Below are 71,668 nucleotides of genomic sequence, written 5' to 3' on the forward strand. Positions count from 1 at the left end.
TAAACCATGTGTTGCAGATATTGATTGCCCATTGACATGGCTAATGGAAATTAAAATTGTCCATGTTGCTTAGTTTAAAGAAAATCTTCCTGCTGTTTCTAAACTACCAAAAGTGTGTCAGGACGAGCAACAGACAGAGAAGATGACATAATGCAAATGTATATAGAATCACAATAGAGATTACATCAAGGACATCTTTAACAACACCTCCCATTAGCCTTTAGAGAAGAGAGAAATGGAGAGACTTGTGCAAACTCCAAGTATTTCAATCAAATGTTGTAACACTCCCCCTTCAAAAGGTACATACAGTACCATTACACACAATACCACTTAAGTTGGGCACTGTCGTTGGGAAGTAATAGGACTATGGTCAAAGACAGTGGTTCCCAATCAGGGACACTACCCACAGGGGGTACTTGGCCTACCCACAGGGGTACTTGGCCTACCCACAGGGGGTACTTGAGAAGATCCATGAGAACATAGGCTTTCTGGTCAAATATACATGGGGTACTTCTGGGGTACTCTGGGCAGAGCAAAATTCAGTTGATGGTACAGTAACCGAAAAAGGTTGGGAACCAGTGGTCTAAGACATAAATACAGTTTGAAATGTGATATCAGTGTGGTAAAGTTGACTTTGAAGCTGCTAAGTGATGCAGTGTTCAGACTCCAGTCTTCTCTACCTATTGGGAACAGAGGTTATGTACTGTACTCTGCCCTGTCTCTGGATCAGTTGAATATAACCCTCAACATCAACAGAGATGATGAAGTATGACATATTATGAACATCAGGGCAGCTAAGTACCACTTTATCCATCAGAGGTCATAGGTCACAAGAAGTGTTATATTACAAAAAGAAAATGAACACTGCAAATAAAGGTTTCCAGGCTCCCTTCAGGTGAGTGGAATCAGGCTGGGGGGGGGGGGGGGGGGTCTTGGCAAGAGAGGGCCATCCAAAGAAAAGGGGAGTATGGACAAGCTGGGGAGGACAGAGGTCAGGGGAATTGGGACAGGTGAAGGCCTAGGTCTTGAGATGAGGTTCTCATGAAGTGCTCCGCTTGGTTCTAGAGTGCTGGATCAGCCACTGTAGCGTGATATCTGGAGGTGAAATAACAGGTGTTTAAATGCCATGAAATACACAGGAAAACTAAAAGGTAACATTTTCTGTGATATAAGCTAGAACAAGTCAGAGACGTCGGATGCTTACCGATGTTGTCCTTTTCCTTGCAGGAGATGGAGTAACAGCAGATCTCTCTGTCTTGGATGGCCGAGAGGTTCCTGTGGACCACAGAGGAGACATGAGCATCACAGACAGAGAAAGAGAGAGACAGACAGAGACACTGATTCTTACATTCTCTCAATCAGCTCCTTCTCATCAAGCGCCCCAGGAAGATCCCTCTTATTCCCCAAGACAAGAACCTGTGAGGGGGAAACAATATTAGTATTGAATCTTTCTTTAGACACCACGCTGTGTTTTTCAAGGGAGCCCTGCATGACAAGACCAAGTAGGAACATAGGAAACACTGGAAAGTTGGACAAAGTCCAGTAGTAGACCTACTGCAGCTACTGGATCAGTTAGCACTGTATGGGGGTACTCACAGGAATACCCTGGAGCTGGGGCTTGTCCAACAAGTTGTGTAGTTCATTCTTAGACGCCTCTGTCTTTTCTGGGTCAGCTGCGTCAACCATGTACCTTAAAAATGATATGGTTTCAAAAGTTACAATAAATATCCTTATTTGAAATAAGCTACCAATATAATTGACCACTTCCTGCACAAGGGGATAGGAGGGTGCTGTTACTCACACAATGGCACTGACTCCTCTGCAGTATCGCTCCCACATGCTCCTGAATCGAGGCTGACCGCCAATATCCCACAGCTAAGGATGAGATCAAAACATCAACACAACATTGACACTGCGAAGCTAATCAGTTTTCAACCTTTCACATTTAATAAAACAGCTTAAATGGGTCACAGTCAATCACAGGGCCCATCCAAGATCACCCCCTCCACTTCATACTACTCCCTCTGTAGCAAAAAAGACATGAATCAAGAGATGACCATGAAGTGGCTTGACCTCTAACCTGGCAGTATACTGACCTTGATGGTGACATTTCCCTTGGTGATCTTCCTCATGTTGAAGCCCACTGTGGGAATCATGTCTTCGCTGAACTGGCCCGACTGCAAGCAAGGGGAAAGAATAAAGTGGGTTACATTTTAAGTTATGTTCAAATCATCTGGGCCCAGTTTTTCAAAAGTTATCTCGGATAGGATTAATTCATAGAAAGAATAGAACAGTTGATTTATTGACTTGAATGGGGACTCCTGTTCTATGAATTACATTCCTATGAATTTAATAGTATTCGATAGCCAAAATCCAGTTAGATAACTTATTAAAAATTAGGGCCTGGCAACTAGCTATGGTTAATAAAATATTACTGAAATATGGTAATGTTGCTCATAAAACTGTTATCCTAGTCAATTCAGGAAAGAGAGAAGACACAGACAAGATTGAATGCACATCAAGTGAACTGAATGAATACACCTGATTGTCTTGACTAGACAGATGTGATGATGGACTAACGTTATACTACTACATGCCTCATGTGCATGTTGTCGTTAGCTAACCACACTAGCTAGGGTCATCATCACCGCCAAAGCATGTCTGGGACCACACAGAGCCAGCTAGCTTCCTCGCTAAACTAGCTAGCTTCCTCGCTAAACTAGCTAGCTTCCTCGCTAAACTAGCTAGCTTCCTCGCTAAACTAGCTAGCTATAGTATCATTACAAAATATCAGGTTACAGAAACACGATTGAAACATAGAACATGGTTATGATAGCAGAGGCTAGCTAGCTGCTTAGCTAACATAACTGGCATTGGTGGAGCACGAGCAAACATCTCGATCTGTTTAACAACAATGGACACCATCAGATGACAGCAGATTGACCGTACCGCGATCACGTTAACGAAGGTTGTCTTGCCCGAATACTGGAGTCCCACCAATGTTAACTCCATTTCCTCCTTCCAAAACAGTGTTTTGAACCAGTCAAGGAGCTTGTTGATCAATGCGATCATCCTGGGCGCGTTGTGATGGCACTGCTACTGGAACTGGAGCTTGCTAGCCTGCTAGCTAGCTGTAACGTTAGCTGCAAGTTGTCTAGCTAGCTATCTAGCTTGCCGTGACAACACAGGGTACAGAACGTATTACTAACGGTCGAATAACGTGCCTATCATGAATATTCGCTAAACAATCTGTTTTGTGCGCAAGTATTGGCACTATTATTTTAAGTAAGTTGTAGTTATCTGCCTTGTTTACTACGCCTCCTTCCTCCCTGTTTGTCTTTTCCTGCCTGACAAGGGTCGTCACTGGTTACTACAGCCACAAAGTCATAAACCCTGCACATTTATACAATTTATGTTCGTAACATGTGATTTTAAGCCTTAACCATAACCTTAACTACATGCTAACCGTATACCTAACCAAAAATTAAGACCCAAAAACTATTTTTTGTTTTCATACATTTTTATGATATAGACAATTTTTACTTTGTGGCTGTGGTAACTAGTGGAAACCCTGTTACGGGTTGTTCTTCCTCATTGGGTGGGGTTTCAGAACCACATCAGCCACAAACAATATTTGCATCAGCGTCTCGTCAGCAACACTAAAAAAGGACTTCTGGTCACGCAATTTCGCATTATTTTCAAAACAAAAGTCCCCCACGTGTCGCAATATCAAATCATATGTTATTTGTCACATGCGCCGAATACCGTGAAATTCTTACAAGCCTTTAACCAGCAATGTAGTTTTAAGAAAAATAAGAATTAAGAAAATATTTACTAAATAAATTGAAGTAAAAATAAATGAGCAACAATAAAATAACAATAAAGAGGCTATATATATATGGGGTACCAGTACCGAGTCAATGTGCGGGGGTACAGGTTAGTCGAGGTAATTGAGGTAATATGTACATGTAGGTAGAGTTAAAGTGACTATTTATAGATAATAAACAGAGTAGCAGCAGTGTAAAAAAAGGGGGTGGGGGTTAATGCAAATACCCTGGGTAGCCATTCGATTAGCTGTTCAGCAGTCTTATGGCTTGGGGGTAGAAGCTGTTAAGAAGCATTTTGTACCTAAACTTGACGCTCTGGTACCGCTTGCCGTGCTGTAGCAGAGAGAACAATCTATGACCAGGATGGCTGGAGTCTTTGGCAATTTCTAGGGCCTTCCTCTGACACCGGCTGGTATAGAGGTCCTGGATGGCAGGAATCTTTGACAATTTCTAGGGCCTTCCTCTGACACCGCCTGGTATAGAGGTCCTGGATGGCAGGAATCTTTGACAATTTCTAGGGCCTTCCTCTGACACCGCCTGGTATAGAGGTCCTGGATGGCAGGAATCTTGGCCCCAGTGATGTACTGGGCCGTACGCACTACCCTCTGTAGCGCCTTGCGGTCGGAGGCCGAGCAGTTGCCATACCAGGCGGTGGTGCAACCAGTCAGGATGCTCTCGATGGTGCAGCTGTATACATTTTTGAGAATCTGAGGACCCATGCTAAATCTTTTCAGTATCCTGAGTGAGAATAGACTTTGTTGTGGCCTCTTCACGACTGTCTTGGTGTGCTTGGACCATGATAGTTTGTTGGTGATGTGGACACCAAGGAACTTGAAGCTCTCAACCTGCTCAACTACAGCCCCGTCGATGAGAATGGGGGCGCGCTCAGCCCTCCTTTTCCTTTAGTCCACAATCATATCCTTTGTCTTGATCACATTGAGAGAGAGGTTGTTGTCCTGGCACCACACTCTCAGGTCTCTGACCTCCTCGCTATAGGCTGTCTCATCATTGTCAGTGATCAGGTCTACCACTGTTATCCTGTATTTATTAATGACATATGACAAATAATTGTCTAAACATTACCAATGATTCACATTTGTTCATATTTAAGTGAAAGTAGCATTAAATGTTCCAAAGTGAAATAATGTGAATCACGGTATATGCAGTACATATTGGTTGATAGAGCAACATTTTTTCTGGATGCCGCAGTAAAAGTATTGTAGGGAATACTCAGTAGGATCTGTAGAATGTATATTTATATGATGTCATTTCATGGAGCTCTGAATAATATGTAGTGTTGCTGGCCTTTTACTCCATCCATTCCATTGGCCACAATGCAAATCACTGTCTATGGAATACATATTGGCTTATAGAGCAAAGAGTATTAGGACAGCAACACTCTGTATTATTCAGGACTCCGTGAAATGACACCACATTCTACAGATCCTACTTAGTACTCCCAACCCCACTTTTACATTGGTACATAGAATCGTTTTTTCTCTATAAGGCAATATGTCATTTATAGGCCTACAGTGTATTGCATTGGGAGCAATGGAATGAGTGGTGTAGAAAGGGCTGCTGGGTATTTAGACCACAGTCAGAAATAACACCATATACTGTATGTAGACTCTAGTGGTAGATCAATAGTGTCTGTACAATATATTTACTTAAGATCCCGCCATTTCTCAATGTGCTCCATCGTATAATATTATTTATCACATATAAAGAAGCAATTATCTTTAGTTTAGATTTATGTAGTTATAATTTTGTAACACTATTTTAACATTATGCGCTCTGCAAAGCTGCACAAATTATTGTTAGTCTCAACGTCAACAGTGAAGAGGCGACTCCGGGATGCTGGCCTTCTAGGCAGAGTTGCAAAGAAAAAGCCATATCTCAGACTGGCCAATGAAAATAATAGATTAAGATGGGCAAAAGAGCACAGACAGTGGACAGAGAAACTCTGCCTAGAAGGCCAGCATGCCGGAGTCATCTCTTCACTGTTGACGTTGAGACTGGTGTTTTCCATTAAAAAGCAGCCGTTTCCAGCTGCAATATTCATTTACAACATCAGAAATATCTACACTGTATTTCTGATAAATTTTGTGTTCATTTAATGGACAAAAAATGTGCTTTTCTTTCAAAAACAAGGACATTTCTAAGTGACCCCAAACTTTTGAACGGTATGTGTATGTATTTTGTCTTCAGAATGTCAAGTGGACTGCAATTAATTAAAGCCAAGGGCATAACATATTTATTATCAGGATAGCAAATATGGACAAAATGATTATTCATGAATTTCAATACAATTCCAACCAGTCCCACGTGCCCATAAAAATGCTACAATAACTGTCACAGTCAAGGGGATGAGATTGCCACAGACAGCACATGAGCAGAGTTCCAGAAGCTTGTTCTCCCATACAGAAAGACAGAGTTCCAGAATCTTGTTCTCCCATACAGAAAGACAGAATTCCAGAAGCTTGTTCTCCCATACAGAAAGACAGAGTTCCAGAAGCTTGTTCTCCCATACAGAAAGACAGAGTTCCAGAATCTTGTTCTCCCATACAGAAAGACAGAATTCCAGAAGCTTGTTCTCCCATACAGAAAGACGGAATTCCAGAAGCTTGTTCTCCCATACAGAAAGACAGAGTTCCAGAAGCTTGTTCTCCCATACAGAAAGACAGAGTTCCAGAATCTTGTTCTCCCATACAGAAAGACGGAATTCCAGAAGCTTGTTCTCCCATACAGAAAGACAGAATTCCAGAAGCTTGTTCTCCCATACAGAAAGACAGAATTCCAGAAGCTTGTTCTCCCATACAGAAAGACAGAATTCCAGAAGCTTGTTCTCCCATACAGAAAGACAGAATTCCAGAAGCTTGTTCTCCCATACAGAAAGACAATTCCAGAAGCTTGTTCTCCCATACAGAAAGACAGAATTCCAGAAACTTGTTCTCCCATACAGAAAGACAGAGTTCCAGAATCTTGTTCTCCCATACAGAAAGACAGAGTTCCAGAATCTTGTTCTCCCATACAGAAAGACAGAGTTCCAGAAGCTTGTTCTCCCATACAGAAAGACAGAGTTCCAGAAGCTTGTTCTCCCATACAGAAAGACAGAATTCCAGAAGCTTGTTCTCCCGTACAGAAAGACAGAATTCCAGAATCTTGTTCTCCCATACAGAAAGACATAGTTCCAGAATCTTGTTCTCCCATACAGAAAGACAGAGCTTCAGCTGGGCTTTCTCTGTCACCGCGTTTCTCCTGTAGTACTGCCGGTCTGGATAGGGACAAGGACAGGGCTCTCTGAGCCACAGTCTGTGTTCACCAGCTGTCGGCTGTACTGGGCCAGGGTGAGGTACAGGAACTGGTACTGCTCACTGGTCTGTATCATACCACCCCTGACAACACAAACAATCAATCAATCAATCACATTTATTTTATAAAGCCTTTTTTTACATCAGTAGTTGTCACAAAGTGCTTTACAGATACCCAGCCTAAAACCCCAAGAGCAACACAGAGCGGCAGAGAGTGAAGGAGCAGCATTCTTCAGGGCAGCATCCCCAAGCTAAGATGCCTATGACTACAGCACCTTTTAAATAACTCAAGACAAATTTCAAATGCGTTGTTTGAAGCAAGGTGCTCACTTGATAGTTTACTTGATAGAAACAGAGTTTTGATGAAACATGCTTGGCACTTTACTACCAGCTGCAGGGCAGCAGCAGGGCAGTGTGTAGTATCTAGTACCTGTCGAGGCGTAGCTTGCAGACGATTCCAAGCACGTCAGCCTTACTGGTGTGTTTTAACTGCAGGCATCCAATGCTGCTGGCGATGAAACAACCTGTTCTACCAATCCCTGCACTGTAATGGAGAGCATATGACAAATGAAGTCAGATCGAGTCACAGCATAAAAGCACTGTCTGACTCTAACCTGATCCTCCTGGCAACTTGTTCTACTATTCACACCTTTTTAAAATGTGAAAGGAACGTGAAGGCAGCCTACACAGGGGCCTTTGTTATGAACACACAGACAGAGAAACACGTGACGGAGACATTGGAAATCCAAAGAGACTCCAGAAAGCGGTCCTAAATTAGCAGAACAGAAATTTGACGAACTGACTTGTTGGAAAGGACATGTATCTATTCTCCAGTCTCTGCTACAGTATTTGCCTGCAATACACAGTCCACATGCAGTACATACACGTATTGAACACAACACAAAATTAAATCCATAGCAGTCACCTTTGTCGTCAGTAAGTGAACTCAAGCTAGTCACGGTAAATCATAATTGTAAGAATTTAATTCTGACTGACATGGTATGTGAAATGGAGCCTCCCTTAAGTGTCATGACATAGACTACTTTACCAAACGTATGTGGACTCCTGCTCGTCGAACATCTCCTTCCAAAATCATGGGCATTAATATGGAGTTGGTCCTCCTTTTGCTGATATAACAGCCTCCAATCTTCTGGGAAAGCTTTCCACCAGATGTTGGAAACATTGCTGAGGGGACTTGCTTCCATTCAGGCACAAGCGCATTAGTGAGGTTGGGCACTGATGTTGGGAGGTTAGGCCTGGCTTGCAGTCGACATTATAATTCATCCCAAATGTGATCGATTGGGTTGAGGTCAAGGCTCTGTGCAGGCCAGTCAAGTTCTTCCACACTGATCTCAAGAAACCATTTCTGTATGGATCTCTCTTTGTGCACGGGGGCATTGTCATGTTGAAATAGGAAAGGGCCTTCCCCAAACTGTTGCCACAAAGTTGGAAGCACAGAATAATCTAGAATGTCATTGTATGCTGTAGCATTAAGATTTCCCTTCACTGGAACTAAGGGGCCTAGCCTGAACCATGAAAAACAGCCCCAGACCATTATTCCTCCTCCAGCAAACTTTACAACTGGCGCTATGCATTCGGGCAGGTAGCGTTCTCCTGGCATCCACTAAACCCAGATTTGTCCGTCGGACTGCCAGGTGGTGAAGCGTGATTTATCACTCCATTGAACGTGTTTCCACTGCTCCAGAGTCCAATGGTGGCAAGCTTTACACCACTCCAGCCGATGTTTGGCATTGCACATGGTGATCTTAGGCTTGTGTGCGGCTGCTCGGCCATGGACACCCATTTCATGAAGCTCCCAACGAAAAGCTCTTGGGCTGACGTTGCTTCCAGAGGCAGTTTGGAACCTCGGTAGTGAGTGTTGCAACCGAGGACAGACGATTTTTACGTGCTATGTGATTCAGCACTCCCATTCTGTGAGCTTGTGTGGTCTACCACTTCGCTGCTGAGCCGTTGTTGCTCCTAGACGTTTCCACTTTACAATAACAGCACTTACAGTTGACCAGGGCAGCTCTAGCAGGTCAGACATTTTACGAACTGACTTGTTGGAAAGGTAGCATCCTATGGCGATGCCACATTGAAAGTCACTGAACTCTTCAGTAAGGCCATTCTAGTGCCAATGTTTGTCTATGGAGATTGCAAGGCTGTTTGCTCGATTTTATACACCTGTCAGCAACGGGTGTGGCTGAAATAGCTGAATCCACTAAGGGTGTCCACATACTTTTGTATATATACTGTATAAACACACTGGAGCGAGAACCGTTCAATTAGGACTATTTTCTTATCAAGGACATTCTATAACATATGCCAATGTTAGTTCTCTCACATGTATCAAAGTGAAAGTTAATGACAGCTCGTGTTAAGGGTTGTGTTAATGAGAGCCAGTGTTAAGGGTTGTTTTAATGTGGACCTGCAATGGACGATGGTGGTTCCTAGGCTGGGGTGGGACTGCCTGTGTTCCTCCACGTCTGACACCAGTCTGAGCAGAGGCCCAGTGCAGTCTGGAGTCTGGTGGTCTGGCCATGTGGAGTACCAGTAGTGCCTCACCTGCCTGCTCTCTGAGCCCACCTGTAGGACACATTGTTGTTAGTAAGTTAACTGCTTCCTTCATCCGTCCCTTCATTCATCCATCTATCCATCCCTTCATTCATCAGTCCATCCCTTCATTTATCCATCCATCCATCCCTTCATTAATTAATTCATCCATCCATCCATCCCTTCATTTATCCATCCATCTGTCCCTTCGTTCATCATCCATCCCCTCATTCATCCATCCATCCCTTCATTTATCCATCCATCCATCCCTTCATTTATCCATCCATCCATCCCTTCATTAATTCATCCATCCATCCCTACATCCATCCATCCATCCATCCCTTCACTCATCCATCGATTCCTTCATTTATCCATCCATCCATCCATCCCTTCATTAATTCATCCATCCATCCCTACATCCATCCATCCATCCATCCATCCATCCATCCATCCATCCATCCATCCATCCATCCATCCATCCATCCATCCATCCATCCATCCATCCATCCCTTCATTTATCCATCCATCCTTTCATTCATCGATCCATCCATCCCTTCATTAATTCATCCATCCATCCATCCCTACATTCATTCATTCATCCATCCATCCATCCCTTCATTCATTTATCGATCCATCCCTTCATTCATTCATCCATCCATCCCTTCATTCATTCAGAAGTTTTGAAGTTCTGAAACTGGTGTAACCCAGAGCTTTGACTGGCATTATGAGATGTTCAGACAACAACAACCTACTATCTCACCTGAATAATTATGTCTCGAATTGTGTAGCCATCACATTCTTTCACAATGGCCACTCTGAGCTCAAATCTGCCATAACTGCCCTCCTTCTCTGGCCAGTAAAGCTCACACTTCTGAAACACAGAACACACTTTCTGTAGACTTCAGACATGAACCAAAGTCTCTTACAAGGATTTTATAAACCATCTCTGCTTTACCACCAATGGGTCTGTAAAAGGAAACCCTTTAGGAGATTAGAGTTTATTGACACACCCGTGCATCAATCTAAGAAACATAATAAAAAAATCCCCATCAAAATCCGCCAGTTTAATCTAGAGATATCTGTTTTTACATGGGCTGTGCGTCTCAATCCACGGCATCCGCCTATGTCGGCCTTCCACATCTGTGGTGGAAGGTGGCCGAGCTACAGCCGTGTTTGTCAGACCATGAGACATCCTGAAAATTGCTCTTCTCACGAAAACGTCCATGCAAATTAATAGGATCACTCTACAGAAAGATAAGACTCTCACAAACCTTATTCCTTATGATACATTTTTTGACTGTCTTTGTTGCCATTTATTGATGTTTTATTCAATGTGTTTCTATGGGCTTTAGTAGGAAAGGCCAATTTCAATATTTTATCCCCCCAAAAATGTATATATGTATATATATATACAGTTGAAGTCGGAGATTACATACACTTACGTTGGAAAACTAGTTTTCCAACCACTCCACAAATTTTCTGTTAACAAACTATAGATTTGGCAAGTCGGTTAGGACATCTACTTTGTGCATGACACAAGTAATATTTCCAACAATTGTTTACAGACAGATTATTTCACTTATAATTCACTGTATCACAATTCCAGTGGGTCAGAAGTTTACATACACTAAGTTGACTGTGCCTTTAAACAACTTGGGAAATTCCAGAAAATTATGTCATGGCTTTAGAAGCTTCTGATAGGCTAATTGACATCATTTGAGTCAATTGGAGGTGTACATGTGGATGTATTTCTACCTTCAAACTCAGTGCCTCTTTGCTTGACATCATGGGAAAATCAAAAGAAATCCGCCATGACCTCAGAAAAAAAATTGTAGACCTCCACAAGTCTGGTTCATCCTTGGGAGCAATTTCCAAATGCCTGAAGGTACCACGTTCATCTGCACAAACAATAATACGCAAGTATAAACACCATGGGACCACGCAGCCGTCATACCACTCAGGAAGGAGACGCGTTCTGTCTCCTAGAGATGAACGTACTTTGGTGCAAAAAGTGCAAATCAATCCCAGAACAACAGCAAAGGACCTTGTGAAGTTGCTGGAGGAAACAGGTACAAAAGTATCTATATCCACAGTAAAACAAGTCCTATATCGATATAACCTGAAAGGCCGCTAAGCAAGGAAGAAGCCACTGCTCCAAAACCGCCATAAAAAAGCCAGACTACGGTTTGCAACTGCACATGGGGACAAAGATTGTACTTTTTGGAGAAATGTCCTCTGGTCTGATGAAACAAAAATATAACTGTTTGGCCATAATGACCATCGTTATGCTTGGAGGAAAAAAGGGGCGGCTTGCAAGCCGAAGAACACCATCCCAACAGTGAAGCACGGGGGTGGCAGCATCATGTTGTGGGGGTGCTTTGCTGCAGGAGGGACTGGTGCACTTCACAAAATAGATGGCATCATGAGGGAGGAAAATTACGTGGATTTATTGAAGCAACATCTCAAGACATCAGTCAGGAATTTAAAGCTTGGTCGCAAATGGGTCTTCCAAATGGACAATGACCCCAAGCATACTTCCAAAGTTGTGGCAAAATGGCTTAAGGACAACAAAGTCAAGGTATTGGAGTGGCCATCACAAAGCCCTGACCTCAATCCCATAGAAAATTTGTGGGCAGAACTGAAAAAGCGTGTGTGAGCAAGGAGGCCTACTAACCTGAGCTCTGTCAGGAGGAATGGGCCAAAATTCACCCAACTTATTGTGGGAAGCTTGTGGAAGGCTACCCAAAATGTTTGACCCAAGTTAAACAATTTAAAGGCAATGCTACCAAATTCTAATTGACTGTATGTAAACTTCTGACCCACTGGGAATGTGATGAAAGAAATAAAAGCTGAAATAAGTCATTCTCTCTACTATTATTCTGACATTTCACATTCTTAAAATAAAGTGGTGATCCTAACTGACTTAAGACAGGGTCTTTTTACTAGGATTAAATGTCAGGAATTGTGAAAAATTGAGTTTAAATGTATTTGGCTAAGGTGTATGTAAACTTCCGACTTCAACTGTATATATATATATTTATTGTTTTACATAAAGGGATAAACAGCTAAATGAACTAAATGAAATAGCTAAAGGGGGGGTGTTCTACTAAGCTAAAATATGGAATTATTTTAACAACCTTAAAAGTATTCCACATGTTAGCTTAGTAGAATCCCCCCCCCCCCCCCCCCCACAACGGCTTAGACTTTTAGAGGTTAGGAGAGAAATGGAAGCAGGATGGGATTTCACCTCTTTCTTCTCCTTCAGCTTGGTGATCATGACAATGGAGGTGGATCTCTCCTGCCACACCATTTCCCAGAAGTCATGCACGGTGTTGAGCATGGGGCCCTGGGTGGCGATGTAGGCGCTAGGTGCACCGTTGTAACCCTGCGTGGGCGACATCAAGATATGGGGCTGTGTCATTTCCACTTTGACTTCCTGTGGGTTTCCTTGGTTGACATCATGATACACCCACGTAAACCAACTGTATCACTCCACATCCTTAACATCCACTGTGCAATGCGTATGCTATACTTTCACACAACCTTTTATATACATTTTTATGACCTTTTTGTATGACTTCATGTTCACCTACTTACACTTCTTCATCCCCATAAGGTCTAGAATGACTTTAAGTCTGCATAACTTAAATACAAATAAAAACCAATGACCCTCTTAATTACAGGTGGTTCTAACCTTTATGTAGTTTGCGTTGATGTATCTCTCAGTCTCACCCCCCTCCTCTGCTGCGTGGTTCCTCAGACACACACGGGTCTCAGGATCTGGTTAAACATGATTATAGTTTATACATTGTTTATTATATTGCCTGGGTGCCATTGTGTTTCAGCATTTATCAACTTATGCTTATCAATTTTCCCTAGTCACTCACTTGGCAGTATGGTCTTGTATCTGTCTTTTAAAGCCCGTCCGGGAATATCCAGCTCTGAAGGGTTCACAAAGTTTGGAGGAATTTTCTGTTGGAAAGAACGGACAGGCTTAAGGTCCGGATTCAACTTGATCCTGCATGCAGTCAATTGTCTGCATATAGTAACAGTTACAGTAGATACCGACCTGGTACTCTGAGTTCAGCCTGCTGGTCTCTTCAGACGCCTCCTGCAGCTGAGAGGGGGTCAGAGGGCGTGTTGAGGTCCTCAGCAGGTGGAGGATGGTCTCTCTGGGAGTGGAGATGGAGCATAGGGTCTCCACTGCTTCCAGACTGAGACTGCTCACGCCCAGCACCAGGGACACATTGGATCCCCGTCTGAGGATGATTGGAACCACAGAGAGGACAAAACGATCAGGGACTCTATTTGCATTTACGTAATGTATCACTTATAGTTTATCATAAAATATATTTTGATTTGTTTAACACTTTTTTGGTTACTGCATGATTCCATGTGTGTTATTTCATCGTTTTGATTTCTTCACTATTATTCTACAATGTAAAAAATTTTAAAATAAAGAAAACCCTTGAATGAGTAGGTGTGTCCAAACGTTTGACTGGTACTGTAGTTTATCATGGCCATGATGACAGTACTGTGAGTTGAATATCATGGATGTGTGTACCTCTCCTGGAGCCGGACTGGTCTGCGAGGGGCTGTGGCAGCAGGGCAGGAGGCTGACTGGTCTTTGTCCACAGGGTGTGATGATGGTGATGATGTGGATTCTACTGACTCACTCATGGTGCTGTGTTGAATTACTGGTTGAATTGAGTGAAAACAATCCCAAGAGAGAGAGAGAGAGAGAGACAGAGAGAGACAGAGAGGGAGGGAGAGAGAGAGAGAGAGGGGGGGGGGAGGGAGAGAGAGAGGGAGGTAGAGAGGGGGGGAGAGAGAAAGGGGGGAGGTAGGGAGGGAGAGAGAGAGAGGGAGGGGGGGAGAGAGAGAGAACGAGATGGAGAGGGAGAGGGAGAGAGGGATGGAGGGAGTTGGGGGGAGAGAGGGAGAAGGGGAGGGAGGGAGAGATGGAGAAGAATAAAGCGGGGGAGTGGGAGAGAGAGGGAGAGGGAGAGATGGAGATGGAGAGAGGGAGAGATGGAGAGAGGGAGAGAGGGATAGAGGGATAGAGGGAGAGGGAGAGGGAGAGGGAGAGGGAGAGGGAGAGGGAGAGGGAGAGGGAGAGGGAGAGAGGGAGAGAGGGAGAGAGGGAGAGGGAGAGATCACATTATTTCCTCATTATGCCTACACAGTAAACACACTAAAACAGTAATTCAATTCAGATGGAATTTAAAATATTTCACCCTACTTGTCAACTCTTCTTGTCAAAAGAACAGCAGTTTATGAAAGATCTCACATCCCCTGAAACTGACATTCACAACACATGACACGCAATAGAGAAACACCATTGACTAAACTTTTTTTTTCTTCAGATCATCAGACATAATTTCTCTCCTTTGTTGCCTGATTGTCGCTAAACTAGGATCTATCCATACCTGAATCCTGGTCTGTCAATATGTCAGAGTAATCCTAAACCAAATGAAATGTCTGCCATCGACATGAACCAACCACAGTGAGAAACAGAAAGAGAGAGAGGGAGAGAGAGAGTAACACAGTGAGAAGTAGAGAGTGAGAGAGGGAGAGAGAGAGTAACACAGTGAGAAGTAGAGAGTGAGAGAGGGAGAGAGAATAACACAGTGAGAAGTAGAGAGTGAGAGAGGGAGAGAGAGAGTAACACAGTGAGAAGTAGAGTGAGAGAGGGAGAGAGAGAGTAACACAGTGAGAAGTAGAGAGTGAGAGAGGGAGAGAGAATAACACCGTGAGAAGTAGAGAGTGAGCAGGCACAGACATGCAGTCTTTTTGACACAGTGACTCAGTATGTTAGCAGCTAGCCTCTTCTCTGGCTTCAGGTGCACATGTCTAAACGTGAGAGAGGATCAATCACTGAGAAGCTCCTGGAGGGAAAAGAAGGGGGAGAATATTGTAAAGCTGGTGTTGTAAAGCTGGTATTGTAAAGCTGGTTTTTTGTTGTCAATAGGTGATTCAGTAGAGTCATTCCTCAGTGACTCCAGGCTCAAGGCAGCTGCAAATATGCAATGATTTATTCATCATACTAACATAAACGTTTGCATATTGTATATTTTCTGATGAAGTCCTTGAAGCGGGATTGTATGACAGAAATAAATAATGTACCAAAAAACTAAATATAAATATTCTCAGATAAGTACAGTGCCTTATGAAAGTATTCACACCCCTTGACTTTTTCCAAATATTGTTGTATTACAGCCTGAATTTACACAACACCCCATAATGTCAAAGTGGAATAGTGTTTTTCATTATTATTATTATTATTTACAAATGAATGAAAAATGAAAAAATTAAATGTCTTGAGTCAATAAGTATTCAACCCCTTTGTTATAGCAAGCCTAAGTACGTTCAGGAGTGAAGATGTGCTTAACAAGTCATATAATAAGTTGCATGGACTCTGTGTGCAATAATATTGTGTAACATGATTTTTGAATGACTACCTCATCTCTGTACCCCACACATCCAATTATCTGTAAGGTCCCTCAGTCGAGCAGTGAATTTCAAACACAGATTCAACCACAAAGATCAGGGAGGTTTTCCAATGTCTCACAAAGGTCATCTATTGGTAGATGGGTAAAAAAAAAATCAGACATTGAATATTCCTTTTGTCAGTGACCCAGTCACTACAAAGATACAGGCGTCCTTCCTGACTCAATTGCTATGAGCCAAAGGTGACTTTAAAACAGTCACAGAGTTTAATGGCTGTGAATACAGTGAATGTTCCTGAATGGCTGAGTTACAGTTTTGACGTACAGGTAAATCTACTTGAAAATCTATGGCAAGACCTGAAAATGCAAAAGATCAACAACGAATTTGACAGAGGTTTAAGAATTTTGAAAAGAATAATGGACAAATGTTGCACAATCCAGGTGTGTAAAACTCTTAGAGATTTACTCAGAAAGACTCACAGCTGTAATCACTGCCAAAGGTGCTTCTACAATGTATTGACTCTTTCTAAATTTGCCAACATTTCTAAAAATATGTTTTCACTTTGTTATTATGGGGTATTGTGAGTAGATGGGTGAGAAAAAAACATCAACGTAATCGATTTTGAGGCAAAAGGAGAATACTTTCTGAAGGCACTGTAAATAGCTTTCAAGTTTGATATGAGCTCAAAAACATTATAGAAATAGAATAGAAATAAAGACTTCAGTGAGTATTAGAATATTAAATGATGAAGAGGTGATGTGTTTATTTATAGTTAAGCAATAAGGCCCGAGGGGCTGTGGTATATGGCCAATATACCACGGCTAATGGCTGTTCTTAACCACGATGCAACACGGAGTGCCTGGATACAGCTCTTAGCCGTGGTATATTGGCCATATGCTCACCCCGTTATCATCCAGAAGGCGAGGCCAGTTCAGGTGCATCAAAGCTGGGACCGAGAGACTGAAAAACAGCTTCTATCTCAAGGCCATCAGACTGTTAAACAGCCATCACTAGCACATAGAGGCTGCTGCCTATATACACAGACTTGAAATCACTGGCCACATTAATAAATGGAACACTAGTCACTTTAATAATGTCTACATATCTTGCATTACCCATCTCATATGTATATACTGTATTCTATCCTATTCTACTGTATCTTAGTCTATGCTGCTCTGACATTGCTCGTCCATATATTTATATATTCTTAATTCCATTCCTTTACTTAGATTTGTGTGTATTGGGTATATGTTGTGTAATTGTTACATACTACTTGTTAGATATTGCTGCACTGTCAGAGCTAGAAGCACAAGCATTTCGCTACACCCACAATAACATCTGCTAATCACGTGTATGTGACCAATAACATTTGATTTGATTTGATTTGACATACCACAAACCCCCCCCAGGTGACTTATTTATATTATAAACTGGTTGTCAACATAATTAGAGCAGTAAAAATACATGTTTTGTCATACCCGTGATATGCGGTCTGATATACCACAGCTGCAGGCCAATCAGCATTCAGGTCTCGAACCACCCAGTTTCTAATTATTACATACAGTGGGGAGAACAAGTATTTGATACACTGCCGATTTTGCAGGTTTTCCTACTTACAAAGCATGTAGAGGTCTGTCATTTTTATCATAGGTACACTTCAACTGTGAGAGACGGAATCTAAAACAAAAATCCAGAAAATCACATTGTATGATTTTTAAGTAATTAATTTGCATTTTATTGCATGACATAAGTATTTGATCACCTACCAACCAGTAAGAATTCCGGCTCTCACAGACCTGTTAGTTTTTCTTTAAGAAGCCCTCCTGTTCTCCACTCATTACCTGTATTAACTGCACCTGTTTGAACTCGTTACCTGTATAAAAGACACCTGTCCACACACTCAATCAAACAGACTCCAACCTCTCCACAATGGCCAAGACCAGAGAGCTGTGTAAGGACATCAGGGATAAATTGTAGACCTGTACAAGGCTGGGATGGGCTACAGGACAATAGCCAAGCAGCTTGGTGAGAAGGCAACAACTGTTGGCACAATTATTAGAAAATGGAAGAAGTTCAAGATGACGGTCAATCACCCTCGGTCTGGGGCTCCATGCAAGATCTCACCTCGTGGGGCATCAATGATCATGAGGAATGTGAGGGATCAGCCCAGAACTACACGGCAGGACCTGGTCAATGACCTGAAGAGAGCTGGGACCACAGTCTCAAAGAAAACCATTAGTAACACACTACGCCGTCATGGATTAAAATCCTGCAGCGCACGCAAGGTCCCCCTGCTCAAGCCAGCGCATGTCCAGGCCCGTCTGAAGTTTGCCAATGACCATCTGGATGATCCAGAGGAGGAATGGGAGAAGGTCATGTGGTCTGATGAGACAAAAATAGAGCTTTTTGCTCTAAACTCCACTCGCCGTGTTTGGAGGAATAGAAGGATGAGTACAACCCCAAGAACACCATCCCAACCGTGAAGCATGGAGGTGGAAACATCATTCTTTGGGGATGCTTTTCTGCAAAGGGGACAGGACGACTGCACCGTATTGAGGGGAGGATGGATGGGGCCATGTATCGCGAGATCTTGACCAACAACCTCCTTCCCTCAGTAAGAGCATTGAAGATGGGTCGTGGCTGGGTCTTCCAGCATGACAACGACCCGAAACACACAGCCAGGGCAACTAAGGAGTGGCTCCGTAAGAAGCATCTCAAGGTCCTGGAGTGGCCTAGCCAGTCTCCAGACCTGAACCCAATAGAAAATCTTTGGAGGGAGCCGAAAGTCCGTATTGCCCAGCGACAGCCCCGTAAACCTGAAGGATCTGGAGAAGGTCTGTATGGAGGAGTGGGCCAAAATCCCTGCTGCAGTGTGTGCAAACCTGGTCAAGAACTACAGGAAACGTATGATCTCTGTAATTGCAAACAAAGGTTTCTGTACCAAATATTCAGTTCTGCTTTTCTGATGTATCAAATACTTATGTCATGCAATAAAATGCAAATTAATTACTTAAAAATCATACAATGTGATTTTCTGGATTTTTGTTTTAGATTCCTTCTCTCACAGTTGAAGTGTACCTATGATAAAAATTACAGACCTCTACATGCTTTGTAAGTAGGAAAACCTGCAAAATTGTCAGTGTATCAAATACTTGTTCTCCCCACTGTATAGCACAACAAAACAATATGGTCAGGAAGCTCCGAACATAACCGTACGCCGTACTGTAATGATGGAAGATTGAGCTGAAATCATGCATCAGCTGGGCTGAAACGCTGCCTCAGACTGACCAGCGAGTCTTCCATGTTCTTAGCGAAAAAGTGACGTTAATTCCAAGTGATATGATGACGGGGTAAACATTATAACAAGCTGAAGACAATCTGTAGTTTATCTGCAGGCATACAGTACAGTATGCAGGTGCCTCTTGGTCGTCACCATCACACTGTCAATGAGATAGGCCCAGCAGGTAACTCACCAGCGCAAGGGGACTGCAATCGAAGTTGGCCCTCGGTTATCGCCTCTCTCCTTGTGCTCCTGTGTACTGTGTGGATGTGTGTTGGACCAAGGTCTCAGTCCAGATGAGCCAGCAGCACAGACGCAGGCAGGTTTGACTCTTTACCGCTTGGCTTTAGGGAAGCTTATGAGACAATCTTTTTTTTCTTCCTTTTTTCTACCTCTCCACCGCTTCCTCTCTACCCACCCACCCACTCATACTCTCATACCCTCATTTCCACACACGCACACGCACACGCACACGCACACGAACACACACAACATTCAAGGCTGCCTCACCCCTGCAGACTCAGTGCCACTGGCTTTGTGTAACCTCCAAGGAGAGCACACTAACCTCAAATGTGAATTTTAAGTTGGCTATTATTTTCTCTACAGCAACAAGGGACCAATGTCCACAATTACAACAATACAACCATTGAGTGAATAATATACTATGTCAAATGTAAGAGCCCTATTGCAAGTATTTTCTCATTTCATCACAGTGTCTCCACAGTGCAAAAGTGAATAACAGTCGCTGTGGGCGAATTGTCTAATGTTTATGAAATTGTAGTGAAAATAAGCATTGCTGTGTTATTCAAAGTGAATAACAGGGTTATTTTATTCATTTGTTTATTTTGCCTTTATTTAACCAGGTAAGTCATTGATACCACATGATCTTTTACAATAACAACCTGAAATACATCAATAGGGGTGATAGAACACGGGTATCAGGCTTCTTCCTGTCGAAACGCTCAATAGTTTCCTATTACGTGAGGTTGATGTTGATTTACCACAGTGCAATGTGGGTATTTCAAGTAACAACCTGGTCATCAATGCTAAGACAAAAGGGACAGGTAAATATTACAGTAAGTTTGTGGAAGTGGAACTTTGGCACAAAACATTTGATTGTGTATTAAGCTCATAGTAACAGGTCAGAGGTATTCACATTGGAGGTAGGCCTACAAGTTGATCCATATAGGTGGCCAGTGCAGCACATGAAACTTGGTGAGGGTGAATGTGCTTACTGTGATTATGCTTAAGTCTAACGTAAGATCTACGATGCATCACCGTACAGCTATCACAGATGAGTCAGGCTTGTGGTGGTTGCTACGTGGGAGGTCAACCGGCCTGAATCTGGTAACAAGAGTTTGTGCAAGCCACTTCCTGTCATGCCAATACAACACTTCCTCTTGTTAACAGACATTCATTGGACTGCTTTTGTCACTAAGCCGTACAGTGTTAGTCAGCCACATGATAAACATGAATGTAAATACAGCGCCAGAGTGTGAGACTGTTGATTGATGAGTCAGTTCCGTTATTGAGGAATACATATCATAGACTTTGCCTGGATGGATTAAATAAATCAACTTAGCCCTAATGAAAGATACTGTGGGGCATGAAGTACATGAGTAATCAATAATTTACATGATGTGAAAATGTGAGCTGAAGCAAAGGTATTGTTCCACCTATATCCTTTAATAGTGCTCTGTACAGTTGAATGGAGGTCCATATTGGCCCTTACATGACCAGCTGTGATGATGATATGTGTACTTGCACGTCTCCTCCCACGCAGGCCAGGCAGTGAAACTCTGAATGTGATGCGGATGTTTTGCTTGTCTTTTTATTTCCTACTGATGTACATGTCACACACACATCCCACTGGGCACAGACTTAAATACAACATCTGTTCAACGTTCCTTCGACGTGGTTGCAGCATTGATTCAACCGGTGTGGGACTGTTCTTGCCTTTGAAACATTGTAACACACCACTCTGCAAATAATACAACAAGAATGTGTTAGAAATAGAAATATATTTTGATTGAATTAGACGCAACGTATGTTACATAACAGTAATATTGTACCCCACACGGTTTAATTACTATCAATACAATCCTTGTACATAGTGACATATAAATCATCAACAGCAGGGGGCACTGCATGTTTTAGTCTTACTGTTTTCTGATTGGTTTTCACAATGCTGTATTCATGAGCTATTGCACACTAGGACAAATCTAATAAAAAGCGAGGTTATGGTAACATTATTCAAATGGTTTTGCCAGTACAATGTCAGTTGCTCTTCAGAGAGTATTTAATTTTGGATTTTCAGAGAGGGTCACATTTTTGTATTTCAGCAGATGTCAGTTGAGTGATTTTATGTCGCATTTGTCTTGCCTGGAAAATGACTAATGCTTTTGATTTGGTAATGCTGTATTTCGATTTTCTGTTGAAATACAGATTGCTGTGTATCATAGAGTATAGTCAGTGCATGTCTCCAGTCAGAGAGACGTGTTCTGTTGCTTCTAGGGGTTCTGAAGTATTCTGTTGCTTCTAGGGGTTCTGAAGTGTTCTGATTCTTCTAGGGGTTCTGAAGTGTTCTGTTGCTTCTAGGGGTTCTGAAGTGTTCTGATTCTTCTAGGGATTCTGAAGTGTTGTGATGCTTCAAGGGATTCTGAAGTGTTCTGATTCTTCTAGGGGTTCTGAAGTGTTCTGATTCTTCTAGGGATTCTGAAGTGTTCTGATGCTTCTAGGGATTCTGAAGTGTTCTGATTCTTCTAGGGGTTCTGAAGTGTTCTGATTCTTCTAGGGGTTCTGAAGTGTTCTGTTGCTTCTAGGGGTTCTGAAGTGTTCTGATTTTTCTAGGGGTTCAGAAGTGTTCTGATTCTTCTAGGGGTTCTGAAGTGTTCTGTTGCTTCTAGGGGTTCTGAAGTGTTCTGATTTTTCTAGGGGTTCAGAAGTGTTCTGATTCTTCTAGGGATTCTGAAGTGTTCTGATTTTTCTAGGGGTTCAGAAGTGTTCTGATTCTTCTAGGGGTTCTGAAGTGTTCTGATGCTTCTAGGGGTTCTGAAGTGTTCTTCACTCCATGTACTGTAAGCATTGAAATAAAACAACAACAAAAGCCTATGTCTCTTTGACAAGTCATTTCCTGATCAGAATTTCTGAGCATCATAAAGGGGTTCCAGAACTTCCACCAGACAACAATATGTGTAATATCCCTGAGGATAAAAGTCACTGTAATATCCCAGAGGATAAAAGTCCCTGTAATATCCCCAACTATAAAGGTCACTGTAATATCCCAGAAGATAAAAGTCACTGTAATATCCCTGAGGATAAAGGTCCCTGTAATATCCCAGAGGATAAAGGTCCCTGTAATATCCCAGAGGATAAAAGTCCCTGTAATATCCCCAACTATAAAGGTCACTGTAATATCCCTGAGGATAAAGGTCACTGTAATATCCCCAACTATAAAGGTCCCTGTAATATCCCCAACTATAAAGGTCCCTGTAATATCCCTGAGGATAAAGGTCACTGTAATATCCCTGAGGATAAAAGTCACTGTAATATCCCTGAGGATAAAAGTCCCTGTAATATCCCCAACTATAAAGGTCCCTGTAATATCCCTGAGGATAAAAGTCCCTGTAATATCCCTGAGGATAAAAGTCCCTGTAATATCCCCAACTATAAAGGTCCCTGTAATATCCCTGAGGATAAAAGTCCCTGTAATATCCCTGAGGATAAAAGTCCCTGTAATATCCCCAACTATAAAGGTCCCTGTAATATCCCTGAGGATAAAAGTCCCTGTAATATCCCTGAGGATAAAAGTCCCTGTAATGGTCCAGAGGATAAGTCATACTCAAATTCTAGCTCTGGAAAAAGTTTATAGCATTGCATTAATTGGATTTGATTACACATCCGTATTTGCAATCACTTCTGTATAAGTAATGTGTGATGATTGTTGCCAACATCAGAAGTCAAGACCTGAGTATCAAAACAAGTTACCGAACACAATTTATATGTCTCTGTCGTCAAAGCAGAGCACAAAGCATAACATGTTCATTTAACCTGTCCTGGAGCACTTTAAAGTATTCATCAAATCGAACAGCGAGCGCCACTCCCCAGTACCCTGCTTCCCCACAGCACTCACCCTGAGAGAGAGAGAGAGAGAGAGAGAGAGAGAGAGAGAGAGAGAGAGAGAGAGAGAGAGAGAGAGAGAGAGAGAGAGAGAGAGAGAGAGAGAGAGAGAGAGAGAGAGAGAGAGAGAGAGAGAGAGAGAGAGAGAGAGAGAGAGAGAGAGAGAGAGAGAGAGAGAGAGAGAGAGAGAGAGAGAGAGAGAGAGAGAGAGAGAGAGAGAGAGAGAGAGAGAGAGTGCTGCTCTGCACTGAGGGCGTGTGATGTAATATGTTCCAGATGGGGTGAGAGCTTTGCGGGAGTCCCCAGGGCTCGAACACAATGAATCAGTGCCTGGAGCAGAAGTCATACTCAGCTGTGGAAGACAGACACCCCACCCTAAAACCGTCCTGTACTCTTCCACCGTGGTGGTCAAAGCAATAGCCAGGCCAGAGCACGGAGAGGACGCAGCAGAGGGGCAGCAGAGTCAAGGACAAGACAGCGACAGCCGCCCAAGAGCTCCATGTTGTCACACACAGGCATCTCCATATAGCTCTCCGGGCTAACACATGCATGTGAGACTCTAATGGCCTATTACTTAATACATACTGTAATATAACTCAGTATGAAGGGTTTCCTAAACATATTACTGTCTAAAAGCATAATAACTCATGGCTCTCTGAGGTAATGATATGATAAGCAGGATGGAACATTTCCAAAGAGAGAGAGTCTGCTCTTCATTGGTTACCATGCCAAAGTTAATGGTTGTATCATTTTTTTGTTTTGGTAATGGACCATTAAACAATCATAGTCTCCACCCATGTAAACACTGTCTATCAGAATGTTTACAGGTACTCACAATAAACCCAAGTGCCAATCAAATTTGCCCCTAAGATTGGATTGAATCTTCTTACTCAACCATGGCTTGGGTCAGAAGACTTGGATACAGGTTGGCCTGGGGAAGGGTGGGGTGCCGTACCATGGCTCACCATGACTTCAGCACTGGGCTCTAGATCATTGGAAGCCTGGATCTCCAGAGCTCTCCTCTGGTCATCTGGAGCCAATCATAGGCCTGTTGAATCCAGTCAAGATAATGGTGGTGTGGTACTGGAGGACTAGGGATACATCTAGGGGGAACATCTGAAACACCCCAGGATGGGTTGAGGGACTGCTTAATGCCTTTACGTTGTTGTGTTACCCATTCATCACTTTACTAAGACCTCTGAATAGTAGGTTAAAATCAACTAAAATAACTTGTCTTTATTGAATTAACATTGTAAAGAGAGGGTAGGACACAGTGAAAAATAGTGAAACATTAAAAGAGTTCTCCTTTTTAGATAAAACTATACTAAATATATTCACGTCACCAAAACGGTTATTAAAACACACTCGCCCTGTAGCACTCACCTCTGTCATCATGAAGTGCTTTGAGAGACTAGTCAAGGATCATATCACCTCTACCTCACCTGCCACGCTAGACCCACTTCAATTTTCTTACCGCCCCAATAGATCCACAGACGATGCAATTGCCATCTATATGCACACTGCCCTATCCCATCTGGACAAGAGAAATACCTAAATGTAAGAATGCTGTTTATTGACAATAGCTCAGCATTCAACACCATAGTACCCTCCAAGCTCATCATTAAGCTCGAGGCCCTGGGTCTAAACCCCGCCCTGTGCAACTGGGTCCTGGACTTCCTGATGGGCCGCCCCCAGGTGGTGAAGGTAAGAAACAACATCTCCACTCCACTGATCCTCAGGACTGGGACCCCACAAGGGTGCGTACTCAGCCCCCTCCTATACTCCCTGTTCACCCATGACTGCGTGGCCAAGCACGCCTCCAACTAAATCATCAAGTTTGCAGACGACACAACAGCAGTAGGCTTGATTACCAACGACGATGAGACAGCCTACAGGGAGGAGGTGAGGGATCTGGGAGTGTGGTGCCTGAAAAACAACCTCTCACTCAATGTCAACAAAACAAAGGAGATGATCGTGGACTTCAGGAAACAGCAGAGGGTGCACCCCCCTATCTACATCGACTGGACCGCAGTGGAGAAGGTGGAAAGTTTCAAGTTCCTTGTGGTACACATCACTTACAAACTGAAATGATCCAGCCACACAGACAGTGTGGTGAAGAAGGCAAAACAGAGCCTCTTCAACCTCAGGAGGCTGAAGAAATTTGGCTTGTCACCTAAAACCCTCACACACTTCTACAGGTGCACAATTGAAAGCATCCTGTCAGGCTGTATCACCGCCTGGTACGGCAACTGCACCTCCCGCAACCGCAAGGCTCTCCAGAGGGTGGTGCGGTCTGCAAAACGCATCACCGGGGGCAAACTACCGGCCCTCCAGGACACCTACAGCACCCGATGTCACAGGAAGGCCAAAAAGATAATCAAGGACAACAACCACCCGAGCCACTGCCTGTTCACCCCGCTCTCACCCAGAAGGCGAGGTCAGTACAGGTGCATCAAAGCTGGGACAGAGAGACTGAAAAACAGCTTCTATCTCAAGGCCATCAGATTGTTAAACAGCCATCACTATCACATTAGAGGCTGCTGCCTATAGGCATAGACTAGGAATCACTGGCCACTTTAAGGAATGGAACACTAGTCACTTTAATAATGTTTACATATGTTGCATTACTCATCTCATATGTATATACTGTATTCTATACTGTTCTACGGTATCTTAGTCACTTAATAATGTTTACATATCTTGCATTACTCATCTCATATGTATATACTGTTTGCTATACTATTCTACGGTATCTCATTCACTTAATAATGCTTACATATCTTGCATTACTCATCTCATACGTATATATTGTTTTTTCTATACTATTCTACTGTATCTTAGTTCGTTCCTCTCTGACATCGCTCGTCCATATGTATATAGTCTTAATTCATTCCTAATTAAATTTGTGTATATTGGGAATATGTTGTGTAATTTGTTAGATATTGCTGCATTGTCAGAACTAGAAGCACAAGCATTTCGCAACACCTGCAATAACATCTGCTAATCATGTGTATGTGACCAATAAAATTTGATTTGATTTGATTTGAAGGTCTACAGTAGCCTCAACAGCACTCTGTAGGGTAGCACCATGGTGGAGCCGGAGGACAGCTAGTTACCATCCTCCTTTGTGTACATTGACTTCAATACAAAAAGGAGGCTCATGGTTCTCACCCCCTTCCATAGACTTCCACAGTAATTATGACATCTTCCAGAGGACGTCCTCTAGCCTATCAGAGCTCTTGCAGCATGAACTGACATGTTGTCCACCCAATCAAAGGATCAGACAATGAATCTAGCACTGAAAGCATAAGCTACAGCTAACTAGCACTGCAGTACATAAAATGTGGTGAGTAGATGACTCAAAGAGAAATACAATAGTTGAACAAATTCATTTCTTCAAAAATTAAGGAGAAGCAAGAGAGAGATAGAGCTAGCTATATTTCATTGTATTTTTTTCACTTTCGCTTTCACTTAGCTAGGAAATGCAGCTAGCTAGTTTAGCCTAGTCAAACACCCATCTCAAACAGAGAGGGATGCTATGTTAGCTAGCTGGCTATGGCTAACTAACACTGGAACTCTTCCAAGTCAAGGTAAGCTTTTGGTCGTATTAGTTTATTGCCACCTGGGGCCTGCGGTGTAACTGCTTAACTGCTGACTGTACACTATACTGCATGATTGTAGTGGGTTTACCAACGCGTTAGTTCTAGTAGCTATGTTGACTATGACGTTAACTAATATTGTGACAACGATGTAGGCTGTCTGTAGTGGTTATGCTATGAAGGTTTGGCTTGTAAAGTTTTTTTTGCATGGTCACAGACAGCTGTTGTGTTCTGCACTGACGTCCACAAGCGAAGGGAAAAGGTGAGAGGAGGAGAGTAGGTAGATGTGAGAAAGAATTATACAACGAGCAAAGTGATCATGCTGTTTGTATGTGGCTGCTATGAAAGTAAACTGTGTTTGCGGGTGATCTAGGGGTATATTTATTCCAAAGTGTTTCTTAAATGGAAGCAAACGGAATGCAATGGGGATAAACATACCTGAATTTGTCCAATAGAAACTCTCATTTGCAACTGTTTGGACTAATGATTACACCCCAGATCAGCTACTGTAGATACAGGCAAGAGTGTGCAAGGCGGTATTGAATGTGTCAATGTCTGTCGCCGTGATTACAATTTTTTTCTCTCGACCTGTGCACCTACATTGTAGACTATAATTTGTAGTTCTGGTTGGAGCAACCTCATGATAGGGAGAATTAGAGTATCATGTTGTAGTCTAAACCTATTGATGTTACACTGACCTGGGTGAATAGAATATCAATAACAGTCATCCAATATGTTGTAATATAAATATGGAGAAAAAAAATAATCCTCCCTAATCTTAAATGGCACCAGCCACCACTGGTAGGACACCAGGGGATGGATTTGAGGTACAGCACATTACAGAGATATCATTTCTGCAGATGTTGAAGTAATTAAATAATGCAATCCTCTCCTCAGCTGGTAGTAATACTGTACATTTCCTGTAAGTAAGTCGCAGCTGTTTTGAAAGCGTTACTCTCAGGCAAGGTTTCTCAGAACAGCTCTAGTACTTGTTCTCCCCGTGGCATTACCGTCACGGAGAATGTGCAGGAGAAAGGCTTTTTGGGAGGGTCCAGGTTCAGCTGATCAGGTCTCAGGTTTCACTTCATTCTCTAAACATGTTGAGCCACTGGCCATCGACAGCTGGAGTGTTTGGTTACTGTGAGGGACGGCCCCACGCCTCTGGACCAACGACGTTTTGAGGATCTGAAAGATCATCACCGTCTATGAGTCTAGTGAAGCAGAAATGAAACAAACCACTTTACTGTGAACACTTCAATATGATCGGTACTGCATATGTAATTCATTAATAATGGAACGTCCGCCACTAGAATGAATGACAGCACAACATCACATCACATCTGTTGATGTTCTGCAGTGCAAACCTCTGGCTGGCCTCCCCTACAGTCATAAGGGGATTATTATTACATGAACTAGCATGGAGATGATGTATGTATGGTCTCCGTGTGCTGGATGTGAACCTTATTCCGGTACATTCCCCGCGGCTCCATCAGGATTGTATGAATTATGACCTGGGAAAACGGCTTTATTTGCTACATTTGTCATAATGAAATAATAAAATCCCATTTCATGTGTTTATGAATGTGTTCCTAAAAACAAACGTGTTCTTGGAAATTCCTGGAAATGTAATGAAAAGGAACCTGTATGCACCCAGCAGAAAGACGTCTGGCAGCTACCAAAATGTGGAAGATACAGAGCATGTATATGTGCCAGGTGTATCACGTCCAATCACAGGCACCTTCATTGGGGAGGACGGGCTCGTGGTAACGACTGGAGCGGAGTCAGTGGAATGGTATCAAATACATCCAACACATGGTTTCCATGGTTTCCAGGTGTTTGATGCCATTCCATTTGCTTCGTTCCGGACATTATTATGATCCGTCCTCCCATTAGCAGCCTCCTGTGCGTCCCACCCAACCCAAAGCTTAGTATCACATTATCAGCTGTGGAAATGTCTCCTCTATGAAGGGCTGTGACGGAATTAGAACGAAAGTCAACATGACACCGGGGTGAGATACACAACATAGATCAACTGCCTAATGCCGCTCACTCATCATGCTTGGTTTTAAGATATTTCCTGTTTGGTGCACTACGGGGAAATCTATGTCCTGACTCAGTGTTTAGAGCAAATGAGCACATAGTGACGGCCAACTGTGTGTGAGTCAGAGACGTGTATCTCTACGTAGCTCAATCTGTGTCTGTGTCTGTGTCCTGCCTGAAATCACACCAGATTCGTAAGAATAGGGTGATTGTTTTCGGCTGGTGCGGTGTCGGTGCGTACCAGTCAGAGCAGCGTGTAATGTGACCTAGTGAGGGTGAGGAGGGGAGTCGATGTTGTGGTTCTCCTGTGGAGAACGGGGTGGATCCTCTCCCTCTCAATATACCCAGGCTAAGGAGGCTGAGCCGTACATCTAAGAGACGAAGCAGAGCAGCTGGAGTACACACACACACACTACACACTGCACACACTACACACACTCACAAAACACACCCACACACACTCTAAACACACACTCGCATACAGAAACAGACAAACAGCAAGGCACACCGTCTGACACCGGCAGACATCTGAAGTGATTCTTGAGAGAAAGAGAGAGAGAGAGAGAGAGAGGACTTCACTTCCCAGACAGACATGCTGAGGGGGACAGCTCTCTGGGCTGGCCTGGTGGGACTGTATGTCATCGTCACCCAGTGTCCAGCCACCTGCCAGCTGAGCCAGGAAGACGCGGAGACCCTCATGGAGCTGCACAACAGTTATCGGGGCCAGGTGGTACCCAGTGCCACCTACATGCGTAAAGTGGTAAGGGCTGCGTGACTGGGGAGGATGGATGGGCAGCTATCTCTAGCTGCATCTGCTGTCTCCTGCAGGATGGGACATGTTCAGTCAGGGCACTGCATTAGCAGGTGTGGAAATGATGTGTTAGAACCCTTTGTGGTGATGAGCTTGTTGGATCCTGAGATTTCCTACTGTATGGCTGCAGGGATTGATGGAGTCCAGCCCGCTGTCTCCTGGTATGGCTAGCAGCTCTATTTCCTCTCATGGGCCTAATCTGTAGTATAATTGATCTTGAGTTGGTTGCAGGTGGAGGTAGATGCATAGTCTTTTTGATTGAGATTTATTTTGGTGTCATGCTGATAGCTGTTCATTATTAAATTATCTGTTTGGTATTCAGCTTTAAAACTGTCTCGTATCAAAAACGAAACTCTGGCTGCATCTACAGTATCATAACCATCTACAGTATCATAACCATCTAGAAAGTCATCGTTTTGCTGATCAAAAGTTGGTTGTAATACAGAACACTTAGTACATAAATAATCACTCTTATTTTAGTCACTAAATCACAGTGCTGCAGAAGATGCATTATCCCTTATAAATCTTACCACACCAGGAATTTGACATAAAACAGGGCTTCTTCATTTAAATCTGAATATAACATTATAGAAGTCATCCCAAGACACACTTTTGTTGACCTCCAGAGTTACGGGAATTACTTTGTTGATAGAGCCTGTCTGTGCCTCAGTGCGAATGGGTGTTCAGAGTTGAGTCCAGTGTTGTGCAATGCATGGGAATGTGTGTGTGTGTGTGTGTGTGTGTGTGTGTGTGTGTGTGTGTGTGTGTGTGTGTGTGTGTGTGTGTGTGTGTGTGTGTGTGTGTGTGTGCGTGCGTGCGTGCGTGCGTGCGTGCGTGCGTGCGTGCGTGCGTGCGTGCGTGCGTGCGTGCGTGCGTGCGTGCGTGGGTGGGTGGGTGGGTGCGTGCGTGCGTGGGTGGGTGGGTGTATACTGTGTAATGTGCTTGCTTAAGTTGCTATCTGCCATTGACTGGTTCCAGGGACGTCTCTGCCTGTCTCTGTGGTTTGATGGACACCTCACTGGGGCCATTTTCATATTTCATGTTCATGCCTGTTTCAGTAAACAGGACTGAGAATGCAGAGTGAACGGGTTCATAACATAACATTCAGAACATTACAGAACTAATGGGATTGGACTGGAATCATGTGTCATGACCAGCAAATCCGCAGCATTCTGAATATGTATCTGAGAAATTCATTTTATTTCTTTATTTTTATTCTGGAAGATTCAATCGAATTTTAACGGAGGTTTCAAAACATAACCATATTGTATGTAATTGGCTACTATGTGTTTCTATGTCACTACTTGGTGATTAATTGACTGTGTCAGACTTGATTTGCCTTAATGAAAAATTGATCAGGCCCTACAAGAAATGTCCATGAATTATAATCCACATAATAATTTGTAATTCCTATTGCTGCAGGATTATTTGATTGCTGTAGAAAACTGGCTCAAATTAAGATCCCACATCTGTAACACTGACCAGATGGTCTGGATGACGTCTCTGTTATCTCAGGCAGAGGCACAGCAATGATATACAGTACAGCTCTGTTTGTTAAAGCACAGAGAGGAGGAGATCTGATGTCCTGAGGCTAGGACGCAAGATGTCGTGGAATTTCAACTAGCATCCTTCAATACAAGTGTTTGTTTGTGACTGGACAAATAAACTGAACTTCACATGACTCCACACTGGACCTCTCTGTCTGGACAGTTCACAATACAAAAGCCATATGCATTCGTACGATATTTCATCTCTGCATTTCTTTGAAACAAATTATCACCATAACAATGATCAATCTCAGTCAAGATCAGGCCTCATCTGCCAAGTGTGATCACGTCCTCTTGTCCTGTCATTCCAATAGTTGAAGACAAATTGGACTGAAATGATCAGATAACATTCCTCAACCACTGATACACATATTACCGAAAGTTTCCTTATAGGTTCCTTAGTAGAGGTTTGATTTAATAAGGAAGGATAATAGTTTACATGGGAATGTTGGTGTGACTAATATAATCTAATGTACAGTATATTGTAATGTAATCTAATGTATAGTGTAATGTAATCGAATGTACAGTACAGTGTAATGTAATCTAATGTACAGTATATTGTAATGTAATCTAATGTATAGTGTAATGTAATCTAATGTATAGTGTAATGTAATCTAATGTACAGTACAGTGTAATGTAATCTAATGCACAGTATATTGTAATGTAATCTAATGTACAGTACAGTGTAATGTAATCTAATGTACAGTATATTGTAATGTAATCTAATTTACAGTATATTGTAATGTAATCTAATGTACAGTATAGTGTAATATAATCTAATGTACAGTACAGTGTAATGTAATCTAATGTACAGTATATTGTAATGTAATCTAATGTATATTGTAATGTAATCTAATGTACAGTACAGTGTAATGTAATCTAATGTACAGTACAGTGTAATATAATCTAATGTACAGTACAGTGTAATGTAATCTAATGTACAGTATATTGTAATGTAATCTAATGTACAGTACAGTGTAATGTAATCTAATGTACAGTACAGTGTAATGTAATCTAATGTACAGTACAGTGTAATGTAATCTAATGTATATTGTAATGTAATCTAATGTACAGTACAGTGTAATGTAATCTAATGTACAGTACAGTGTAATGTAATCTAATGTATATTGTAATGTAATCTAATGTACAGTACAGTGTAATCTAATCTAATGTACAGTACAGTGTAATGTAATCTAATGTATAGTGTAATGTAATCTAATGTACAGTACAGTGTAATGTAATCTAGTACAGTGTAATGTAATCTAGTACAGTGTAATGTAATCTAGTACAGTGTAATGTAATCTAGTACAGTGTAATGTAATCTAGTACAGTGTAATGTATCTACAGATATGATCAGATGTATACCTCTTGTAATACCATCTGTTAGTGCTGTGCTATCTATCAAACCTGTACTACTGGTATTTAGACTGGGGGAAAAGCACAGATCATAGTGGATGCTATTAGAATACACATACTGTTCACCATCCTCTTTAGAATCAGGACAATAGGATGTGAGTTTAGGAATCGAAACTTACTTACAATGTGGTGGATATGGTGAATAGTATGATTCCTATTAATACAGTATAGTATTGAAACACTAATATAAGAGCGTTGTCCAGTGGGCTACATACACAGAGTTCTGTTATGGTCCTCAATGTTGGTTAATGTCTCCCCCTGTCTCTCATTCTGCAGCACTACATCTCCAGTATACAGGAGGTTAGAGGCAATCAGGCAGATTACTTGTAGTCTAATACAATAATATGCCATTTAGCAAATGTTTTTATCCAGAGTGACTTACAGTGATTCGTGCATACATTTTAAGAACGTGTGGGCCCGGGAATCAAACCCACCATCCTGCCATACCAACTAAGCTACTGAGGACCACTGACGGTAGTGTGACAGTTTGTCTCTTTATCCCTGCAGAAATGGGATGAGAAGCTGAAGATCCTAGCTGAGGGCTACGCTGTGAAGTGTACGTGGGAACAGAACCCGGATCTAGAGTTGCTGAACACGGGAGAGAACCTGTTTGTGTCCAATGAGCCCTTGGACCTCAACATGACCATGGAGGAGTGGTTCTTGGAGCACCTAGACTACGACTACAACAACAACAGTTGCCAGGACGACAAGATGTGTGGACACTACACTCAGGTGAGAGACCCAGAAAGAGAGATGCTAGACAATGTCACTGAATTGGTAGAATTAGACTTCTGATAACCTGAGACAGTACTATAACTGTAACAGGTTGAATATTCCTTGGCGCGCTTCCTCCTGTGTGTATAACCCCTGTGATGGTGGGGGATGATGATGATGATGGTGACGATGAAGACATTGTAAATTGATCAGACTGATGGGGGTGTTTCAGATGGTTTGGGCGGACTCTCACTCTGTGGGCTGTGCTGCTCATCGCTGTGACACCATGGAGGGGCTGTCCTCCGAGAAAGTTACCTTCCTGGTCTGCAATTATTACCCAAAGTAAGTATGGTACCAAAGAGCATGTACAACTTTACACACTTATATCCTATTTCCACACTTAGACGATGTCTAAGAATACATCAATTAACATAATTAATCCTTACAATTGCATTTCACTGATTGCGTTAGGGTTAGAGTTAGGGGTTGTGGTTAGGGTTAGTGTTAGGGTTCGCGTTAGGTTTGGTCCCTGACTTACAGCCCTGACTGAGTGACCATTGACTTGTGTTTCATTTAAATTTCAGAGGTAAGTTTAAGGATGAGAAACCCTATGAGGAAGGTGAATGGTGCTCCAAGTGCCCAGACAACGTGCCGCGATGTGACCAGAACCTCTGTGGTAAGAATTCAGCACCTATCAATCACACTACGTCCCCCCCCCCCCCCCCCCTCCATTTAATTCACAGCACTATCTCGCTCCTGTGTCAAACTTCATCCTCTCCAACCTGACCTCAGTATCCAGCCAATTGTGGTTGATCATGATATCCCCTCTTTGTGGAGATAGATTGACTGCTATGGACTAGTGACCCTGTAATCAGTTTGTAAGACGTAGCTCTAGATTTCTCATCACTGTTTTCTCATCACATCAAAGCTTATTAAAGATCAGTGATACTATCAAAAGCAGTGTGCGGTTTCCTTTTTCCCTCATTGTCCAATTGTTACAAAGCACTGGCAAAAAGATTGCTCAGATGTACGAGTGCCTTTTGAATTTTCATCACTGTTTCCCCCAGTGCCTGATGCCCCCGAGCCTTCAGACGAGCCTGATGTTGAGGAGCCTGATGCCCCCGAGCCTTCAGACGAGCCTGATGTTGAGAAGGAGACAACAGAGAGCTCTACCCCACACACAGCCACCGCCACAGAGCCTGGGTATGAGGAGGAGGGGGACGAGACAGGCACGCAGCCTGGGGACGAGGAGGACGAGGAGGAGACAGGCACGCAGCCTGGGGACGAGGAGGACGAGGAGGAAACAGGCACGGAGCCTGGGGACGAGGAGGAAGAGGAGGAGTGGGAGGGGGAGGAGAGAGCAGCGAAGAGGGAGAAGGAGAGGACTAGGAACCAACCTCCGGCCAATGCAGGAAGGATCACTACCCCCCTACTTCTTGTTACCAGCTTAATGGCTTTACTCTCACCAGGATTGTGAGGGAAGGTATGAGAGTAAGGCATGACACACATACACATACACTATCTGGAACTGAACTGGACATTGCTGGAAGTTGAATTACATTGTGCTATAACCATGTCTATAGCAGAGGGATTTGTTGATGGTTATTTTGTTATTATTTGCTCGCTAGTAATTACAGTTGCTAGTTTAACATATGCCTTCTTAGCAATAGCAATAAGCACACAACATATAATAGTTAACAATGTATTATAACAGTTGTATAATAACAGTTACCACCTGTTACAAATGTAACAGCAACACATTTTCTTAAAGCAAGGCACGTCCTCTATATGGATGTGATTCGTAAACCTAAAGGAGCATAACTACTGTCAATATTGAATATTTCTGTAAATGTCTGTATATAGAGTATAATAAATATTGTTTCTTCTACTTGTTGTGTCTCAACATTTCCATGTTCTACACCGTTGTCTGGACTGGGAATACGTGTTTGACCTTTGACCACAAAGGACGGGAAAAAAAACGAGCAGAAAGAGAGTATGGATAGGAATGGGATGGTATAGTGGCTGGGGAGAACATGCTAAGACATGTTAACAAAAGGTTTACACCTGGCGAGAACATGTTAACAAAAGGCTGGGGAGAACATGCAAAGACATGTTAACAAAATGTTGATAGCTGGGGAGAAAAGAGAAAAAACTAAACAGATCTATCACAGTCTGGGCTGAGTCAGCAGCACAACTGAAATATTAATTCACCACTTCTCTGTGAGGCTATTTCTGGAGGAGCATTTAGACACTCAGCCCTCCACAGCGTTCACAGGGAAATTAGATTTAGTCCAGGGGGAGGTGGGCCCGGGCTCCCCATTCGGTACCCAGAACTGAAGGACTTTTTCTTTCTGTCTCTGGGTTTATATTGTATATACAGTGGGGAGAACAAGTATTTGATACACTGACGATTTTGCAGGTTTTCCTACTTACAAAGCATGTAGAGGTCTGTAATTTTTATCATTGGTACTGTAAGAAATTGTATTAGATATTGGTAACTTGTTTTAACAACTTCTCAACATTACCTATAAGTTGACACAACATACACACCCCCTCTTTCTCTTGGACATATGCTGGACACATAGGACATATACACGGCACCCACAATTCCCCTCCCCCATGACAATCACACAGACACACCCAACCCATGGTTGGACCTCAGGACAAAGAACTCTCAGGAACCAATGGAACGTGGACACCAGGCCTGATCAGGACTACCCAAGACCCAGATCGACCAATCGGAAGGCCGGACTCGCAGATCTACCTACTTTGCTTGTTGTCTATATAGTACTGTACATTTCTGGAAACTGGTCTCTTTCCCGGACGATTCACTAGGAGTCAGACTGAAAGAGCCTTGCTGCAAGATTTTACTAAGATATCTTTACATGTGATTAAACGGCCTTATTATAAAATTATCCACCTCGTCCTATTGTCTCCTCTTGTTCTCCTGTCAACAGTAAACGTTTTACTAACAGACTTGGTAAGCAGAGGATGGTTTCATCTTTGAATTTGGCCCAATAGAAAATTAATCGGACAGGAGACGAGAGGGAGAAAGATTCCAGAGGAGAGGTGACCTTTTCGAGGGAGAATCGCGATTCAACCCACCCAGGAAACTGATCAGAGAGCTCGAAACTAAAGAGGTGAGCAGATGCCCGTTTAACCAAAATCTGTATATTGTATTATAGCCAATATCTAAATTCAATGATCAGGAGTACTGTGGTGAGTGTGAATTGTTGCTAAATTTATGTGGAATTGTTTAGAATTTAAGGCATGGTGTACAGATATCTAAGTATTAATAGGTCAAAGACTTATTCACATAGTCTGGCACTACCGGTATGCTGATCGAGTAGGTGTACAGTGAAGAATAAGCTTTATAACGATTCACATAGTCGGGCCATATTTGACAGTCGATCAGGTAGGGGTTACCGTGAAGAATCCATAATTAAAAGATGGGATCCAAATAGCCGGGCAGTAGTTAGATTTGGCAAATCAGCTAGGTGTTACCGTGACGACCCATAAAAAATAAAAAAAATAAAAAATATATATATAACGATTCACACAGTCGGGCCATATTTGACAGTCGATCAGATAGGGGTACCGTGAAGAATCCATACGTTTTCAAATAGTCGTGCAGTAGCTATACTTAGCTAGGTGTTACGTGAGAAATCTAATGTGAATTCAAATAGTCGTGCAGTAGCTATACTTAGCTAGGTGTTACGTGAGAATTCTAATATTGCATGTGTAAGTTGTGTTGTAATTATATGTGTAAGTTGTGTTGTCGCAATGTGGGGGATTGAACGTTCCACGAGACCAATTGCTACTAACTAGCCATATGCTAGTTGAGGCTGTGATAAAGTGACCGCCGTGTCGATGTGTATATATTGCTGTGAAGCAACTATTTTCTGCTGATGAGTTGACCGGATTTTTCCCTCTCCTGCTGTTGATAAATCCCTAAGGGTGAGAATCAATTTGAAAATTATTATAGAAGCGCGTGAATTACTAGTATATTGTCCCCAAAGGAAATTTCTGAAATGTTTTGGCAAAGTATTTAATTAATCGGAAAAAGTTCAAATTAAATCGGAAAAGTTAATAGAAATAATATCTTTCGAATTATATATCATATAATTGCCATTCCAATTATATCAGGAGCGCCTGAATTACTAGTATATTGTCCCCAAAGGAAACTTCTGAAATATTTTGCCAAAGTATTTAATTAATTAAATTAGCGAAAAGCAATAATATCTTTTATTAAAAGTACCGAAAACTGTCATTCCAATTATAACAGGAGCGCGTGAATATATTCGTATATTGTTTCAAAGAGATATAGCTGAAATATTGTTGGAAAACGAAAATAATTCATCGAATACACGGCAATAAAATCCTTTGTCCACGCGAGTCGGACACGAGACTGGGGGAGGTTAGGGGAAGAAAAATACATCGCTGGTTTCGATCAGTGACGGGCTAAAGTATACAAAGATAATAATAGACCCAGACATAGCTTAACGACAAAATGACCACGACTATCGTCCCCAAACACAAATTCAACGAATATTTAGATCAGAGAATGAAAGACAGAGCAGGCGGGAAATTACACTACAAATCCGTTAAAAGAATTTGGGAAGAAGTGAGACTGAAATGGACTCAAGCAGGTTTCCTTAGTGGAGTCGCCCCATCAAAAGGGCAACTCCTCACTATGGAGAAAGAATTGGAGGAAGTAGTGAAGCAAGGGATAGAATGTGAAGTTGATAAGAATAAGAGTCACTTATTTAGAAAAGAAGGAACAAAGCAAAGGGAAAAGGCACAAGCTGAGATGAAAATAGGATTGTGGGCGATTGAAGAGATCAGAAGGGCCCTCCCCTATAGAAAACCTGATATGATGGGGGTAGTCACTGGAGCACCAACTGACACCAAAGAGGGCAGGCCCAACAATAATGACGCCCCACCTACCACCACAGCAGCCCCATCGGCCCCAATCCATCTCAGGGGCACTGTGGGGTTAATGGCAATTCCCCAGGCTCAGTTCAATTCCCATGTGCATCACCACATCACCCAATACAATAAGGATAAGGGAGGGGCTGAAACACAAATCCAGTCCCTACAGGTACAACTTTTGAAACTACAATTGAAAGAGGCCCAGAAAGGAGAGAAACCCAAGAAACAGATGGTGGCTGAAGACCAACAAGAAATCTCACAAATTATTGAAAAAACTGTTTCCCGAATGATACAGCAACAACAACTACCCATCTTCACCCAGCAGGGACCATCTATACACCCACCCCAGGAGCAGCCATTCCAACTGCCGTATGCCTACCCGCTTCAACCATACCCTTCGTCGGAACCACCACTACAACCCTACTACCCACTACCACAATCAAACTATTCCCCCACATGGGAACAGCCCCAGAGGTACTCTGGATCTTATGGAAGCTGTTATAATTGTAAACAAGCTGGGCATATGGTGCGACAGTGTCCGCACCCAATAACCCCGGCCCAAAGCCAGTTTCTGGCCAAAAGGGGACGAGGATACGCCCCTAGACCAAGGGGGAGTCAGGCCAATGATGTATCAACCACGTGCGGCCCTTCAACCCGCATACAATCACCCAAATCCAGACCCGAATCAGCAATCACCTCCCCCTTTTCAGGGCATGTCTGACGAATATGCCCCATGGCCCTGAAGCTGGCCACCACTAACCTATACTCATCATTGACCTGGACTACTGAAGCATCAAAGGCTTTTGCACTCTTGAAAACAGATCTCTAAGTGGCAGTAGCCCTAACAGCACCTGACTAAAAAAAACAAGTTCCATCTGGATGTTTCTGAAAAGGAAGGATTTACATCATCCATCCTTTTCCAGAACCTAGAGGGGGAGAGTAGAGTGTTGAGGTATCACTCCTCCAAACTGGACCACATTGAAGAAGGGCAAACCACATGCTCCAGGTATGTGGCTGCAGTGGCAAAAGCTATTGGAAAAACAGCCCACATGATAATGTGCCATCCATTGGAAATCCACACCCACCATGGGGTTGCAGCATATCTGATGAGCAAAGAATTCACGTTCAGCGCTGAAAGGAAAACGAAAATCCAGAATAAATGCACACAATCACACATCACATTTCTCAACACTGACAAAAACATGGCAGACGCACTCAATGCTGAAGAAGGTCTACCCCACTCCTGTGCAGAAAGAGCTACACAGGAACTGAAACTGAGACCTGACCTGGGGAACGAACCACTCACCAACCCGGACCTATGGTTATACACAGATGGATGCTGCTATAGAGGAGAGGAAGGGAACATAGCAGCATACGCAGTGGTGCAGCAGCTCCCGGATAGATCACATGTGACTTTGGAATCTGCCATCATCACACAACCTGCATCAGCCCAGTTAGCTGAAATCATAGGGTTGACACAAGCTCTGGAAAGAGCTGAAGGAAAGACTGTAAACATCTACACCGACTCAGCGTATGCTCATGGAGCAGTCCATACTGATGGACCACAATGGGTTAGACGCAACTTCACCACCACAGGAAACCTGCCAATCAAACACAAGACACAGATGGAAAAACTGATTAAATCAGTCTCACTACCTAAGAAGGTGGCCATCATGAAGTGTAAAGGACATCAACAACTGAAAAACAGAGTCAGCGAGGGAAATGATGCAGCTGACAAAGCAGCCAAGAAAGCTGGTGGATACACCCCGAGACAAATGATACTTCAGATTCAACCAGCTCGGACTGAGCTCACAGGGCAACACATAAAAGAACTCCAGTTTTCAGCAGGACCCTATGAACACTCAGTATGGGGACAGAAAGGGGCCACCAAAGGACCTGATGAACTGTGGAGATGCCATGATGGCAGACTAGTGGCCCCTGCAAACCTCTGTCCAGAACTATTACGAGAAGCTCATGGGCCCACTCACGAAGGCAAACTGAAAACTTTACAGAAGGTGTCCCACATCTGGTGGCACCCCCACATGAAAGACATGACAGATTTGTTTTGTGACGAGTGTAGCATTTGTGGTAGCCACAATCCAAAGAAACCATATCAAACGCCCATGGGTTCATACCCAGTCCCAAATGCTTGTTTTCAGGACATCAGCATAGATTACACAGATATGGGGCAAGACAATGTGACAAATGGGAAAAGGTACCTGTTAGTTATGGTAGACAGGTTCTCTAAATGGGTTGAGGCAATACCAACAGCAAGGGAGGATGCAACATAGGTCATTAAGTGGCTGCAAACCGAACTCATGTGTATTGTTTAATGACAAACGCTCCATGTACCAATAGGGTCGGATGTGTAAATGTCAACTGATTAATGGATGTTGTTTAATGATGGGGTTAGTGTACAGGCCACAATCTCATAAGTCTCGTGGAATGCGCCAATCAAATGTATGTGCAGGTTTGAAGTTGATTTGGGTTGAAGCCCTGCCCCTGGCGTTGCTGGCCATGAGAGCCTCTCCAGGTGCAGGCACCCATCTCTCTCCTCATGCTTGGTCCACCAAGGGAGGGAGGTCATATGCCCGCCCTTGATGTATAACAAATTGTAATGTCTGATAATTGACGGAACTTTCTGCAGCTCTCTCCACACAGATTCACAAGGTCCAAATGGGGAAGCTGACAGGAGATCCGCCATCACTGAAGGTAAAAAAAAAATTGGTGACTGGGTGGGGTTAAAAGTCCGCAAGAGAAAGTGGCTAGAACCCAGGTGGACTGGACTGTACGAAGTGAGGGAAGTTACTTCACACTCAGTCCAGGTCAAAGGTAAATCAGGCGCACCTTGGCACCACCTCACACATTGCACTCCAGCTCCAATCCCTTCTAGAACACTGACAGAAGTCAGAGCTGATTTAAACAGCTTAAATTCGATTCCAAATGAAGACATTTCTGACTCAGGTGATGCGGAATCAAACTCCGCCTCCCCTGATAAAGGAACCTCGCCCAGTTAGAGGGATATTTCTCCCTCCCTGGGCAAGGCTAGGGATATCTGGCCCCTTATTTGTGATATTCCTACTGACATTTGGGGTGTCCCTGGGCACTTTCACATGGTTAATAGAATAACTATAACCGGATCCCCATGGATGTATGTCACGGACACTCTAGTCTAACTAGGTAATAATAGATTAAAAAATTAAAAAAATTAAAAATTTAGAAAACAATAGTTAAAATAAGAAACTAATATGGCTCAAATTGAGAAGGTTGAATAAGAGTGGGTGGAGAGCTATGCAGAGAATGGACAGAAGATGGCAGTATTGCAGCACCCAAATGGTCTCCCAGCCGACTGGTTGAATGCTGGTGACATAATTTTGTTTTTTGGAGTAAACATTAAGGTTAAGGGTTTTCGTGTACCTAGAGATAAGATATCTTAAAAGAATACACTCATATGGGAATAGGAGTTTTACTTTCTGAGTTTTATTTAGGCAAGGGACTTTGAGAAGATAAAGGGTTCTTTTGGTATGTTTAGATATGGAACACGAATGTAGGTGTAACATTTTGACCTGTTTTCTGTTTCCATTGCATTTTCCGGTGACTTGATCACTCACGGGGGAAATGTGGTGAGAATAATGAGATTGTGTCATTTGGGATACTAGTTTTGAGGTAAATTGATTATAATAGAGTTTATAACTCTTGACCATAAGGTAAGCATTTGTATTGGCCATTAGAAGATAGAGATAGGTTAATTAAGGTTATGTTAGGACTTTAAAGGTTGACACTATAAGACCTGTGGTTATTTTTAAATCCATGCAGATAAAGTCAAAACAGTGAGACACTTAGTTAATATTGTAAAGGAACACACAGTTGTTATTGACTATTATTACAAAAAGGCAGACAGATGGGTCTACCCCGCACTGTTCAGACCTTGAAGGTTTGAGAGCAGAGTGGGGAGGGTGGACCAGGAAATGAGCAAGGTAGGCTGTGAAATAAGATAGGAGAAAGGGGTTAACATATATAAGCAGCACAGATACATTTCAAAGTAGATAAGTCACTTGACAGAGAATTAGAAAAGAATAGATATGAATGTACGCCAAAGGGAGAATTGGATATGCGGGGAATAAAAGGGACGTTCCTAGAATATGATGTACTAAGTTATTATTTAGAGTAGGTAAGGTTGATACCTGGCCAGAGCCAGGTATCAAACGAAGGAGGGTACATTGTGGACTAGGAAAGGATGGGGCCTATTGGATAATAAACTTATTTAAAATTAAACATTTATAGCTAAAAAAATAAATAAATAATTAGGCATAGAAGTTAAATATATAATCAGAAAGAACAAATGAGGAACTGTTTGCTAACCAAACCTGTATGTCCAAGAGTTTATACATTGCAGGTGAATTAAGGGAGAAGGTGAATCACTCGACCTGGGGGCATATCGCACTTGGAGGGTGAGACACACTGACACTGCCGAATGATCACAGAGTTAAGGAGAAGAACTGTTGCTAATAGAGCTCGGGGATCAACTCCTTAATGAAGAATTCCCTGCCCCCGACCTTTCCTCACTGTGTTCGTTCATAGAAGTGAAAGTGTTGCTTGATCTCTGGCTGATGATGTGTTCTCTGGGAGAGGGTGGGGTTTTACAGGACTGCTTGTAGTCCTGAGCTGCCTGATCAGGATACGATGGGGATGATACCATCGCAGTGCTGCCAGAACCACCACCAGTTCCAACGGACCAGGGTTCAGCCGGCCTCCTCCACCACTTCAAGACCAAGTCCCACGCCATCACCTAAGCTCTCCAATCTGGTACAGATAATAAATATAAAAGACATCTCAGATAGTGAACATTTGGGGACTGAAACTGGTTATGAGGAAAGGGAGAATATGTGGTTGGCCTACAAAACACTTAATAGAAAGGACTGTGTCGTATGTGGACATGCCAGACCTATTCTGGCTGCTCACCCATTTGTCCTAAGTAATGGGGAAGGTTGGATGTGCATATTGGAAAAGTTCGAGCCAAATTCAACCCTGTGTAAAACTCTGAGTTTTGTGTTCCCAGTGGTCCCTCCCCAGAAGGTACCGTGGGGAGTTAAGGCATATGGGGGATATAACAGCTGTATCCCTGGCACAGGTAGCGGTATAGACTATGGAGGGCTCCCTGCTACTACCTGCATCACTAATACCACTAGGAACTAGAGGTGTTGCTGATGTATGGTGGATGTGTGGACCTGCCAGGCGGGTGACCCCATTTTTGAAAGGAAATTGTCGTTGCTCATGTGTTTTGGCCAGTCTGATATCACCGTTGCCTATTATTATAGCTAATCAACTTCTGGGAGTTACACAGGACACAGAGGCTTGGGACCAACCCAGGAGACGGCAGAAACGTGACGCTCCTTGGTCCGAGGGTACAGATAACATGCACACCAACCTGTTGGGGGTCCCAATAGGGGTCCCCCACGAATTCCAGACATTAACCAGGAATGATGGCCTGTGGCATCTGATGCCCATCATTGGCCCAGCTATTGTTGATGCTAAAACAAAAGGTCTGGATCAATTATATCTACTATAATTAACAATGATTTGTTAAACTATACCCACACAGTACTTACGGGGATGGCTGAACGATTGGAGGCTACCTCACAAACCAGTAGACACAATAGACTAACACTGGACATAAGTCTGGCCAACCAGGGAGGTGTATGTAAAAAGATTGTAGAACAGTGTTGCACGTTTGTTCCTAACAATACTAGTCCGGATGGGAGCATTTCAAAAGCTCTGAGTGGGTTGGCAAGGTTATCAGTGGAGATGAAGGGTCTTGCAGGTGTGGAGGAGAGTGGACTGTTCTCTGGCTGGGTGGTTGGTTTGGTAAGTATACTGCAATGATGATTACTGGATTTCTGACACTAGTTGTTGTTTTTCATTTTTGTGTTGCCTGTATCATACCTTGTTTGAAGTCTGTTACAGATGTGGAAAGGGCCTATGGTATGATGCCGCTGCTTGATGCTCCAGTTGGAGAGGCTAATACGAAAACAAGCTTCCGCAGGAAAGTGGGCTTGACAGTGGAGGACCCTTGGTTTGCTGTAGTTGATGTTGTCGAATGAATAAAAAGTGATGTTTGTCCTCCCTGTTGTGAAGGTTTGAAGTTCCCGGGTGGCGACGAGCCCACCTGGTACAGGTTGTATAGAGGGATGGACCTGAGGGTTTAACATATTCTCGTTTTTTGGGTTACTAATGTGTGGTTGGCCACTCCAGGTGTAGTTATTGGAGTGGTCTCCTTTTTGGTCCTTGCTCAGTTACGACTCAACTTACATTGATGCTATTGGTGTCCCTAGGGGGTGCCAGATGAATATAAACTGGTGGACCAAGTGACAGCTGGGTTTGAATCATCATTTTGTTGGTGGTGTACAGTTAATAAAAATGTGGACAGAATAAACTACATTCATTTTAATGTCCAGAAACTGGGCAATTGGACTCAACAAGGTTTCGAGGCGGTCCATGGACAATTGGCAGCTACGTCCCTGATGGCATTTCAAAATAGAATCGCGGTTGATATGTTATTGGCTGAACGGGGGGGGGTCTGTGCAATGTTTGGTGAACAGTGTTGTACTTTCATTCCCAATAACACAGCTACGGATGGGAGTCTAACTGTAGCATTGGAGGGACTTCGTACCCTTAATGGTAAGATGAAACAGCATTCTGGAGTGGACACTACTATGTGGGACTCATGGATGGATGCTTTTGGTAAATATAAGACGCTGGTTTCCTCCATCCTAGTATCAATTTCTGTTTTTGCGGCCATTCTTGTACTTTGTGGATGCTGTTGCATTCCATGTGCGCGCACGCTTGGTAGCTGTGTTATAACTGCCGCCATAGACCCTAATCAGGAAAGGGCCCAAATGTTCCCATTGCTTGATGATGGGGAAGCTGGACCTGTCTATCTATTTGAGGACTAAGATACTTTTATGTCACGTCTCTTGTGAGACGTGAAGAGAGGGAATCAAAAATTTGTCTTCTGACAAATTTTATCCCATAGCTTTGTCTTTTTATACTTGTATGTCACGTCTCTTGTGAGACGTGAAGAGAGGGAATTAAAAATTTGTCTTCTGACAAATTTTATCCTTTAGTTTTGTCTTTTATATACTTTTATGTCACGTCTCTTGTGAGACGTGAAGAGGGGGATTTGTAAGAAATTGTATTAGATATTGGTAACTTGTTTTAACAACTTCTCAACATTACCTATAAGTTGACACAACATACACACCCCCTCTTTCTCTTGGACATATGCTGGACACATAGGACATATACACGGCACCCACAATTCCCCTCCCCCATGACAATCACACAGACACACCCAACCCATGGTTGGACCTCAGGACAAAGAACTCTCAGGAACCAATGGAACGTGGACACCAGGCCTGATCAGGACTACCCAAGACCCAGATCGACCAATCGGAAGGCCGGACTCGCAGATCTACCTACTTTGCTTGTTGTCTATATAGTACTGTACATTTCTGGAAACTGGTCTCTTTCCCGGACGATTCACTAGGAGTCAGACTGAAAGAGCCTTGCTGCAAGATTTTACTAAGATATCTTTACATGTGATTAAACGGCCTTATTATAAAATTATCCACCTCGTCCTATTGTCTCCTCTTGTTCTCCTGTCAACAGTAAACGTTTTACTAACAGTACACTTCAACTGTGAGAGACGGAATCTAAAACAAAAATCCAGAAAATCACATTGTATGATTTTTAAGCAATTCCTTTGAATTTTATTGCATGACATAAGTATTTGATACATCAGAAAAGCAGAACTTAATATTTGGTACAGAAACCTTTGTTTGCAATTACAGAGATCATACGTTTCCTGTAGTTCTTGACCAGGTTTGCACACACTGCAGCAGGGATTTTGGCCCACTCCTCCATACAGACCTTCTCCAGATCCTTCAGGTTTCGGGGCTGTCGCTGGGCAATACGGACTTTCAGCTCCCTCCAAAGATTTTCTATTGGGTTCAGGTCTGGAGACTGGCTAGGCCACTCCAGGACCTTGAGATGCTTCTTACGGAGAAACACCTTAGTTGCCCTGGCTGTGTGTTTCGGGTCGTTGTCATGCTGGAAGACCCAGCCACGAACCATCTTCAATGCGCTTACTGAGGGAAGGAGGTAATTGGCCAAGATCTCGCGATACATGGCCCCATCCATCCTCCCCTCAATACGGTGCAGTCGTCCTGTCCCCTTTGCAGAAAAGCATCCCCAAAGAATGATGTTTCCTCCTCCATGCTTCACGGTTGGGATGGTGTTCTTGGGGTTGTACTCATCCTTCTTCTTCCTCCAAACACGGCGAGTGGAGTTTAGACCAAAAAGCTATATTTTTGTCTCATCTGACCACATGACCTTCTCCCATTCCTCCTCTGGATCATCCAGATGGTCATTGGCAAACTTCAGACGGGCCTGGACATGCGCTGGCTTGAGCAGGGGGACATTGCGTGCGCTGCAGGATTTTAATCCATGACAGCGTAGTGTGTTACTAATGGTTTTCTTTGAGACTGTGGTCCCAGCTCTCTTCTGGTCATTGACCAGGTCCTGCCGTGTAGTTCTGGGCTGATCCCTCACCTTCCTCATGATCATTGATGCCCCACGAGGTGAGATCTTGCATGGAGCCCCAGACCGAGGGTGATTGACCGTCATCTTGAACTTCTTCCATTTTCTAATAATTGCGCCAACAGTTGTTGCCTTCTCACCAAGCTGCTTGCCTATTGTCCTGTAGCCCATCCCAGCCTTGTGCAGGTCTACAATTTTATCCCTGATGTCCTTACACAGCTCTCTGGTCTTGGCCATTGTGGAGAGGTTGGAGTCTGTTTGATTGAGTGTGTGGACAGGTGTCTTTTCTACAGGTAACGAGTTCAAACAGGTGCAGTTAATACAGGTAATGAGTGGAGAACAGGAGGGCTTCTTAAAGAAAAACTAACAGGTCTGTGAGAGCCGGAATTCTTACTGGTTGGTAGGTGATCAAATACTTATGTCATGCAATAAAATGCAAATTAATTACTTAAAAATCATACAATGTGATTTTCTGGATTTTTGTTTTAGATTCCGTCTCTCACAGTTGAAGTGTACCTATGATAAATATTACAGACCTCTACATGCTTTGTAAGTAGGAAAACCTGCAAAATCGGCAGTGTGTCAAATACTTGTTCTCCCCACTGTATATATATAACTTCCACGTCTGTTCTATCCCCAAGCCATAAGACTGCTGAACAATTCATCAAATGGCCACCGGACTATTACATTGACACCTCCTCCATTTGTTTTGTTCATTACTACATTACTATTACTACTTGCTACTCGCTGTTTATTATCTATGCATAGTCACTTCACCCCTACCTACGTGTACAAATTACCTCAACTAGCCTGTACCCCCGCACACTGACTCGGTACCAGTACCCCCTGTATATAGTCTCCACACTGACTCTGTACCAGTATCCCCTGTATATAGTCTCCACACTGACTCAGTACCGGTACCCCCTGTATATAGTCTCCACACTGACTCGGTACCGATACCCCCTGTATATAGTCTCCACACTGACTCAGTACCGGTACCCCCTGTATATAGTCTCCACACTGACTCAGTACCGGTACCCCCTGTATATAGTCTCTACACCGACTCTGTACCAGTACCCCCTGTATATAGTCTCCACACTGACTCAGTACCGGTACCCCCTGTATATAGTCTCCACACTGACTCTGTACCGGTACCCCCTGTATATAGTCTCCACACTGACTCTGTACCAGTACCCCCTGTATATAGTCTCCACACTGACTCAGTACCGGTACCCCCTGTATATAGTCTCCACACTGACTCGGTACCGATACCCCCTGTATATAGTCTCCACACTGACTCAGTACCGGTACCCCCTGTATATAGTCTCCACACTGACTCAGTACCGGTACCCCCTGTATATAGTCTCCACACTGACTCGGTACCGATACCCCCTGTATATAGTCTCCACACTGACTCAGTACCGGTACCCCCTGTATATAGTCTCCACACTGACTCAGTACCGGTACCCCCTGTATATAGTCTCCACACTGACTCGGTACCGGTACCCCCTGTATATAGCCTCCACACTGACTCGGTACCGGTACCCCCTGTATATAGTCTCCACACTGACTCGGTACCGGTACCCCCTGTATATAGTCTCCACACTGACTCTGTACCGGTACCCCCTGTATATAGTCTCCACACTGACTCTGTACCGGTACCCCCTGTATATAGTCTCCACATTGACTCTGTACCGGTACCCCCTGTATATAGTCTCCACACTGACTCGGTACCGGTACCCCCTGTATATAGTCTCCACACTGACTCTGTACCGGTACCCCCTGTATATAGTCTCCACACTGACTCTGTACCGGTACCCCCTGTATATAGTCTCCACATTGACTCTGTACCGGTACCCCCTGTATATAGTCTCCACACTGACTCTGTACCGGTACCCCCTGTTATAGCCTCCACACTGACTCGGTACCGGTACCCCCTGTATATAGCCTCGTTACTGTTATGTTATTGTGTTACTTTTTATAATTTTTTATTTTGGACTTTAGTTTATTTGGTAAATATTTTCTTAACTCTTCTTGAACTGCGCTGTTGGTTAAGGGCTTGTAAGTCAGCATTTCACGGTAAGGTCTACACTTGTTGTATTTGGCGCATGTGACAAATAAAGTTTGATTTGATTTGATATTACAATAACAAAGATGTTACTTCTAACAAAGAATACAATTATTTCCACTTGGACATCATTGCACTTTTTTTTTAATCACGTTGCAAGATGAGTAGAGTAGAGCAGTACTTTATTTATCCCAAATTGGGAAATTGTTTTATCACTCAGCGTCATTAATAAATGACAAAGACCTGTATAAAAAACACATAATAAGACTTAATAGCAATAAAAGATAGAGACCTGGGCCCATATCCACTAAGCATCTCAGAAAAGGCCTTAGTAGGAATCATTTATTTATTTATTTTTTACTCAAAGCTCAGAGTTTTTAGAATGATGTTAAAACACTGCCCAGACAAAATTTGAGCCAGGTGTCACTGACCCACCAAAAAAGGACCAAGCAGCGTGGTAAGGGACAGCAGCAGCAGCGGCCAAGTACACAGGACTCCTGGACATGGGAGGAAATTCTGGACGGTAAGGGACCCTGGGTTCAAGCTGGAGAATATCGCTGCCCTCGTGAAGAGCTGGAGGCAGCTAAAGCCGAGAGGCGGTGGTATGAGGAGGCAGCACGGAAGCGTGGCTGGAAGCCAGAGAGGCAGCCCCAAAAATGTCTTGGGTGGGGGCTAAAGGGGAGTGTGGCGAAGTCAGGTAGGAGACCTGCGCCAACTTCCCGGGCTTACCGTGGAGAGCGAGAGTACGGGCAGACACCGTGTTATGCGGAAGAGCGCACGGTGTCTCCTGTACGTGTGCATAGCCCGGTGCGGTACATCCCAGCTCCTCGTATCGGCCGGGCTAGAGTGGGCATCGAGCCAGGTGCCATGAAGCCGGCTCAACGCATCTGGTCTCCAGTGCGTCTCCTCGGGCCGGTGTACATGGCACCAGCCTTACGCATGGTGTCCCCCGTTCACTAGCACAGCCCAGTGCGGGTTATTCCACCTCACCGCACTGGCCGGGCTAAGGGGAGTATTCAACCAGGTAAGGTTGGGCAGGCTCGGTGCTCAAGAGCTCCAGTACGTCTTCACGGTCCGGTATATCCGGTGCCACCTCCTCGCCTCAGCCCAGTACCACCAGTGCCAACACCACGCACCAGGCTTCCTGTGCGTCTTCGGAGCCCTGTTCCTCCTCCACGCACTCGCCCTGAGGTGCGTTTCTCCAGCCCGGTACCACCAGTTCCAGCACCACGCACCAGGCCTACTGTGCGCCTCAGCAGGCCAGAGTCTGCTGTCTGCCCAGCGCCGCCTGCGCTGCCCGTCTGCCCAGCGCCGTCTGAGCTGCCCGTCTACCCAGCGCCGTCTGAGCTGCCCGTCTGCCCAGCGCCATCTGAGCCACCCGTCTGTCCTGAGCCTCTAGAGCCGCCCGTCTGTCCTGAGCCGCCAGAGCCGTCCGTCAGTCAGGAGCCGCCAGAGCCGCCCGCCAGTCAGGAGCCTCCAGAGCCGCCCGCCAGTCAGGAGCCGCCAGAGCTGTCCTTAGTCCGGAGCTACCTCTCAGTCCGGAGCTACCTCTCAGTCCTGAGCTACCTCTCAGTCCTGAGCTACCTCTCAGTCCTGAGCTACCCCTCAGTCATGAGCTACCCCTCAGTCATGAGCGATCCCTCAGTCATGAGCTACCCCTCAGTCATGAGCTACCCCTCAGTCATGAGCTACCCCTCAGTCATGAGCTACCCCTCAGTCATGAGCTGTCCCTCAGTCATGAGCTGTCCCTCAGTCTGGAGGAGTTTCCTCAGTCCGGAGGAGTTTCCTCAATCATGAGGCGCCCCTCAGTCCAGAGGCGCTCCTCAGTCCAGTGGGGCCCTTTGTTAGGGTTCCTAGGCCAAGGTCGGCGGCGAGGGTCGCCACTCAAAGGACGCAAAGGAGGTGGACAAAGACAATGGTGGAGTGGGGTCCACGTCCAACGCCAGAGCCGCCAGAGCCGCCACCGCGGACAGATGCCCACCCAGACCCTCCCCTATAGGTTTAGGTTGTGGGTGGTTGTCTTCTGTCTTTGTGATCTCTGCACCAGATAGGACTGTTTCGGTTTTGCCACGTTTGTTATTTTGTATTTGTATAGTGTTCACATTATCGTCTCTTTATTAAAACATGTTGAACACGGAATACGCTGCGTCTTGGTCCGATCCCTGCTACACCTCCTCTTCAGACGAAGAGGAGGAAGGCTGCCGTTACACCAGGAGTAAAATCAACTCATAAAAGTTTATCTCAGCTGGTAATCACGACAGTTTGAAGTACTGCAAAGGAAAGATAGTGAATTAAGATGAATTAAGATTAATTCTTATGGTTGTTAAATGCGGAATTTTGACAATATTACCGTTGTATAAACACACTCATCACTCCCGTTTAACAACTCTAAATCGCTTTGGCACAGTAGGCATCAACCCACTTGCCCGAAAATGTTGCATACCACGTTGCACACAAGTATTGAAAAGTCTATCATTTTCATCGAACACACTCAAAGTTACATAAGCCCTATGTGTCTTCATTTGCCCAATTTATGGGCATGCCAAATTTAGGCATATTTTTTAACAACATGATGTTGCGTTCCAGATAACATGATGTGCAGCTGGTGAAATAATCGAAAGAAAAACGTGTTTATTTATTATCCTATCCTGAGCTGCCCTTCAGTCCTGAGCTGCCCTTCAGTCCTGAGCTGCCCTTCAGTCCTGAGCTGCCCTTCAGTCTTGAGCTGCCCCTCAGTGTGTGGCATTACAGTGCTGTGGAGTACAGTAGGTGTTGCATTACAGTTCTGTGGAGTAGGTGTGTAGCATTGTCCATGATCATGTGTGTTTTAGCTTGCAGTCTTGTTAATGTCCTCCTTGGCTAAGTTTCCTTTCCAGCACACAATGGCATAGCTCAACACCAGTGGAGAATGCTGAGGGGAGAACGGCTCACAATAATGGCTGGAACGGAGCAAATGGAATGGCATCAAACACCTGGAAACCATGTGTTTGATTTTATACCATTCCACTGATTCTGCTCCAGTCATTACCATGAGCTGTCCTCCCCAACTAAGGTGCCACCAACCTCCTGTGCTCAACACACTGCACTGCTGTAAAACATGCAAAACATTTTGTCACACACATGTAGGGTTGCAAAGGGTCTGTCATGACTTCCGCCGAAGTCGGTCCCGACCTTCTAGCCATTGCCGATCCACTTTTCATTTTCCATTGGTTTGTGAGCCAAGGAGCCAAGGAGCCAAGGACTACATGCTTTCTGGTAAGTTTTGATTACAATACTGGGTGGGGTGAATGTTTTATGACATACATAATTTTTTTGTTAACTAGTAAATAGTAGCCTACAGCAGTGTGTTTAAACCATTTCTAACATGTTAACAATTTCTGCTAGTTAGTTTTTGTGTCACGCTGGTATGAATGATTCGGGAGACAGGCACAGGAATGTGTAATAAATAAAAAAATTAAGCCCCAAATTAAGGCATGCCGTGTAAAGGCACGGTGACGAAGACCAAACAAACACGTAACAAAAACACAGGGTTGAAACCCAAACAAAAGAGCGAGGAGTACCTCAAATAAATAACACTAACACCGGGGACAAAGATCATACTTTTTGGAGAAATGTCCTCTGTTCTGATGAAACAAAAATAGAACTGTTTGGCCATAATGACCATCGTTATGTTTGGAGGAAAAAGGGGGATGCTTGCAAGCCAAAGAACACCATCCCAACCGTGAAGCACGGGGGTGGCAGCATCATGTTGTGGGGGTGCTTTGCTGCAGGAGGGACTGGTGCACCTCACAAAATAGATGGCATCATGAGGAAAGGAAATTATATGGATATATTGAAGCAACATCTCAAGACATCCGTCAGGAAGTTAAAGCTTGGTCACAAATGGGTTTTCCAAATGGACAATGACCCCACGTATACTTCCAAAGTTGTGGATAGATGGCTTAAGGACAACAAAGTCAAGGTATTGGAGTGGCCATCACAAAGTCCTGACCTCAATCCTATAGAAAATGTGTGGGCAGAACTGAAAAAGCATGTGCTAGCAAGGAGGCCTACTAACCTGACTCAGTTACACCAGCTCTGTCTGGAGGAATGGGCCAAAATTCACCCAACTTATTGTGGGAAGCTTGTGGAAGCCTACCCGAAACGTTTGACCCAAGTTAAACAATTTAAAAGCAATGCTACTAAATACTAATTGAGTGTATGTAAACTTCTGACCCACTGGGAATGTGATGAAAGAAATAAAAGCTGAAATAAATCATTCTTTCTACTATTATTCTGATATTTCACATTCTTAAAATAAAGTGGTGATCCTAACTGACCTAAGACAGGGAATTTGTACTAGGATTAAATGTCAGGAATTGTGAAAAACTGAGTTTAAATGTATTAGGCTAAGGTGTATAAACTTCCGACTTCAACTGTACATGTTGGACCCCAAGTATGCTGGCAAGAGCATCCTGTCTGGTGCAGAGATCAACAAGGCCTATGTTGTCATCACTACCGTGTCTCGCCCCCTTGGCCTGGATGAGGACAAGGCTCTTGGCAGTCTGGCGAAGTACACTTCCAAGCAAGGGCTTTGGGATGGAGATGCAATATGGAAGTCGTGCCAACATATCTCATCAGCCATCTGGTGGAAGGGACTTTGTGGATCTGAGATTCTTTCCCCTGTTGCCTCCATCATCCTTCAAATCCCACCAACATCAGCCGCCTCAGAGCGCAACTGGTCCTTGTTTGGGAACACACACAACAAGCACGCAACAGGCTGACCAATACAAGGGTTTAAAAATTGGTGGCCATCCGGGCAAATTTGAGGCTTTTAGAGCCTGACAACGAGCCATCCTCAACAAGGTTGGAAAGTGACAATGAAGAGGAGGCCTCAGAGTCTGATGTTCAAGAGGTGGACATTGAGGAGGTCCAGGGAGAATACATGGAAGCTTGAGAGGAAGACAACCAAAGCTTTAGTTTCTAGACTATCATTTTACAGATGTATGTTGAAAAAGTTTTTGGGAGATGCGATGGATCATTGGGGGATCATTCAATATTCCCTTTCTTTTGTTGTTCAGTGAAATCATCCCATGTGAAGAGTCAAATCATTTAATTAAAGTTGAATTCGTAACTAAATTGTGTTTTTTATTTCTATTGGAAGGATTTAATCATTTGCAATTATGTCTACTTATGATAAGGTAAAAGGTTTCCATTTCTGTCTCTGTATGATATGGTAAATATATCCAATGCAAAAAACATCTACATTTAAATCGCATTAATATTAATTTGCATATATTTCCATTAATTCCCATATATTCCCGTTAATTCCCATATATTGCTGTTAATTCCCACGGAAAGTTTCCACCTCTGAATATTCTCCAAAATGTGCAACCCTACACACATGATCCTCTGTCACGTTTGAAAAACAGAACAAAAAACAATAGCAAATGTGCTTGGGGTGACCAGTGGTGCTGTTTCACCTTACGTGGATCTCATCTTTAAGAGACCAGGCACTGAAATGTCACATTACATCACAATGCATGACTTTCTCCCGGTAATAGGATGTGAAATGTTTTGGGTTTCTCCCATCACTGACATTAACAGGAAACCAACCCTGTCAGTTGTTAAAGTGAGCGTCTATACTGTATTAATGGGTGTGTGCACAGGGACTTTAATGAATCATAATCAAAGAGAGAGAGATATTCTCGGTGGGATACAGTAGCTAATTCTAGAACACTGACTGCACCACCTGGACAGGGGAAATACCACACACACTTAAACTACCACAGAACGCCTCTACGTCAGCATTTACATATGAAATATACCTGGAGATATTAATAGAGACAGACAACAGTAGTGGATGCAGAGAGCCCTAGTGACCGAAAAACAGAGCAAAGTCAAGCTTTGTGAGAGGGGACAGCAGGACAGACCCTGCTGACTATAGCTGAGGCTGGGAGAGATGAGGAGCTGGGAGAGATGAGGAGCTGTGAGGGAGGAGGAGCTGTGAGGGAGGAGGAGCTGTGAGGGAGGAGGAGCTGTGAGGGAGGAGGAGCTGTGAGAGAGGAGGAGCTGGGAGGGAGGAGGAGCTGGGAGGGAGGAGGATCTGTGAGAGAGGAGGAGCTGTGAGGGAGGAGGAGCTGTGAGGGAGGAGGAGCTGTGAGAGAGGAGGATCTGTGAGGGAGGAGGATCTGTGAGAGAGGAGGATCTGTGAGGGAGGAGGATCTGTGAGAGAGGAGGATCTGTGAGAGAGGAGGATCTGTGAGAGAGGAGGATCTGTGAGAGAGGAGGATCTGTGAGAGAGGAGGATATCTGTGAGAGAGGAGGAGCTGTGAGAGAGGAGGAGCTGGGAGGGAGGAGGATCTGTGAGAGAGGAGGAGCTGGGAGGGAGGAAGAGCAGGGAGGGAGGTCATAATTGTAGATGACATGAACTAGTGTGCTGTCTCTCTCTTGCGCTCTCTCTCTCTCCCCCTCTCTCCCCCCCCTCTCTCTCTCCCTCGTCCTCCCTCTCTCTCTCCCTCGTCCTCCCTCCCTCCTCCCTCTCTCTCCCCCCTCTCTCTCCCCCTCTCTTCCCCCCTCCCTCTCTCTCTCCCTCGTCCTCCCTCCCTCCTCCCTCTCTCTCCCCCTCTCTCTCTCCCTCCCTCCCTCCTCCCCCTCTCTCCCCCTCTCCCTCCCCCCTCTCCCTCTCCCCCTCTCTTCCCCCCCTCCCCCTCTCTCTCCCTCGTCCTCCCTCCCTTCTCCCTCTCTCTCCCCCCTCTCTCTCTCCCTCCCTCCTCCCTCTCTCTCCCCCCTCTCCCTCCCCCCTCTCCCTCTCCCCCTCTCTTCCCCCCCTCCCTCCCTCTCTCTCTCCTTCGTCCTCCCTCCCTCCTCCCTCTCTCTCCCCCCTCTCTCTCCCCCCTCTCCTTCACAAACTGATGTTTTTCACCTCTTTATCTATCCTTCTAGCTCCTCTCGTCTGAACAGAAGCACTCTGTTCTCAGAAATAGCTAGGCTACCTGTAACTGATCTATTTCACTTGTGTCATCCCTCATACTAATGGACTAAACATCTACAACAGGAAAGTATCAGTGAACAGAACAATCTTAGAAACAGAATACACTGGGTTCATGTGAGAATGCAGGAAAACTGGAACCCTGGACTTTATCACTGAGACACACACGCACACACACACACACACACACACACACACCGACACACACACACACACACACACCGACACACACACACACCGACACACACACACACACCGACACACACACACCGACACACACACACACACACACCGACACACACACACACCGACACACACACACGCCGACACGCACACACACCGACACACACACACGCCGACACACACACACCGACACACAACGACACATACACACACCGACACATACCGATACACACACACACCTACACACACCAACACACACACACCGACACATACACACACCGACACACACACGTATTTATGCTGCAGTAGTTTATGTGTCGGAGGGCTAGGGCCAGTTGGTTATATCTGGAGTACTTCTCCTGTCTTATCCAGTGTCCTGTGTGAATTTAAGTATGCTCTCTCTAATTCTCTCCTTCTCTCTTTCTTTCTCTCTCTCGGAGGAACTGAGCCCTAGGACCATACGTCAGGACTACCGGGCATGATGACTCCTTGCTGTCCCCAGTCCACCTGGCCTTGCTGCTGTCCCAGTTTCAACTGTTCTGCCTGCGGTTATGGAACGCCTACCTGTCCCAGACCTGCTGTTTTCAACTCTTAATTATCGGCTATGAAAAGCCAACTGACATTTATTCCTGATTATTATTTGACCATACTTGTCATTTATGAACATTTTGAACATCTTGGCTCTCTCTAATTCTCTCCTTCTCTCTTTCTTTCTCTCTCTCGGAGGAACTGATCCCTAGGACCATACGTCAGGACTACCGGGCATGATGACTCCTTGCTGTCCCCAGTCCACCTGGCCTTGCTGCTGTCCCAGTTTCAACTGTTCTGCCTGCGGTTATGGAACCCCTACCTGTCCCAGACCTGCTGTTTTCAACTCTTAAATTATCAGCTATGAAAAGCCAACTGAAATTTATTCCTGATTATTATTTGACCATGCTTGTCATTTATGAACATTTTGAACATCTTGGCCATGTTCTGTTATAATCTCCACCCGGCACAGCCAGAAGAGGACTGGCCACCCCTCATAGCCTGGTTCCTCTCTAGGTTTCTTCCTAGGTTTTGGCCTTTCTAGGGAGTTTTTCCTAGCCACCGTGCTTCTACACCTGCATTGCTTGCTGTTTGGGGTTTTAGGCTGGGTTTTTTGTACAGCACTTCGAGATATTAGCTGATGTACGAAGGGCTATATAAAATAAACTTGATTGATTGATTGAATGTCCAGACTCATTCAAGCTGACAGAATACAGTAATGTCAAATCTGAAAACATGGTCTGGAAAAGTGATAAAGAATGATGATGAAATATTACATCCATAGATAATGTAGTCCAATTGGTTCATGTTCCACAGTAATTGGTGTCAATGGATCTCGTTATCCTGAAACTTTCATAATCTAAACATGGAATATTGTTTGTCAGTTTCCATAATAAAACTATGCATTAAGAGTAACGCAACAGCTACTTATCATTTTGAGCAGTTGTATCAATTGATAGTTAGATCATTGTAATGAAATGAATAGACAGTCATCTCAGATGTAATGTGTGAATTACATTTTGAAATGGTAATACTTTGATGTTAAGTTGTGTCATTTTGAACAGGTGATTTTAGTTCAATGAACAAATGACCTTAGCTGTATGTGTATTGTATCCAAGCAATTGGAAAAAGTGTTAGAGTTTTGAAAAACGTGCATTTTGATAATCCGTTGTGAGTTTTGTGTCTAGAGTTTTTAAAAATGACATCAAGGTTCTGAAATTAGTGCCAAAGTAATTGTAAAAAACTGTAACAGACTTGATAAAAAAAAAAAAAAACACACAGACAAACCGACACACACACACACACACACCAGTGCTTCCCTCTCTATGCATTTGGTAGCGGTGCACCGCCACTGCTGTCACGCCCTGACCATAGTTTGCTTTGTATGTTTTATGTTTTGTTTGGTCAGGGTGTGAACTGAGTGGGCATTCTATGTTGTATGTCTGGTTTGTCTATTTCTATGTGTTTGGCCTGATATGGTTCTCAATCAGAGACAGGTGTTTTGCGTTGTCTCTGATTGGGAACCATATTTAGGTAGCCTGTATTGTGGGTTGTGGGTTATTGTCTATGTTATGTTGCATGTTAGCACAGTGTTTATTAGAGCGGTCACGTTCGTCTTATTCGTTTTGTTGTTTTTTTGTTTAAGTGTTCTTCATTAAATATAGAAGAATGTATTCAAACCACGCTGCGCTTTGGTCCGCTTCTTACGACGATCGTGACAACTGCAAACTGAACTCCTAGGGGTGTGAGTCAGTGAAGGAGTGTGTGGATCTGTGTGTTTATGCCTTTCTCTCCTTGGAGTTTACAATGTAAACTCCTTAACCATCGTTAATGTTTCTTACATTATCCCCCCTCCTCCTGTACACATTATTAGACCCGACAACTCTGTTCAATAATTAACACAATTCCCCAGCATTCCAAACACAAATCGTTGTCAAGGGTTGGCTACTTGAATGCATAAACATGATAGTGAGAGGTTTGTTTGCTGACACTCTTCCCTTATACCTTAAACCTACATAATGACACTTTGATATGGGACTACTCCTTGACATCAATCTAGTAAATATATTTATAAAGCCCTTTTTACATGGTCACAAAGTCACAATGTCACAAAGTGCAAAGTACAGAAACAAGCAATGTGGCTAGAAAAAACTCCCTAGAAAAGCAGGAACATGGAAGAAACCTAGAGAGGAGAAACCTCTGGCTGTGCCAGGGGGAGACTTTAGGAGTACATGGCCATTAAGACTAGATCCTTCTTCAAGATGTTCAAATGTTCATAGATGACCAGCAGGGTCAAATAATTATCACATTGTTTGTAGAGAGTGCAGCACGTCAGCACCTCAGGAGTAAATGTCAGTTGAGTTCGTAGCCAAACATTCAGAGGTCGAGAGAGGTCGAGAGAGAGAGGTCGAGAGAGAGAGGTCGAGAGAGAGAGAGATCGAGAGGTCGAGAGAGGTCGAGAGAGAGGTCGAGAGAGAGAGAGGTCGAGAGAGAGGTCGAGAGAGAGAGGTCGAGAGAGAGGTCGAGAGAGAGAGGTCGAGAGAGAGGTCGAGAGAGAGAGGTCGAGAGAGAGAGGTCGAGAGGTCGAGAGGTCGAGAGAGAGAGAGAGAGAGAGAGAGAGAGAGAGAGAGAGAGAGAGAGAGAGAGAGAGAGAGAGAGAGAGAGAGAGAGATGAATCAACACACACACACAACAGACAGACCAATCTACCCTATTGGTGTTGTTGAGGGGGAAAGACTTAACAGTTGGTGAAAGATTGAATGGATGTTTGACTGCTGATCCCTTGAACCAATACAATCCTTGGCCCTCCCTCCCTCTCACACTCAGGGACTGGTTCATTGGTGGTGACAGAAGCTGAATATGCATGAGGAGAGGGTCTGTTCGTGGGTGGAGCCTGAGAGGCTGACTGAGAAGTGAAGCGAGTAACAGCAGCATTCTGTTTTCAAGCACTGCAGCATCCACGCACTGACAAGGATCACATTCTCCCTCATTTTAGAGGGGGGGCATGTTTTGCCTGCCTTCCCTCTGGCACAGATTGCATTGGCTACCTTGGCTTCATCCTTCAAAACCTCTGGGCTGGCTGTCTACCTCCGTCTTACCTTCAAGCTGGACTTCCCACCTCTTCTCTCCCCCTCCGCTGCTGTAAGTGGATCGGCCAGACCTCCAGCAGAGTGACATAGACATGGGCTGTAAACACTCTGGACAGGGCAAGTGGGCTGACAATGGGGTGAGTACAGTGGACATTTTCTGTGTGTGTGTGTGTGCGTGTGTGCGTGTGCAACCTGTGCCTTTGTTTTGGGATTTGTGTGCTTATTGACAAAGCAGCCTGTACTGTTACCATCTTGTCTGCCATGCATGCCTGACAAAGTCAGCATACGCAGGCTACGTAATCACCACTGAAGACTCGGGGCAGACAGTGTGTGTATGTGTGGATTTATATTATGATGTCATGTGTGTTCATTTGAGTGTATGTTTGCATAACTGAGGGTCTTTAGCATGTCTATGAAGAGAGTGATGGTGGTCATGGTGACCTGCTCTGGTCTCAGAGGAAGCCACGTAGACGATGCCTCTAGACAGGTCGACTAGTCACCAACACGCTCTCTCTCTCTCTCTCTCTCTCTCTCTCTCTCTCTCTCTCTCTCTCTCTCTCTCTCTCTCTCTCTCTCTCTCTCTCTCTCTCTCTCTCTCTCTCTCTCTCTCTCTCTCTCTCTCTCTCTCTCTCTCTCTCTCTCTCTCTCTCTCTCGCTCTCTCTCTCTCTCTCTCTCTCTCTCTCTCTCTCTCTCTCTCTCTCTCTCTCTCTCTCTCTCTCTCTCTCTCTCTCTCTCTTTTTCTCACTCTCTCTCTCTCTCTCTCTCTCTCTCTCTCTCTGTCTCCAGTAAGCTCTGGTCAGTCAGCCATGGTCCAGATAATGTGCATTGTAATGCAGCAAAATAATTGTATATTGTGCATAAAGAGAAGGTTGCTCATTCATGACCAGAGGGTGAATGTGTTCATGGGTGGCCTGACAGAATAGGATGTTCATGTGGAGTGTACGCCTGCAATATAATTGAAGTAAGTAATGGCTGCTTAACCTGGGGGGTGAGGGTGGAAATCTGTGTCTGAGGACAGATTCAGAGAGACATCATGACCTGAATCTACACACAATACACACAATACACACAATACACACGACAGACAGACAGACAGACAGACAGACAGACAGACAGACAGACAGACAGACAGACAGACAGACAGACAGACAGACAGACAGACAGACAGACAGACAGACAGACAGACAGACAGACAGACAGACAGACAGACAGACAGACAGACAGACAGACAGACAGACAGACAGACAGACAGACAGACTCTCAGATGTGTTTAGGTTATGAGACATCATTTATCAGATTTTCTGACTTGTGTTGTGACGCATTAGTTATAAAAAATTGTAACTGCAAGGTTCTCTGCTTGCATTACTATCAGAGTGCAGTGGGGTGAAAAAGCTCTTCCTGACTTGGATCTCTAGGGTTTTGTTGAGCACAAAGCTTTTCAGACTAGCCAGAATGTATGGCTAGAGGGTCACATTGGGGTGTTGAGCTCAGCTGGCATACATTTCTGGAGCCATGAGACTTCTCACATAACAATAAACTAATATATTCTGACAGTTACGTCTACTGCTTCCAAACCTGAAAGTGTTGATACTTTACTATCTTTTCCACAACAAAAGCCTACTGATTTTGTTGGATTGCACTTGGGCCACACATATACAGTACATTGCATCAACCATCTAATAAAAGATTAAACAGACATAAGAGAAGATATATCTGCATGAAACAGAAACAAAGCATGGAAATTAATAAGAAGAACTCAAACACTTCAATTCCTTTTTATCTGACCCTGTATGTTCATCTGTCTCCCAGGTCAAAGGGCATGACCTGTCCCAGCTCAGGCGCCGAGAGGCGTTGCATTTCATGGGGGGCGGCTATGAGCAGCCAATCACGATGCAGATTGAGGGACGACACGGGAGAGGGAGAAGAGCTCATCACTCCCAGTACCCAATGTCAGACTGCAGTATCCAGATGGAGAGGCCATCCTGGGAGGCTCTGAGGGCCCTAGGGGTGGTGGAGGGGGCTGGACCCAGCCTTGGTGCCTACGCTCCTGGGTACGTGCTGCTCGGTTTGGGCCTCTGTAGCGGTTCTCTGTCTCTTTATCTGCTTGTGTATGCATGTGTAACGAAGGGGAGATTAATAGTAACCCAGTTATATTGAATCAGTGAAGTACAGCGAATGAGGCTCTGGGTTTTGTCATTTAGAGCAGTGGATCTCAACTGGTTCTAAATTGAACCAGGTTGTCGCAGTCGTGACCCAATCAGGGGCGGACTGGGACCACACACCGGACAATTTTTCTACCCATTATTAGCCAGATAATGATCGTTTTGCTGGAAAAAAATACAAGTTAGACAGGCCCGACAGGCTAAAAATAGACCAGTCAATCTGGCATTTGCCGAATATGCCAGATGGCCAGTCTGCTCCTGGACCCAATATTTACATAGCTAAACCCTATATTCACATAGCTAAACCCAATATTGACATAGCTAAACCCAATATTCACATAGCCAAAAATAATTGTAAAATACAATCTGTAAAACTATTTTTAATGCTAAATTGATAGTACATGTAGCAGTTATATGACAAGGGAACAACATTCCCACCTCTTTCATTGTCAATAATAAAATGTTGCCCAAATCCTTGATGAAGAATGTTAATAAACTCATTGGTTTGAGAACACAAAATCAACCAAAAATAGAGCTGCTAAAAGCTCTATATTGAAAATACTGTAATTCCAGAAAGAAAAGTGAAAACAATGTAAGACAATGTAATTTCTATACACTTTTTACCTGTTTTTTCCCCATTTATTTTTAATTTTTTACATACAATATATATACTGATAAAATATATAAACACAACATGCAACAATTTCAAAGATTTTGCTGAGTTACAGTTCATATAAGGAAATCAGTTCATTGAAATGAATTCATTAGGCCCTAATCTTCATGACTGGAAGAGAGAGAGCATGGGCTCCTGAGTTCTTCTGCAAAAAGATAGAATTTACAGTTGGATAAATAGATCAACTTTTATTTTTTTTTGCATGGACTTATATAGGATACTAACCTCAACATCAAAACCTTCATTTCACATCACAATTCTATACCTAAAACCTTGATTTTGGACAAAATTACCTGAATGGACTATTACTACCAAGGATTATCAAGAAAAAAAAACTTCTAACAAACCAAAACCTGCAGAAGGAACACAGCTGAACATGGAAATACCATCCAACACAACACTGAGTGAGTAATGTTCAGTATGAAGTTACTTCTGAAGGCAAAAATTAAAAGGCAATCTCTAGGTAATTCTGTTATATAAAGCTTAATAAATAAGGCTACTAAGCTACCAAGATGCTAGGAAAGAAACTGACTGGCAAGAGAGCCCCCCCCCTCCCCCGCCCACCCAAATGCAAAGAGCGCCCCCCCCCCCCCCGCCCACCCAAATGCAAAGGCCTTTGAAGCCCCCAGAGCCCCCCCCCCTCCATCTGTGCAGAGGTAATTCAAATAAAGTACCCTTTGGATTCATATCTATTTTGAACTGATATGCAGCAAGGACACTTCAGTTGTAAATTACCTCAATAAGAAACAATATTGTTGCTTTGATCACATCAGAAGATATCCTCCTCAGAATCTCTAAAATACAACAGCCACAGGACAACTTTGTTTGGACGTCATAAAGGACCATTCGCCAAAACGTAAACAATATAGCTAGCTAACAACCTCCTTTTCCACGTGGAAAAGATGGTGGACAGAGACTTGCTAGCCATGTTAGCTAGCTAGCTGGGATTTTCTACAAGGAATCTGCCTCCCGAAAAAGTATCTCCCAAGTGGGTGACACCTACTCCCATTGCCTGCTTCACTGCTGCTTGGATTCCACCTGGCGATCTGTTCTGCCCTGGCCTGTCTGGTACAGGTACCCCCGCCACACTCCACCCTCTCTCCTGAGCTTTCGCTCGCCTCCAGCATACACACACTGTTGGGGCGATTGACTCTGAACAATGGCTAGAACCAAGTCGTTATATTTCTTTCTGGTGCTTTATGCTATTTGCCTCATGACTCCTGCGTGCTTTGTTGACTATGAACATGCTTGTTAACCCAACCGTGGGACAGACTATGTTTGTTCCCACACTTGGGACTCTGACTCTCTATTGGTTACACAGACTCTTGGCCTCCCATCCTATTCTAACCACCTCTCGCCGGCTTTCTATTCATGTTACCTGATGAAATTGCTGTACAATATGATCTTGTTGCCATCTGATGCACATTCAAATGTTATAAATCAACACTGCCGATCTCTCCCTGTCCTCTGCCGTGCCCTGATTGTATTAATGTTGATTATATCTGGAAATGTGCATGTACACCCTGGCCCATCTACTGTTGCTAGCCCCAATTCTGATTTGTGCTCTGATATCTGCTCTGATATCTTCTCTCGTAAAAGCCTGGGTTTTCTGCACGTTAGCACTAGAAGCTTATTACCTAAAATGGATCAATTGAAAGTATGGGTTCATGTTTTGATGTCTTCACTATTATTCTACAATGTAAAAATAAAGAAAAACCCTTGAATGAGTAGGTGTATCCAAACTTTTGACCGATACTGTATATGCACCAGTGACCAGTGACCCATTCAAACCTCCTGCGATCAAACTTTGGGTCATTACACACCAGTTGAGAATAGCTGATTTAGAGTATAGCCGTGAGATGTATCGTACAGAAGTGGTATTAGAATTGAATGGAACCACTGACTGGAACTGATTTAATGTGTAAAACATAGTAATTACAGCTTGAAATGCCTATGGTGTGAAAGCTATGTTGTCATATGTGATGACCTCATTCTCCCCAGACCTTACTACGATGACATGCCCATCCCACCAGAAATGTACGCAGCCAATGGATACCTCTCCAGTGTTGCCTACAATCTGGAGGACCTTAACAGGATAGAGTATGTTGACGTGAGTAATTTCGCTTTCATATTAGTATAGCCTAGCTTTTGTACATGATTGATTGATTTTATTTGTCAGTAAAAAAAAAATACATACAGCGCATTCGGAAAGTATTCAGACCCCTTGACTTTTCCACATTTTGTTACGTTACAGCCTTATTCTAAAATGGATTAAATGCCAAAAAAATCTGCATCAATCTACATACAGTACCCCATAACAACAAAGCGAAAACAAATTTTTCGAAGTGTTTGCAATACAGAAATACCTTATTTACATAAGAATTCAGACCCTTTGCTATGAGACTCGAAATTGAGCTCAGGTGCATCCTGTTTCCATTGATCATCCTATAGATGTTTCTACAACTTGATTGGAGTCCACCTGTGGTAAATTCAACTGATTGGACATGATTTAGAAAGGCACACACCTGTCTATATAAGGTCCCACAGTTGACAGGGCGTGTCAGAGCAACAACCAAGCCTTGAGGTCGAAGGAATTGTCCGTAGTACTCCGAGACAGGATTGTGTCGAGGTACAGATCTGGGGAAGGATACCAAAAAATGTATGGAGCACTGAAGCGCCCCAGAACACAGTGGCCTCCATCATTCTTAAATGGAAGAAGTTTGGAACCACCAAGACACTTCCTAGAGCTGGCCGCCCGGCTAAATTGAGCAATCGGGGAAGAAGAGCCTTGGTCAGGGAGGTCACCAAGAACCCGATGGTCACTCTGACAGAGCTCCAGAGATCCTCTGTGGAGATGGGAGAACCTTCCAGAAGGACAACCATCTCTGCAGCACACCACCAATCAGGCCTTTATGGTAGTGGCCAGATGGAAGCCAATCCTCAGTAAAAGGCACATAAAAGGCTCCACTGCTTGGAGTTTGCCAAAAGGCACCTAAAGACTCAGACCATGAGAAACAAAATGCACTGGTCTGATGAAACCAAGATTAAACTCTTTGTTCTGAATGCCAAGCAACACTTCTGGAAGAAACTTGGCACCATCCCTACGGGGAAGCATGGTGTTGGCAGCATCATGCTGTGGGGATGTTTTTTAGTGGCAGGGACTGGGAGACTAGTCAAGATCGAGGGAAAGATGAACGAGCAAAGTACAGAGAGATTCTTGATGAAAACCTGCTCCAGAGCGTGCAGGACTTCAGATTGGGGTGAAGGTTCGCCTTCCAACAGGACAATGACCCTAAGCACACAACCAAGACAACGCAGGAGTGTCTCTGAATTAAGTCTCTGAATGTCCTTGACTGGCCCAGCCAGAGCCCGGACTTGAACCTGATCGAACATCTCTGGAGAGACCTGAAAATAGCTATGAATCGACTCTCCCCATCCAACCTAACAGAGCTTGAGAGGATCTGCAGAGAAGAATATGAGAAACTCCCCAAATACAGGTATAGCTTGTAGCATCATGCCCAAGAAGACTTGAGCCTGTAATCTCTGCCAAAGGTGCTTCAACAAAGTACAGAGTAAAGGGTCTGAATACTTACATAAATGTGATATTTCAGTTTCTTATTTTTTTATACTTTTGCAAAAAAAATCTAAAAACCTGTTTTTGCTTTGTCATTATGGGGTATTATGTGTAGCTTGATGAGATTTTGTTTTTAATAAGTCTGTAACTTAACAAAATGTGGAAAAGGTAAAGGCTTCTGAATACTTTCTGAATGCACTGTATATACACAGTACATACATGTTTAAACATGGGACCAGGATTGTAATTGTGGTCCCTGCTATCTTCAGTATCTTAGACTTGTGGTCCCTGATATCTATCAAAAACATGGTCCCTGGTATATATCTAAAACTTGTGGCCCCTGATATCTATCTAAGACGTGGTCCCTGATATCTAAGACTTGTGGTCCCTGATATGTAGGACTTGTGGTCCCTGATATCTATCCAAGACTTGTGGTCCCTGATATGTAAGACTTGTGGTCCCTGATATCTATCCAAGACTTGTGGTCCCTGATATGTAAGACTTGTGGTCCCTGATATCTATCCAAGACTTGTGGTCCCTGATATGTAAGACTTGTGGTCCCTGATATCGATCCAAGACTTGTGGTCCCTGATATGTAAGACTTGTGGTCCTTGATATGTAGGACTTGTGGTCCCTGATATGTAGGACTTTTGGTCACTGATATTTAAGACTTGTGGTCCCTGATATCTATCGAAGACTTGTGGTCCCTGATAAGATTTGTGGTCCCTGATATATATCTATGACCAGTGGTCCCTGATATGTAAGAAGTGGTCCCTGATATGTAATACTTCTGGTCCCTGATATCTAAGACTTGTGGTCCCTGATATCTATCTAAGACTTGTGGTCCCTGATATCTAAGACTTGTGGTCCTAATAACTACCTAATACTTGGGGTCTCTGATATCTAAGACTTGTGTTCCCTGATATCTAAGACTTGTGGTCCCTGATATCTATCTAAGACTTGAGGTCCCTGATATCTATCTAAGACTTGAGGTCCCTGATATCTATCTAAGACTTGAGGTCCCTGATATCTATCTAAGACTTGTGGTCCCTGATATCTATCTAAGACATGTGGTCCCTGATATCTATCTAAGACTTGTGGTCCCTGATATCTAAGACTTGTGGTCCCTGATATCTATCTAAGACTTGTGGTCCCTGATATCTATCTAAGACTTGTGGTCCCTGATATCTAAGACTTGTGGTCCCTGATATCTATCTAAGACTTGTGGTCCCTGATATCTAAGACTTGAGGTCCCTGATATCTATCTAAGACATGTGGTCCCTGATATCTATCTAAGACATGTGGTCCCTGATATCTAAGACTTGTGGCCACTGATATCTATCTAATCCACTCCTTATGTTCACCTACCTATACTGTTTTAGGATCCAGAGCGCTGTCTGATTGGTTGCTGTAATACTGATAATGATGAGCCTAGCAGCTTCCTGAGCCAGGTACTGTAAGAAATAAAAAGATAAACCATGTGTTCAAAGATATGTAATTTGTCTAAGACATCCAACTAACTATAAAAAACAATGATAGTCATATACACATACGTCTTAAAATGAACAGCAACAACAACCAATGGATTTCATTGTGTCTTCCATCCTCTCTATTTCAGAGTGAGTATGAGGGCCACTGGCTGGACAAGCCTATGGGCTACCTGCCCCTGCACGAGCTTGACAGTGGCCTGGGCTGCACCGACGGCAGCCTCCACCAGGGGGACCTGTCTGACCCAGAGACAGAGGAGGGGGTAGAGGCCCCTATGTCCTCCCCACCAGGACACACCAGCCGGGGCAGCTCTCCCTCCTCTGAGTCCCTCCTCTCCTCAGAGGTCAGTGACTCTGGCTTCCACAGCGTCAGCACAGGGGAGTTCCGCCACTTCCAGAAGATTATAGATGGGAGGATCCACAACTACCGGAGCCGTGTGGTCCCGCGGGAGAAGAGATCAAAGTCTCGCTGGGACCTGGAGTCCATCCCTGAGACCTTGACTTGTGACCCCAAGACAGGCAGGGCTCCAGACGGAGCTCACACTTTCATGAGCCACCAGTGCCCCATGCGTGGTAGCTCCTTTCAGATCCATGAAGCAATGAGCCCCCAGCAGACCAGGCATGGCACCAGGTCTGCTGTCTCCAGCTGCCGTACTGAACCCTGCCAGAGGAGAGTGCTGATGCTGAACCAGCACTGCTCCGAGGACCTCCCAAGCCGCAGCCACACTGTGCATGACTTATCAGACAGGAGACGAGCCAGTCACCCTGGCCTGCCCTCTGGGAACAATGCCATAGGGATATATAGACACGTAGACAGACAACTGCCCAGCAACCCAAACCACCTAGCCGTGCCCACTGAGAACTCTGGCACAGGACAATACAACAGGGGGTTCAACACAGACATCATTGAGAAGAGGACGCCTCAGAGCAGCCATGTGGAAGGCCCCTGGCAAGAACTATATGTGGAAGACCACAGAGGCAGTATGGCCAGTGAGGACTATAACAGTCAGAAACAGTGTCTTTCCAAGAGTCCCTCAAGGAAACGGCCTGGGAAGCAGCTAGCAGACTGGCGTCAGTTTGCAACACTGGGACATCCTCAAATTGGTGGGGACTGGCCCCAAGCAGATGGCCCCTGTGGCCCCCTCTACAGCACGCTGGACGGGCTCTCTGCCCGCTCCAGGAAGGGTCTCTCTGGGAACCCCCGGGCAGTGAGGAACCAGCTCCTGAAGGCCAGGGCCTCCCGGCTGGCTGACGAGCGCAGTGAGGTCACCACGGATGAGGAGGCCCGCGGGGATGTCTGGGCAGGCCGCTACTGGAGTAGGACTGAGCGCCGGCGCCACCTGGCGTTGGCCCGGGAGCAAAGGCAGAGGAGGCTGAGCCGTGGTGGGCCTGAGGGAGCAGCAGAGGACGGGGCTGCAGGAACAGGGGGTGCAGGGGGGCAAAGGGGTGCAGAGGGCCCTGGAGGAGGCTGCAGCACGGTGCTGGAGCTCAGCCACAGGAAGCAGAGTCGTCTGAGGAACCATAAACTGCTGGATGACTGGACCACAGTGGAGGAGCTGCTGACACACGGCACCCGTGTGGGGGAGGGGGACAACATCCTCTGTCACAGCCCACTGCTGTCGGTCACTACAGTATAATGACACAGTGGGATAAGGTGTGTATGAGTGATTGAATAGGGTCAGTGATATGACTCCAGTTTGGCTACGTCTTGTTCTCCACACATGTTCCTGGAAACAACCTAGAGTAGTAGTTATCTAATGGTCTGGACCAATGGCAGTACAATACAACCTAGAGTAGTAGTTGTCTAATGGTCTGGACCAATGGCAGTACAATACAACCTAGAGTAGTAGTTGTCTAATGGTCTGGACCAATGGCAGTACGATACAACCTAGAGTAGTAGTTGTCTAATGGTCTGGACCAATGGCAGTACGATACAACCTAGAGTAGTAGTTGTCTAATGGTCTGGACCAATGGCAGTACGATACAACCTAGAATAGTAGTTGTCTAATGGTCTGGACCAATGGCAGTACGATACAACCTAGAGTAGTAGTTGTCTAATGGTCTGGACCAATGGCAGTACGATACAACCTAGAATAGTAGTTGTCTAATGGTCTGGACCAATGGCAGTACGATACAACCTAGAGTAGTAGTTGTCTAATGGTCTGGACCAATGGCAGTACGATACAACCTAGAGTAGTAGTTGTCTAATGGTCTGGATCAATGGCAGTATTAAACAACCCAAATGGCAGTTTTCACTGGTCCCTCTAAAGCTAGCTGAGTGGGTTTTGGGTAAGCAACGGCACGAAAGATATAGCTGTGTTTTGATGGCACACTCTTAGAAAAAAAGGTGATATCTAGAACCTAAAAGGGTTCTTTGGCTGTCCCCATAGGAGAACCCTTTGAATAACCTTTTTGGTTCTAGGTAGAACCCTTTTGGTTTGAGTTAGAATCTTTTTGAGTTCCTTGTAGAACCCTTTCCACAGAGGGTTCTACCTGGAACCCAAAAGAGTTCTAACTGGAACCCAAAAGGGTTATCCTATGGGGACAGCCGAAGAACCCTTTGGAACCCTTTTTTCAAAGAGTGCGGTGACTCGTTTTATCAATAAACACTTTTTACAATTAAATGCAATTTCATAAGCTTTTTTTCCCCCAAAGAGTGGATATCACCAAATCAATGTACTTCAACAAAGCATGTCATTTATTGGAAATATTAAAATATCATTGCATCACATTTGGCTACAGAATGTAGCTCAATATGGCCTCTTTTTAAAACCACACAGCTGTATCAGACCCTTTGGATTTTGTATGAAAACTCAGGTAGTAGATGATGTGTTGGTTCACTACAGCACAGGGACAAGAGTTCCATCCTGCTCACATGAGAAATGCACTTTACACTTTTGGCTTTTTCAAGATGCGTAATATATCTGTGAGTTTGTAAACTAGTATTAGTAGGTGTGTGTATTAGGTTGAATGTCTTTTAGGAAACAGAATTTTAGAGAGCCTATCAGAGACCATCAAGTTGGGACCATGGTCCATGATAATCACTAAAGTGTATCTACTATCATGTGTAATGGGATATTCACCTCATGATAAGTGATGACATTTTCAGCATTTTGGGGGGGGATAAATGTCTGGTCATGAAACATTCAGTTCTATTTTCACACATTTTTTACAGCCTGTTTTGTCTAAGACAACAGAGTACCTTTATTACCAGCATGTAGACTATCCTCAATATAAATCTGCCAACTGGACATGGCAGCACTATTTCCTACGCCACACATATTATGTCACCTCCTTCACTGGGCTTGGAGTCACAGGACTGATTTTACCCTGACACCACTGTTTGTCAGACATTTGTGAACGCTAAGTAATGTGTCAAGTCAAATAACATTTTATTTACAGTGCATTTTACACGCCTCAACACACTTTACAAGAAAAAATAAATAAATAAAAACATAGAAAAAGAGACATGTCAAAATATTCAGAGAAGCATCACTTGTGCTTTTGTTTTTCCTGATGATGAGGACACCTTGGCGTTATGATGCGGTCAGAGAACCTCTGATTTAGTTTTGCATAATATGAAACAAAATGTCTCACTCTTTTCACATAAGACCAACAGAAAATTGTTCATTTACAGACACAAAATATGATCAAATCGTGTGAACAACAATCATCAAACGGCATCAAAAACATGTACTAGCCTCGAATTTGATCTCCTGATGGTTTCCATTTGTCA

At 43.9% G+C, this 71,668-nt stretch overlaps 4 protein-coding genes and 1 long non-coding RNA gene across 8 annotated transcripts in view; 3 read left to right on the top strand and 2 right to left on the bottom strand.

The window, feature by feature from the left end:
* The window catches only part of LOC139543011 (ADP-ribosylation factor-like protein 8A), a 4,137-nt gene extending 756 nt beyond the window's left edge, over window positions 1-3,381 (bottom strand). Inside the window, exons 1-7 of the mRNA XM_071349085.1 lie at window positions 2,950-3,381; window positions 2,097-2,177; window positions 1,802-1,875; window positions 1,597-1,690; window positions 1,349-1,416; window positions 1,205-1,275; window positions 1-1,095 (exon numbers count right to left, since the gene is read on the bottom strand). The exon at window positions 1-1,095 is cut by the window's left edge and continues 756 nt beyond it. Coding sequence (XP_071205186.1) covers window positions 1,040-1,095; window positions 1,205-1,275; window positions 1,349-1,416; window positions 1,597-1,690; window positions 1,802-1,875; window positions 2,097-2,177; window positions 2,950-3,072 — 567 coding nt within the window. The 5' untranslated portion in view covers window positions 3,073-3,381 and the 3' untranslated portion in view covers window positions 1-1,039. The remainder of the gene's footprint in view (window positions 1,096-1,204; window positions 1,276-1,348; window positions 1,417-1,596; window positions 1,691-1,801; window positions 1,876-2,096; window positions 2,178-2,949) is intronic.
* A 2,677-nt stretch (window positions 3,382-6,058) lies between these two features.
* On the bottom strand, window positions 6,059-19,785 carry LOC139543009 (tyrosine-protein phosphatase non-receptor type 7-like). Of its 4 annotated transcripts, none has more exons than XM_071349079.1 (11): window positions 19,615-19,785; window positions 17,620-17,688; window positions 14,256-14,388; window positions 13,761-13,950; window positions 13,579-13,663; window positions 13,386-13,471; window positions 12,939-13,076; window positions 10,452-10,562; window positions 9,567-9,724; window positions 7,569-7,682; window positions 6,059-7,222 (listed from the first exon to the last, which is right to left on the bottom strand). In XM_071349079.1, exons 2-11 carry the CDS (start codon window positions 17,663-17,665, stop codon window positions 7,072-7,074), a joined length of 1,212 nt encoding a protein of 403 aa, XP_071205180.1. In that variant the 5' UTR covers window positions 17,666-17,688; window positions 19,615-19,785; the 3' UTR covers window positions 6,059-7,071. The 4 variants fall into 4 exon arrangements, with proteins under 4 accessions (XP_071205180.1, XP_071205183.1, XP_071205181.1 ...); XM_071349082.1 differs by lacking the exons at window positions 17,620-17,688; window positions 19,615-19,785 and adding exons at window positions 14,934-14,992; window positions 15,121-15,397; XM_071349080.1 differs by lacking the exon at window positions 17,620-17,688.
* A 9,660-nt stretch (window positions 19,786-29,445) lies between these two features.
* LOC139543003 (peptidase inhibitor 16-like) lies at window positions 29,446-35,555 on the top strand. The gene is made up of 5 exons (XM_071349069.1): window positions 29,446-29,939; window positions 33,461-33,685; window positions 33,900-34,009; window positions 34,252-34,343; window positions 34,735-35,555. Exons 1-5 carry the CDS (start codon window positions 29,772-29,774, stop codon window positions 35,142-35,144), a joined length of 1,005 nt encoding a protein of 334 aa, XP_071205170.1. The 5' UTR covers window positions 29,446-29,771; the 3' UTR covers window positions 35,145-35,555.
* Window positions 35,556-36,134: 579 nt separating this feature from the next.
* LOC139543004 (uncharacterized) lies at window positions 36,135-46,225 on the top strand. Its single transcript, XR_011668586.1, has 2 exons — window positions 36,135-36,807; window positions 41,247-46,225. It is a non-coding gene; the product is annotated as an uncharacterized lncRNA (long non-coding RNA).
* Window positions 46,226-59,864: 13,639 nt separating this feature from the next.
* Window positions 59,865-71,668, top strand: part of LOC139543005 (E3 ubiquitin-protein ligase PDZRN3-like) — an 11,966-nt gene continuing 162 nt past the window's right edge. The window contains exons 1-5 of the mRNA XM_071349070.1: window positions 59,865-60,172; window positions 61,846-62,087; window positions 64,873-64,981; window positions 67,828-67,896; window positions 68,064-71,668. The exon at window positions 68,064-71,668 is cut by the window's right edge and continues 162 nt beyond it. Of these exons, the coding sequence (XP_071205171.1) occupies window positions 60,128-60,172; window positions 61,846-62,087; window positions 64,873-64,981; window positions 67,828-67,896; window positions 68,064-69,569 (1,971 nt within the window). The 5' untranslated portion in view covers window positions 59,865-60,127 and the 3' untranslated portion in view covers window positions 69,570-71,668. The remainder of the gene's footprint in view (window positions 60,173-61,845; window positions 62,088-64,872; window positions 64,982-67,827; window positions 67,897-68,063) is intronic.

The sequence above is a fragment of the Salvelinus alpinus genome, chromosome 17 (genome assembly GCF_045679555.1).
Source record: "Salvelinus alpinus chromosome 17, SLU_Salpinus.1, whole genome shotgun sequence".
NCBI lineage: Eukaryota > Metazoa > Chordata > Actinopteri > Salmoniformes > Salmonidae > Salvelinus > Salvelinus alpinus.

Coding starts and splice junctions, on each gene's coding strand:
- LOC139543009 (XM_071349079.1), bottom strand. CDS start 17,665: ATGCTGATTGGCCTGCAGCTGTGGTATATCAGACCGCATATCACGG. Junction 13,664..13,760: donor GGCTGAACTCAGAGTACCAG/GTCGGTATCTAC, acceptor TCTTTCCAACAG/AAAATTCCTCCAAACTTTGT. Junction 7,683..9,566: donor ACCACCATCGTCCATTGCAG/GTCCACATTAAA, acceptor TCTCCATTACAG/TGCAGGGATTGGTAGAACAG.
- LOC139543003 (XM_071349069.1), top strand. CDS start 29,772: ATGCTGAGGGGGACAGCTCTCTGGGCTGGCCTGGTGGGACTGTATGTC. Junction 33,686..33,899: donor TGTGTGGACACTACACTCAG/GTGAGAGACCCA, acceptor GGGGTGTTTCAG/ATGGTTTGGGCGGACTCTCA. Junction 34,344..34,734: donor ATGTGACCAGAACCTCTGTG/GTAAGAATTCAG, acceptor TGTTTCCCCCAG/TGCCTGATGCCCCCGAGCCT.